The sequence below is a fragment of the Cynocephalus volans genome, chromosome 7 (genome assembly GCF_027409185.1).
Source record: "Cynocephalus volans isolate mCynVol1 chromosome 7, mCynVol1.pri, whole genome shotgun sequence".
In the NCBI taxonomy this organism is placed as follows: domain Eukaryota; kingdom Metazoa; phylum Chordata; class Mammalia; order Dermoptera; family Cynocephalidae; genus Cynocephalus; species Cynocephalus volans.
Genome location: NC_084466.1, coordinates 83,781,919 through 83,839,924, shown reverse-complemented (window position 1 = coordinate 83,839,924; position 58,006 = coordinate 83,781,919). Strand labels below are relative to the sequence as shown.

Here is a 58,006-nt window from a genome sequence, read left to right as displayed (position 1 = left end):
TTATAGGGTAATTTTTAAAAAATAGTGTAAGAATAAACATTAAGCATTAGGGAGAAATAAATGTAGAAGACTGATTCCTCATTATCTAAAACCATAATGATCATTTATTTGATGCTTTTGGTTTATTTGTTACCTTTTGATTCAAAAAAACTCTTCATCTTTAGATGCATGGTCAATTAAGAAAATGATATTTGATGAAAGCCATCAATAACTAGTCACATCACCATTTTGTAGGTACATATAAGGCAAAATCTAGGTGACCCTAGAACTTGTCTGGTAAAGGAAATTATAAATATGCACACAAAAAACAAAATTAACCAAAGTATGTACCCTTGATATGATGTGATAAAAATGGTGCTTTATCTCTATGTTCTTCCTCCCCAAAACCATTAATCCCAGTCTACCATGAGAAAAACATTAGATGAATTTCAATAGATGGGCCTTCTGCCAAATATATGACCAGTATTCTACAAAACTGTCAAGGTCATTAAAAAAAAATCTCAGCAATCGGCACAGCCAAAATAATCTCAAAATTGGCACAGAGACATGAAGACTAAATGTAAGGTGGTATCCTGGATGATATCGTGAAGCAGAAAAAGGACATTAGATAAAACCTAAGGAAATCTGAATAATGTATGAACTTTAGCTCATGACAATGTATTCATATTGGTTAATTAATTGTAATGAATGTATCATACTAAAGTATGATACTATTAGGGTAAACTGGGTATGGATTCTGTCTTATCTTCTCAATTATTCTGTACATCTAAAACTTTATAAACAAGTCTATTTAAAATTTAAAAACTCAGAATTAAAAAATGTAATTATAGCAATTAAAAATATTAGAAAAAATGGAATATAAAGTTGTAGTAATTTCCTAGAAGGTATGTTAGAAGAGCAAATATCTAGAGAACAGGAGTGAAAGAGTAATAAAATTAGGGAATTAGACCAGTTTTCACTGATTAAAAAAAAGGAGAAAAGAAGGGAGGGAAATAGAAAGGAAAAAGCATGAGGAAATGAGAGAGGGAAGGAGGGGGGAAAGGAAAGAAGGAAGGAAGGAAAGAAGGAAGGAAGGAAGGAAGGGTGAAAAAGGAAGAAAGAGGAATTATCACAGAAATAATGCAAGAAAATTTCCCAGAATTGAAGGACATATATTTTCAGGTTGAAGAATGTAAGACACTGGATGAAAAAATAAAGGAGAAAGCTAAGGTTCATTTTGTTGAAATTTCAGAGCACTGGGAATGAAGAGATCCAAAAATCTTCCAGAGAAAGTAGAGGAGACACGTAAAGAGAAATCCGAATGACATTGGATTTCTGAACAGCAGCATTGGAAGTTAGAACATGTCTCTGAGAACATTCAACATCCCAGGAGAAGACTATCCCTAGCCCAAAATTCTAGACATAGCCAGACTGTCCATCAGGGATTTGCATTCCATTAACTCTTTCTCAGGAAATATATAACAGTACAAAATAAGTAAATCAAGAAGGATAAAACATAGGATCTAGAAATTCAACACAAAAGAATAACCAAGGCATTTTCCAGGCCAATGGTGAGGGAAGTCCCAGGATATTATTAATTCAGTAGGCCCAGAGAACAACAGGTGCAAGAGGGGGAAAGGCTCCTAGAAATACCTGGAGACCTCTAAAGAGATATCTCAAGAAAAATCAATGGAACTGAGCAGTTATCTGTCAGATCTAACCATGGCAATTATTAGATCTAGTACGAGAGTATCTAGTTCGAGAATTAAAAAAGACCAAGAAAGTAATTCAGAGGCAACTGATCTGGGAAAAAAACAAAAGCAAAAACCAATAACTGAATGCAAAAAAAAAGAAATTTAAATAGAATACTTTATTTGGATCAACAGTGAATAGTATTTATTTAAGAATATTAATGGAAACATTAAATGTGGATTTAATTTTTAAAATGCATTGAAATTCTGTTAACACGTGTAACCAAGCAAATCAAGAGACCAAATGCTGCAAGCACCTTTGGAGTTCCCTTATACTCCCTACTAATCACAGAATCCTCTTTCCAACCAAAGTAACCATGATACATTCTTTATTTTTCTTTATAATTTTAGCACCTACATTTCCATCCTTAAGTTCTGCCTGTTTTGAGACTATGATGTAAATAGACTCATACTATATGTTTTGTTTTGTATCTGTGTTTTTTGCCCAAAGTTATGTTTATGAGGTTTATCTCTGTTGTTACATGTAACTGAAGATCTTTCATTTTTATTGCTGCATAGTATTTCATTTTATCAATATATGACAATTTATTTATCCATTCTACTATCAGTATTTAGTTGTTTCTAGTTTTTGGCTATGATAAGTAGCCAAAACATTCTTGTGTAAGACATTCTTACACATGTATCCTGTTGCTAATATATACTTAGGATTTCTAGAGTACATGTTTAGGAGTGGGCTGATGATTCATAGGCTATGTGCATGTTCATCTTTATTATATAATGATAAACTGTTTTCCAAAGGCATTGTAACAATTCGCACTCCCACCAGCAATGTCTGAGTCCATGTTGTTACATATTCTTGGCAATACTTGTTACTGTCAGAGTTTTTCATTTTCCTGATTAATAACAAAGTTAAATACTTCTTAATATATTTATTGGACTTTTGGATATCCTCTTTTGTAAAGTCTCTGTTCAAATGTTTTATCTATTTTTTTTTTTACTGAGTCTCTATCTTTTTCTAATTTATTTGTAGGAATTCTTTATATATTCTGAATACTAATACTTTATATGTATTAAAAATGCCTTATACCTTGTGGCTTACCTTTTTATTGCCTTACTGGCTTTTTTGTTTGTTTGCTTGTTTTTTGAGGAATAGAAATTTACAACTTAAATATAATTCAATTTACTATCCCCCAAATTTTTTATGTCCTGTTTTAAATATTCTTCTCTACAATAAAGTCATGAGGATATTCTCACATATTCTCCAAAAGTTTTATTCTGATGCTTTTCACATTTGGGTCTTTAATCAAAATGGAAATGCATAGTGTGGGGTACGAATCAAATTTCATTTTTTTCCGCACATATAGATATGGAATTGCCTCAGCATCTGCAGTGGTTTGAATGTCCCCACAAACTCATGTTGGAACTTAACTCCCAATATGGTAGTGAAAGGCGGGGCCTTTAAGAGATGATTGAATCTTGAGGATCATGACCTTGTGAATAGATTGATTCATTCAAATGGGTGGTGTCATCAGGATTCCAAGCAGGTAAGGCAGCCACTGGCCCCTTGGGAGGGGGAGGAAACGTGGCTACCCTTGAATGTGTGGTATACGGCAGCTGCTTTCCTGTTGGCCGGGGTCTGGCTGTTGCTCACTGTACTATGAGTCAACATGGGCCAGGCACTCCATCAAGTGACATGGCTTCAAAATTTGCAGCAGAAAGCAGACTTGTTGGATGCGCGGATACTTGTTCTGGAGGCTGAAGTACTGCAACAGGTAACTCCTGCTTCCAACACTGGGGACAATGACAAACTCGATGGTGAGTTGGGAGAGACTTTGCGTCCCCTGGCATGACCTGTTGTGCATCAGAAACTGAAACATGAGCAGCCCATAGGACAAGGTGGACAAATGGTAGGCAACCCACAAGTGACCCAATTTACTTCTTATGTCCCCTACACTCAAGCTGAGTTGGTGGACTTGGAGAAACAGTTTCAGCAGAAACGGGGTGAACCCCTAGCTGCTTGGCTTCTGTGGCTGTGGGACTTAGGGGTAGATGGTGTGATGTGCTGTGGTGAGGAGATGGAAAGGCTGGCTTCCATCACCACGCACCCATCCCTGTGGCAGCGGTCACAGAACAGCTGCAGATACGCACCGGGACAGGACAACCACTCCTTGACAGAGTGGGTGAATGCAGCTGTCCTGACTGTGTGGACGAGCACCTGAGACCTGCCCAAAACTGTGAGTGAGTGGCAAACGTATGCTGAGCTGGTCCAAGTGATTTGGGAGCTGGGAATGCGGCAGGCCATGTTTAATGTGAACACCCGAGGCCCAGACAATGAGCACTTCACAGGCAGCATGAGGGACGTAGTGCCACAGAATGTTCCATCGATGTCCTTTGGGTCGCTGGTGGCTGTATTGGCCCCATACTTGGTTGTCCCATACACGCAGTGATGACCATGATGGCCAGTCTGGGTGAGGCAGAGAGGAGGGGACAAACAAAGGGGTTTGAAAGGTGGCAAAGACTAAGCCCCCAAGAAATGCTCGGGACTTTACCCTGAAGGGACTGAGCAAGACCAGCCACATGCAGATGTGGTTGGACTTGCTTACGGCAGGAGCTGATAGGGAGAAAATCGACCGGCAACCAAAGCAGTCCTGTTTGCCTTGTGGCAACAGTCGGGCCCTGGACAGCACCCTGAACACTAAACGTCTGGAAACAGGTGGCAAGGTATGTCCAGTGAATTTAAAAGATTTTTTGGTTACTTCTGCAGAGGCGGATGGACTGTTCTCTTTTGGCTAGGGACCAGGCCGAGGTGCTCGTCTTTGGGAGGCAGATGAGGACCGGAGGCCTCATGTTGAACTGGTAATACATTGGTCAGGGATAAATGTGCAGTGTGTGTTAGCGTTGGTGGACACCGTGCAGAATGTAGCCTGATACATGGCAACCCAGATAAGTTTCCAGGGGCCACAGTGAGTGTTCATGGCTATGGAGGACAGACTATTGCAATCAAAGCTGTGTCTCTGCCACTGAGCACTGGACAGTTGTCCCCTCGTGTATATACTGTGTATGTATCTCCTGTAGCTGAATATATTTTGGGCATAGAGATACTTTATGGGTTACATCTGCAAGTGACAGTTGGAGAATTCTAGCTGCAGATATGGACAGTGAAGCCTGTGTTACGGGGACATGCTAAACATGACCCACAAGTATTATTCAAGCCAAGATGTGTAGTCAATGTGAAACAGTATCGCCTATCTGGAGGACACGCAGAGGTAGGTGCCACTATATTGGAGCTAGAAAAGGTCAGCATCGTTCATCCCACACACAGTCCCTTTAACACCCTGGCATGGCCAGTGAAAAAACCTGATGGCACTTGGAGGGTGACTGTGGACTATCGGGAACTGAACAAAGTAGTGCCTCCTTTGCACGTGGCTGTGCCTTCGGTTCACGACTTGATGGATCAGTTGACGACTCAGCTGGGAACCTATCATTATGTGCTGGACCTTGCTAATGCTTTTTCCTCTATCCCAATCTCAGCTGATAGCCAAGATCAATTTGCCTTCACCTGGGAGGGAAGGCACTGGACTTTTCAGATGTTACTCCAAGGCTACCCTCATAGCCCAACCATCTGTCATGGTTTAGTGGCTGGAGACCTAGCCAAGTGGACTAGGCCCAGCATGGTTACAATGTTTCATTACATAGATGATGTCTTACTAACCTCTGATTCTCTTGCAGATTTAACCAAGGCGGGTCCAATGCTGCTAGGTCGTTTGGAACAATGTGAGTGGGCTGTATATAGGGATCTTACCCTTTGTATATCTATTTGGAAATATGAGCAATCAATTGGTGGATGGTAGGCCACCGACCTCTGTGGGGACAAGCCATGTGGCAAGAGTTATGGGAATTCGGACATGGAAAGGAAGTAAGTTTTTTCCATGTCACAGGACATTCCCCCTTAGCCAGTCCAGGCAATGATGAAGCTGATGCACTGACTAAGGTAAGATGGCTGGACAGAGCCCCAGTGACTGATGTAGCTGGGTGGCTACATTGGAGAATGCAGCATGCTGCCTGCAAGACCGTGTGGTCATTGGCTTGCCAGGTGCTGCATAAACCTGAGAAAGAATGCGCCTGATGGACAGATGTACCCTTGATGGCTCTCTGGGTGCTGCATGCCAATAGGCAGAAAACCTGAGTGGAGAATGTTCCTAACATGGTGGCAGGTGGATCTTGTGGGATCACTGCCAAAGTCAGAGAACTACAGGTATATCTTCACAGCTGTTGATGTGGCTACTGGTCTTCTGTTTGTGTGGTCTAGTAAGGCTCCAGACCAGTATTCTGGCTGCAGGCCCAGAGTTGACTAGACACGTATATACGTTCGTGTGGTCAATGTGTCAGCTTGCTGAATATGCACCAAGTTTCCTACCAGTGTGGCTGCAGGATTCCTGTAGAAAATCCCAATGATGACTACTAACCGGACATGTGTATGGGTGGGTTTTCCTTGGCTAATAGTTGAAAGGACAGAGCTACAGGGACAAGCCTCAAGGTGTATTGGATGTACAATAAGTATGGATGTTATATGGATGCAGGGGTCAGCCGTCCTTGCCAAGGGAACATCGTGGAAGATCACAAGCACATAGATTGTATGGTGAGAGACCCTGAAGGAGTGGAGTGTGAGGAAAGTGGAGTTAGTTTAGTCAGGCCTCTTGCCTTATATCCGGCTGGGTATGATTCAGCACATTCTTTGTAAACAAGTTACGTAAGAGTAGAGTTAGTGTGCATGCATGTCCGTGTACCCCTTGGCTTGTTGCCACTCTTGTGTACTTTTCGGTGTGGAAGGCAGTGTCTCTGAACTGCTGGTCAGTGGAGCTCAAGTCTAAAAATAAAGCATGTCCACTTTGCCAGTGGCTGCTCTGTTTTTCTTTTGCTTACCTGACTCAGGATCTGCACAGGACGGGGCAGAGGGTCTGTGATCCAGCCCGACAGGTGGTCATGGGTGTGGTTCTGATGGCATTATAAGGAGAGTGAGTGAGAAAGTTAGCTCTCTTTCCCAGGCCATTCTTGCCATGTGACACCTTGCATTGCTGTGGTGAGTCACCACCAAGAAGAAGACCTTTACCAGATATGCCACCTGGACCATAGACTTCCCGGCTTCCAAAACCGTAAGAAATAAATTTCATTTCTTTGTAAATTACCCAGTTTTGGGTATACTGTTATAAGCAACAGAAACGGAATAATACAGTGCCGCTTATTAGAAAGAGCATTTCCCCTCAACTGATATGCAATGCCACATTTTTAATAAATCAAATATCCATGTATATGTGATTATATTTCTGCACTCTCAATTCTGTTCCAGTAGCTTATTTGCCTATCCTTGCAACACACCACCTGAATGACTACCATACATATATGATGAGTTTTGATGTCCCTTTAAACAAATCTTGCCTTCTTGTTCTTCCTCAAGACAATTCTTGGCTCTTTACGTTTCTATATATGTTAGAATGTTAAATCAGTAGAATCAGCTTATCCCACATACATAACACACACTCACAACTTCCCTCACCACAGTATTCACATACACCAAGCCTGTTAGAGTATCGATTGGGAATACATTGAATTTATAGATAGAATACATAAATACATATTTTATGTATAAATATGTAGAATTTATAGATCAGATTGGGAAGAATTGAAATATTTTAAAATAGAGTTTTCTAATCCACATTTGTAGCACATGTTTCTTTGTATTTAGGTCTTCTTGTATGTGTGTGTGTGTGTTCTGTTTACCCATCTACTTTAATAACATGCTCTATAAATATTTTGCATATATTTTGTTAAATATATTCATTGACATTTGATATTCTTTTCATGCTGTGGCAAATACATCTTTTAAAAATCCCGTTTCTCCCTTCTACTAACTTGGAAATTATATGCTATTTCTATTATTTTATAAGGTACTCTAGAGATTAAAATACATAAACATAACCTTTTAAAAGATAAAATTAACCAATAGTCCTACTCTCTTGCAGGACAATACCAGGATTCTAGGACACTTTATCTCACTCCTGACTCATATATTTGAATTCTTTTTTTTCCAACCTCACAAAACTTTATTATTGTTTTATGCAATGTTTGTTTACATGTAATCATATCTTTACATTAAAAAAATCCTTATTTCTTTTGTATCTTAGGTCTTTCATCTATGATCACTTTCCTTATCCTGAAGTATACTTTTAGAATTTGTGTTAATATGGGTCATGGCAAATTCTCTCAGTCTTCGTTTTGTTGTTGTTGTTAGTGGCTTGAAAATATTTGCTTCTCCACCTTTATTTCTTGAAAGATATTTTCCCTAGGAAAATAATTTTATTTATTTGTTTTATTTATTTTTTGTGATTGGCCAGTACAGGGGTAGAACCCTGGACCTTGAGGTTATCAGCACCATGCTCTAACCAACTGAAATAACTGACCAGCCACCAAAAGAATTTTATATTGGCAGTTGTTTTCTTTCAGCATGTTGAAGATATCATTCCAATGTTACATGATGTTCACTGTCGCTCAAGAGAAGTCAGCTGTCAGTTTAATTGTTGATCTGCTGGAGATAATTTACTTTTCTTCTACTTTGGATACTTATAAAATCTTCATTTTTGTCTTTAGTGTTGTCATAGTAAATCTGTAGTTAACTATGATGTGTCTCAATATGTTTTCTTTATATTTATCCCTCTTGGAATTTGTTGGTCTTCTTTATTCTGTGGATTGCTTTCTTCTGTACATTCTGAAAAAACTCAGGCATTATCTATTAAAATATTATCTTAGTCCCAGTCTCTCTCTCTCTCTCTCTCCCTGCTCACATTCTTGCAAAACTGTGATTTGATTTGTTAGACTTTTTTACTCTATCCATCATTTCTCTTAATCTCTCTTTTGTATTTACAATCTTTATCTCTCTGTGTTCCTTTCTGGATAATTTTTTTCACAGTAAATTCCAGTTTTCTAATTCTTTCTTCTACTGTATCTATTTTATTAAACCCATCCAATGATTTTTTGCACTTTGATTTTTGTATTTTAATTTATAGAAGTTCTATTCAGCTCTTATATCTGCTAGATCATTAAAAAATCATTTCCCCATACACTGCAAATATTTTCATTGTCTTTTATTTCTTTGAACATAATGAACATAGTTGTTTTACAAACTAAGCCTGGTGATTATAAAACTCTTACTGCCACTATGTTGTTCCTGCCAATTATCTCTTGAGAATTGTTTCATTGTGTGCTAGTTATTTTCATTGTCATTTTAATTTTCCTTGGAAAATTAATTGTAAGAATTATTTGAGGTCTGTTATAGAGGTACATTCCACCAAAAAGAATTTGGGTTTGCTACAAAAAAGTTCCTAGGCACTAACAATTCCAACCACTTTAAACTACATTCACAGCTTGAAGTTTTTTGGATCACATAGGTGATATGAATTTAGGCTGTAAATCTAATGAACTTTTGATGGTTGTAAATATCTCTAAGACAGGCAGTTACACTCCCCTCCCCCACTCTTCTCAATATCAAGGCAAATTTTCCTGCAGTGTTCTGGGGGCTGGATTAGTTGAGTTTCCTTCTGGCTCTGGTTTTATGTAATAAGGGTCTCCCATTGGATTCCTCATCTCAGCTGGGCCCTAGACTTTGACTCCTGAACTTTGTGTCCTGGGAGGGCATCAAAACAGAGACTAAATTCTACTGATTTGGGAATGGCCCTCTTGCAGCCACAACTTTGGTGTCCTGCTTACTTCTCTAGGCACACCCTTTGCTTTATATTTTGTACTTGTAAGTTCTCACTATCTTGTCTGTTACTTGATACATTATTGATGGAGTTTGGATATGTTGTCCCCTCCAAAACTCACGTGGAAATTTGATATCCAATGTGGCAGTGTTGGAAACTGATTGAGTCATGGGGGCGGATCCCTGATAAATGGATTAGTGCTCTCCCTGGGGGATGGGGGATTAATGAGTGAGTTCTCGCTCTATTAGTTCCCGCAAGAGCTCACTGCTTGAAAAGACCCTGGCACCTTCTCTCTCTCTCTCTCTTACTTCCTTTCACCATGTGATCTGCTTGTACCTGCTGGCTGCCTGCCACTTTCTGCCATGAGTAGAAGTAGCCTGAGGCTCGTGCCAGATGCAGCTGTCCCAGAATCGTAAGCCAAATAAACCTCTTTCCTTTATAAATTACCCAGTCTCAGGTATTTCTGTTATAGCAACACAAAACAGACTAAAACAATTATAGAATTTGATTTTATATTTTCTCTGTTATTTTAGTTTTTTTAAAAAGCAGGGTGATTTTCTAGCCTATCGTATTACTGTGAATGGAACTTTAATATGAAGTTTGAAAAGCAAATCAATATAGAATAGTTGTTGGGAATACAGACTCTGGAGTCAGACTGTCTGGCTTTATATCATGGATCTAGGCTTTATCTACCATGCAATATTGGGAATGTTACTTAACCACTGTGTTTCACTTTTTTTGTCTTTAAAATGAGGAAAGTAATAGCGTTTTCCTGTTACACTTCTCACTGTGTAATGGAGATTCAAAAAAGATTCACCAGAGTGACATGAATGCAATGGGAAGCCCGAAGGGACTGTACCTCAGCAACTCTTCTGTTAGGAGGAGAAAACTGGGTACAGCCCTGATTCAAAGTTAGCTTCTGTTTATTATTGTAAAGACAAGGAAGTTTCACAAGAAAAATCAGTTGATTCAATCATTTCAAAAGGACACAAAGACATGGGCAACATGAAAAAAGTCATCTATGACTAAGTATAGTTTAAACAGTGGAACATAGTAACATCATTAAAACTAACAGCTGTGATATTCCAAAGTATAATTAGTGAAATGTTAAGCCAGTTACACTGTGATCATTATCTTTAAGATATAACTATTTTTATAACAGGTAAAACAATCATTACATTCCTATAATTCTACTTGTGATTGTATCTTAAATTTCCATTAATGAAAAGTTTTCCCTTCAGCAAACATTCCTCATATATTTTCCTACAGCAGTTCTTTACAAACTCTTAACAAGATCGGTATGTCTACCACCTGTTAACTCTAAAATTATTAAAGTATACAAGCCCATACCTAAACAGTGATTGGAGCTGATTTGATGGGCCGTTGCCTGCTAGCTGTGGGCTTTTGCCCCCAGCCAAGGATTTTTGTCCCAGAAGTTTTTTAGCGAAAGAGCCCTGTCTAAAAATCAAATGGGAATCAAGATGTTTAACCCTCTACATTTTCCTCATAATAAAGGTAAAGCACTTAATACACTGTTAATCACCTAACATCATTATGATGACCTCCCTGTGAGAACTGGTAAGAGACAAGAAGAGGGAAGATGACCTGTCTGGGAACAGGGAATGGTAGGATAAAAATTTGAGGGAAAATAATACAAAAACAGATTTTATTTGAGTTTTGTTGTATGTTATGCAATATAATTCACCTCTTCCCAGTTTCTCAAAAAATCTTCAGTAAAGACCTACATTATTTTTCAATATTTTTTTTCCTTAGCAGAATTTGTGGGGGGTTTTTTTTGGGGGGTGGAGGTGGGGAGAGGGGTGATGTAATATTGTGCCAAGACTGGTTTCTAGGTGGTTCGATTTTATTTTTATTACAGTAGTCAGCAACTCCACCACAAAGACTGTTATATTTAAAAAGTGTCTCCATTGCTTTGGCAATCTGTCTGAAACATAGTAGGCACTCAAAACAAAACAAAACACCACCAAGATAACTTGAATAAAATGAAACAAATAAAGTGAAAAATTTTATTTTTAGAAAATAAAAATTAGATGTTAGAGAGGCCTTTCTAACACCAACCATAGTAAGAAAGATGATGTAATCATTCCCTTCCTAACCTTTGAAAAATATTTTCTCATTATGAAAGTAAGGCTACTTATACTGTAACACTTAGAAAACATAAAGCAAGGTTTCTCCAACTCTGCACTGTTGACATTTTGGACCAGATAATTCTTTATTGTGGGGGACTGGTCTGGTGCATTGTAGCATGTTCAGCAGCTGACTTGGCCTCCACTCTCTAGATGCCAGTACGCAAACAATGTCAACACTGAATCTCTCCCTGGGGCCCAGCATGAGGGAGGGAAGATGGGTGGGCCCAAGGGAGAGAACACAAGAAGACAATGGTATCACCTGCCTTCTGCTGTTCTGTCCCTGAGGACAATTCTTAAGGGCTCATCCCTGGAAAGAGTTCTCAGTCTCTGTCAGCAGGTTTAGAAAGTTTGCCATGTATGTCATGTGCCAAGACGAGGGACATATACCATGAATGGCACTTGATCTTGAGGAGTCCCTGGGGGAAGGGGAGCTTGGCAGAGAGGGAGTTGAGGCATGGGAGAAAGGTTGGTAGAGGTAGGGTCAGAGTCAGATTTAAGCCTGGACTGGTAAGCAGTGCCACTCCAAGTATGTAGAGGGCTGAGAAGTTCAGTAGAATCAGGAGAGGACGGGTAAGGTGGAGGTGCACTAGGGGAGACAGGAATGTGAGGAGAAAGGTCAATAAGATCCTCTAATGTGTCCTGTAGGATGGGAGGTACTGAGGACCCGACAGTTCCCTGGGATGAACCTGTGAGAGGAATAGGTTTAGTCACAAGAATTTCTGTCTTGTTGGTACCTTGTTTACTTAAGCAAGAGTTTAAACTTTTTTTAGCCAGGATGACTTTTCTGTAACTAGTTTGATCCAAACCTGTATATATGGAATTTGGTCTGGGAGGACTGGTTGGCCAAAACAAACCTCCTATACTCAGTAGGCAGTAGGGAGGTCTGTAGTTCCATATGAGGGCCATCCAACTCACAAAATTTCTTTAGGTCAAATGGGTTGACCGAAGTTCCAAAATCAGCAGCCTTCATTTGGAAGTACTTAAAATTGTTAATCATACACTGTAGGGAGGTTGCCCCACAACCTGTTTGGAGGAATTTTGTCCCATTATGTTATATAGGACCACAGTTAATGACGCACAACAATATACAACTGGAAATACACAAAAGATAGAGACAAGTAGCCACATCCAAAATCCAAACCAAAGGACCCGGCAACATCTTGCAGAAGTCTTAGACTCAGGAAGTAATGCTGCATCCAGCCTTGTGCTTGGGTCTCAAATCAGAGCTCTGATACAAAAATGCAAAACCAAGTTTCTGAGATCTCAAACCAAAGCTTACGTCCCGAGGTCCAAGATGCAGAGTAATAGGACAAATAAAGACTCTGGTGCCAATTGAAGAATTTGGTTGTGCTGGGCTCTCAAGCTGGGGCCAAAGGACCCTGGGGCCAAGGAACATCTTCTCGGTGGCCTCCCCTAGGGCCCACAGTGAGAGCAACCCTGGGCCAATTTCCCTCTCAGTGGCCTCCCCTAGGGAGACTCACCACATTGCCCTGCATCCAAAGCTGTGGTTTTTGGTTCCCCTGAGCAACAAAATCTCACTGGGGCCTCCAAATGTTGTGAGGTTGTCACCCAGGAAAGGAACCAAATATTTAATTGAGAATATTCACAGACTATTAGCTGGCCGGCAACCACCTCCCCTAGGTATTTTGGGAGAGCAGCAGCTAGCCTTGGTCTGGTGGAGTTTATAAAGGCAAAAACCACATCCTGTTGGCACACAGATTTGTCCAGGTGCACAAAGCAAGCTAGGTAGCTAGGTTATAGAAGCTAAAAGTGAGCAATTAAAGCAATCAAGCATTAAAATTTTCATTGTATGGTTCCTGTTCCCATGTAACAGTTCACCGTGTATGGCTCCTGTTTCTATGCAACACTTTTTGTTTCTATGAAAAGGTCAACGGTTTCTCACGCAGAGGGGGGTAGACTGACGATGAGAATGGAGCAGTGCCTTCCCAAGATGGCATTGGTATTGTTAAGAATTCTCTGCTACAGCTTACAGTTTTGGAGGCTGGGAAGTCCATGGTCCAGGGAGCTTACCTGGTGAGGGACTTCTTCTGGGTGGGAATTCTCTACAGGGTCTTGTGGCAACCAGGATGTCACATGGGGAGAATGCCAAGAGGTAGAGAGCTAATGTGCTCACATACTCTTCTTATAAGTCATCAGACCCACTCCTTGATAACCCATTAAACCATTAACCCATTAATGTATCAACCTATTCATGAGGGCACGGCCCTCATGATCACCTACATTTCCCAGCCCAGATGGGACCCAAATACAGATCAAAATAAGGAGGCTCTTGATCAGTATCGCCAGACTCTCCTCAGAGGATTCTGTGCAGCAGCCCGGAGACCCACTAATCTCTCAAAGGTAAGTGAAACCATTCAAGGGCCAAATGAGTCCCCTGCCACTTTTCTGGAACACCTCATGGAGGCTTATATGGTCTACACTCCTGTGGACCCCGAGGCTCCAGAAAATAGGCAGGCGATAATCACTGCCTTTGTTACCCAGTCGGCCTGAGACATTAGAAAAAAGCTTCAAAAGCAGGAAAGATTTGAAGGTAAATTATTGTCCAAGCTGGTTGAAATAGCCCAGAAGGTCTATCATGCCAGAGATAGCCCAGAAGAAAAACAAACAAAGAGAATGGCCAAAATAATGGTAACAGCCTTCACTGAATCTCAAAGAACAACCAAAGGGCATAAAAATATAAAACCCCAATTTGGGAAGAAGGGAAACCCACCTGGGAAGCCAAAGCCCCCCTAATAAAGGACCAATGTGTGTTTTGTAAGGAAAAAGGCCACTGGAAAAATGAATGTCCCCTATTAAAGGAAAGAGACCCCCACGTCCTTCAATTAGATACCTCTGAGGACTGACGGGACCAGGGCTCCATACTTATGAGCCCCCAGTAGCCCAAGGTAACATTACAAATAAGGAGCAAACCAGTAGACTTACTCATGGACACATGGGCTACTTACTCAGTCCTAACTGAAACTGATGGACATCTGTCTGCTAAAAGGACTTTAGTCCAAGGGGCCACAGGAGAGTTCCAATCCTACCCCTGGACAGAAGCTAGAATTACTAATCTAGGGCAGGGTACCATTACCCACTCTTTCCTTGTCATGCTGGATTGCCCATACCCACTGCTGGGAAGAGACTTATTGCACAAGCTGCAGGCTACCATATCATTCCAGGGGGAAACAGTAAAACTGACTCTTAATCCTGCACCCCCTATATGGATAATGATAACTTGCCCAATTAGTGAAGAATATGTGGTGGCTACAGAGGCCCCCTCCACTGACTTTAGTTCCACCTTAATGGAACTACAATGAAAGATCCCAGGAGTGTGGGCAGAAACAAACCCCCCAGGCTTGGCCACTCACCAGCCCCCCATCGTGGTTCACCTTACAAGCCAGGCTACACCTGTTCGAGTGAAAGAGTATCTCATCCCCTTGGAAGCCAAACGAGGGATAGCTGTCCACATCCAGAGACTAAAAGAGGCTAACATTTTAGTTCCATGCAAATTGGCCTGGAATACTTCCCTCCTTCTAGCACAGAAGCCAGGCATGTCAGATTTCCAGCCTGTCCAAGATCTACAGAGGTGAACAGGCACATGGAGACCCTCCATCCGACCGTCCCAAAGCCCTACACCCTCCTCAGCTTGCTGCCACCATTTCACCAGACCTACACCATGTTAGACCTTAAGGATGCCTTCTTCAGCCTCCTGCTGGCCGAGGTAAGCCAACCTCTATTTACCTTTGAATGGGCTGATCCTGAGGGGGGATATTCGGGACAGCTGACATGGATGTGTCTACCTCAAGGGTTTAAAAATTCCCCAACCTTGTTTGACAAGGCATTGAGCCAAGATCTCATGCCATATCAGAAACAACATCCTGAGGTCACCCTATTACAGTATGTAGGTGATCTCCTGTTGGCCATTAAAGACTATAAGACTTGCAAGGAGGCCACAAGAGACCTATTATGGAAATTACTAGCCCTGGGATACCAAGTCTCAGCCAAAAAGGCCCAACTATGTACCCCAAAAGCCACCTACCTGGGGTATGAACTACAGGAGGGAAAGAGAACCTTATCCTCAAGAAGAACAGAGACAGTCCTAAAGATTCCAACCCCAAAGACTAAAAAAGAGGTCTGTGAATTTTGGGGTGCCATGGGTTACTGCCCCCTCTGGATACCCAGATTTGCTGAATAGCCAAGCTCCTATATTCTAGTACCAGGGGAAAACATAACTGCTTGCTATGGGCTGAGGTTGAACAAAAGGGCTTTAGAGACTTAAAACAGGTGCTTACCACAGCACCTGTCCTAGTTTTGCCAGATATAAACAAGCCCTTCACCCTGTTTGTTGCTGAAAGAAAAGGCATTGCCAAGGGAGTACTCATCCAGGCCCTGGGGCCATGGAAGAGGCCTGTGGCCTATCTCTCCAAGAGGCTAGACAGTGTAGCTGCCAGACGGCCAGCCTGGCCCGGCCATAGCAGTAACCGACTTACTGGTGAAGGAAGCCGACAAGCTAAGCCTAGGGCAGGGTATAAGCCTAGTAGCACCCCATTCTGTGCAAACTCTCTTGAAAAGTTCACCCGAGGGCTGGCCCTGTGGCTCACTTGGGAGAGTGTGGCGCTGGGAGTGCCGAGGCCACGGGTTCGGATTCTATATAGGGATGGCCGAGGGTTGCGATCCCCTTACTGGTCAAAAAAAAAAAAAGTGCACCTGAGCATTGGCTCACCAACACCTGCATCACTCAATATCAGGTCTTGCTCTTAGATCAGCCTCGAATAAAGTTCCTTAAAACAACAGCTTTGAACCCAGCAACACTCCTTCTGGACGATGACCCAAAGGAATCCATCCATGACTGCCTCAAAACTATAGAGGCTCTCCAAGGACTCTGACCTGACCTGACTGACATGCCCTGGATGGAACCTGATGAGATGGTGTTCACTGACAGAAGCAGCTTCATGTCCAATGGAATCAGGTATGCTGGGGCAGCTGTAGTAACCCTGGAATGAGTCATTTGTGCTCAAGCTTTAAACCAAGGGACCTCTGCTCAAAAGGTTGAACTTATAGCCTTAACACAAGCTCTGATACATGGAAAAGACAAAACTGTCAACATATACACTGACGGTAGATATGCTTTTGCTACAGCCCACATACATGGGGCCCTTTATAAACAAAGAGGACTAATAACATCAGGAGGAAAAGACATAAAAAACAAAGAAGAAATTCTAGCTCTTCTTGAGGCCATATGGTATCCTAAAAAAGTGGCGATTATACATTGCTGAGGACACCAAAAATGTGACTCATTTGAGGCCCAAGGAAAAGCTACAGCTGACCAAGCAGCACAAGAGGCTGCACTAAAACCAGTGGGGCCATCAAATTCTTTAGTAATCATACCGGCACCCCAATCAGACCATCACCACCGGTCCCACACTACACTAAGGTAAAGTCATACATGCAAAAGCATTACAAGCCTCAGATAATAATGCGGGTTGGAAAGTTTTACCAGATCATAGGATTTATCTATCCTATGAATTTACCTATAGGTAAATATGAAATTCTATAGTATTTACCTACCTAGAAAGACTGTTAATACAACAGCTTCACTAAGGGACACACCTCAGAGCTAGTAAATTGACTGAATTGTTGCAAAAAAAATTATTATATTCATAATTTAGACAAATTAACAAAGGACTTTGTGCAGCACTGTGAGGTTTGTTCACAAGTAAATCCAGGACAAAAGTCTGAAGTACCTGCAGGAACCAGAACACGAGGATCCAGCCCTGGGGAACATTGGGGAATTGACTTTACTGAGGTAAAATCTGGACAATATGGGTACCACTATCTCTTGGTATTTATATACATCTTTTCTGGGTGGGTGGAAGCTTTTCCTACAAAAACTGAAACCACTCAAATAACACTTAAAAACTTATTGCAAGAAATTGTCCCTAGATTCAGTCTGCCTATGACTTTGGGGTCTGACAATGGTCTGGCTTTCACAGCTCAAATTTCCCAATTATTAGCAAAAGCCTTACAAATAAAATGGAATCTACATTGTGTCCATAGGCCACAGAGTTCAGGACAGGTAGAATGAATGAATTGAACTTTAAAGGAAACACTAAGTCAAAATTAGAGACTGGCAAAAACTGGGTAAGCCTCCCCTTTGCCCTTTTAAGGATTAGGTGCACTCCCTATGTCAAGGAAATCACTGCTTATGAAATTATGTTTGGAAGACCACCCCCCTTGTTACCCCGTCTCAGGGATGACAAACTTGTTGGACTCACTAACCATAACCTTCTTCAGTCTCTCCAAGCCCTCCAGCAGGTACTGCACCAAATACACCCCTTGATTAAGGAGGCCTTCTCACCACCTAAGAACCTCACTCCACACCCATACCAGCCGGGAGACCTCGTATGGGTGAAACACCACAACTCTGCTACTCTTGAGCCCAGTTGGCAAGGGCTTTTCCATATAGTCCTAACCACCCCAACAGCCATTAAAGTGGCAGGAAAACGTCAGTGGATACACCACACTCAGCTCAAGTGAACGCCTGAGTCATCAGAACCAAGTCAATACCAAAAACATGGATTGTTCAATGCTCCCAGAAGGACCCCTTAATGATAAGCCTCACCCGCTCACCCCCTTAATTGTCCAATGTTTAGCTGTGCTTGTAACAGGAAGCCCTCATCAACCCAAAAATTACACCTGGGAATTGAGGGATACTGTCACTGGGGAGGTCGTTTGGTCTATCCACACCCCTGGTGCCCCCATCTTTTTAGTAGACCTCTGTGAACTTAAGACGGGGGGTTCTAAGCCCCACACTTATACTCCAGGAGGCTATTTTGGAGGAGGATCCATGTTATTCTCCCAACACTCATGCGGCCAGCTCAATTATGAACTAAGTCTCCAACAGACCCAATTTTATGCCTGCCCACAACAGGCAGCCCTTCCTGTTAGGGGCAAGGAAATTATCACTGTGCCACTTGGGGTTGTGAAATCAAGGCTTCCTGAATTCATACAGACTCCTTACATATGCCTTAACAGAAAACCCCACCTCCAGGTTGTAGTCAGCCAGGGACATGCAATCCTATGAGCCTCACCATCAGGTTTTGGAATCCATTCATGACCACCAAGTGGGAGACAGGCAGAACATGGGGTCTAAGATTGTATGTTAACAGATGAGACCCTGGTGGGAAATTCACTATTCAGTTAAAAGGAGAAGTTCACCCCAACATCCCAATAGGCCCTAACCAGGATCTCCTACCCCTTCCTCCATGTTCCCTGAACCCTAACCCATCCCCACAAGCTCCAACACCCAGGTCCCTCAACTGAACCTCCAATTATGCTTTCACAAATCCCTTCTTAAAAATTTTAGATTCAGTTTTCAAGTTTACCAACCAGTCAAACCCTAATATAACCACAGATTGTTGGTTATGCTTAAACCCAGAACCACCATATTATGTTGGCCTAGGAATAAACAGCTCTCTGGGTGTTAATAACAAAACTGTTAGGTCTCTAAATCTAACTACAATCGCCAAAGACAAACTTTGTCCATGGGAAGGAAACCCAAACTCACGCTTGGTGGCATACAAAACCAAGGGCTTTGTATAAAAACTAACAACTATTATCTCCAGAGTTCCCCGTATAGAATAGTGTGCACATATGCAATAACCATCAGTAGTGCAAACCACAGTTCCCAAGCTTCCAGCTACCTTATTGCCCCCTCTAACACTTGGTTTGCTTCCTTAACAGGACTAACCCTATGTATAGCCAGCCAATTCTTCCTCACACCCAACAAGACTGAATTCTATGTTCTTGTCCACATCATTCCCCAAATCTATTTTTATGAAGGAGAGGCAGGAAGACAACCTAATAACAAAAAGAGCTGCCCCAGTCCTCATCCCCTTACTCATAGGTTTAGGCATAGCTGAGTCCACGGCTATGGGAACCACAGCTCTAATAACAAGCAATCAAAACTTTAAGGATCTGGGCCGAGCCCGTGGCGCACTTGGTAGAGTGCTGCGCTGGCAGCGCGGCGACGCTCCTGCCGTGGGTTCGGATCCTATATAGGACTGACCGGTGCACTCACTGGCTGAGTGCCGGTCACGAAAAAACGACAAAAAAAATAAAATAAAATAAATATAAAAAAACTTTAAGGATCTAAGTCAACAAATTGATCCAGACCTAGGCAAACTGGAAAAATCTGTTAGCAGACTGGAAACCTCTTTAGATTCCCTCGCTGAAGTGGTACTGCAAAACAGATAGGGCCTAGATCTCTTATTCCTAAAACAAGGTGGATAATGTGTAGCTTTAGGAGAAACTTGTTGTTTCTATACTAATCACTCAGGAGTAATAAGAGACAGCCTCTCCCTAATCAGAAAAAGGTTAAAAGAAAGAGAAAAACAAACAAACAAACAAACAAACAAAAAAAACCCTAAGGCACAACTGGTATGAAACTTTATTCTCCTGGTCTCCTTGGTTAACAACTCTCCTCACTGCCCTAGCCAGTCCCTTGCTTTTAATTCTACTGTTCTTCACAATAGGCCCCTGTGCCCTCACCTGTCTCACTAAATATATCAAACAAAGAGTTCAATCAGCAAACTTAATGGTTTTAAGAACCCACTATAACAGATTAAACACAAATGAGTCTAGGATTTGACTCATATACATAAAACCAGTGGGGAATGTAGCAGAGAATCCAGAGCAATACCAATGCCATCTTGGGAAGGCATTTCTCCATTCTCATTGTCAGACTACCCCCGTCTGTGTGAGAAACCGTTGACCATTTCATGGAAACAAAAGGCGTTGCATAGAAACAGGAGCCATACACGGTGAACTGTTACATGGGAACAGGAACTATACACAATGAAAATTTTTATGCTTGATTGCTTTAATTGCTCGCTTTTAGCTTCTGTAACCTAGCTTGCTTTGTGTACCTAGACAAACCCATGTATCAATGGGATGTGGTTTTTGCCTTTATAAACTCCACCAGACCAAGGCTAGCTGCCGCTCTCCCAAAATACCTAAGGGAGGCAGTTGCTGGCTGGCTAATAAAGATTCTGTTAAAATTCTTAATTAAATATTTGGTTCTTTTCCTGGGCAACAACCTCACAACAAATGAATAAATTTCATTTTCTTATAAATTACCCAGTTTCAGATATTCTATTATAAGCAAAAGAAAACGGACTAATACACCTACCATCTAAATATGTAAACTTTTTGTTTACATAAATACAAATTTTAAAACATGGTCACATCGAACTTACCGTTTTACAGTCAGTTTTCATTTTATTTTTTAAACAGTTAATACAGACTCAACATGTTTGTTATGTAATATCACTTACAGGATAATTTTTAATGGATGCTGGTACTAACATTGTATGAAAGCAATGTTACTTTACATAACTAATCCCTTAGTATTGGAGAATTTGATTGTTTCAAGTAAGGCTATAGTAAATGTATCTGATTATTTCTTTAGAATAAATTCTTATGAATAGAATTGTAGCTCAAACTAAATTTGGTGCTGTCCACTGGTACGCTGATGCACCTCAGCGACATGCAATCGCTCCCTTACCCACCAAAAGTGCTCTTGACCCAGGATCTATTCTCATCCAGAGAAAAGACTTCTCCCCCGCCCCGCGCCCCTGCTCTGCTGGTCCTGGCCCAGCCGGACCGCCTTGGGACGGGTAGATGAGCCGTAGCAGCCCTCCACCAGCAGAGGGCGCTGTGGTATCCGCGGCGACCCCTGATGAGCCAGGACGCCGCTCTCTATTGGTGGACCCTCTGCCTACCCGCCCAGCACCACTCTAAGGCCGCCGGGTTTGGGAAAGTGTTTCTAGGAGACGGTGCTTGCCGATTGCGTTTGCGCGGTTGACGCGGACGGGGGCGGGGTGACGCACCGAGGTACTGGCCGGCTGAGGGAGTTTCCGCTGGTTCCAGATGCTGTCGCCGCCCCGCTTCTGTCACTCCATGGTACACCTGTGAGGCCGGCAGACGTCTTCTCGGGATGGAGCATATCCGGACGACCAAGGTAGCCCGACGCGGGAGAGCCATGAGCCGCTCGCCCTGGTCTGACCTGGTAGAGACGGGAGGTGACGAGGGTCGGCCGGCCCGACCAGAACTGGGGACTGGCCGGGCGGGGGCCTGGCCGGGCCTAATCTGGGAGGGCAGCGTCAGCTAGGGCCACGGGGGGTGCGGAGGCTTCCTGTACCTATGGGAGCAGGGGTCTCTCAGCGCCTCAGGGTGCGCGGGGATAAGTTCGGGAGTATTGGTCGCTGCCTTCTTAGCTCTACCCGTTCTTGGGCAGAATTGGGGCTGCTTTAACTTTGGGATGTTTCGGCTATTTGTCGACTCATATATGGAAAACCGGTGGGTCCCCAAATTAACATTACGGTGCTGCGCAAGCTTGTCCTTGCTCACGTTTCATTGTCCCGTGTCATCGATTCATGATGCAGGTTTTGGAGGAGCCGAGATCAGCACTCCGCTCCACCTCGCTTTCTCCTCCTCATCTCCAGCCGCTCAGATTTTGGTATTTCCGTGTCTGTGCTTTAAACTTTGGCCATTGTCTTAAGAGTCAGTAGTTAGCTTAACAGAGAGTTGGGGAAAAAGAAAAATTTTTATCCCCTATTTTAAAAGGTCGTATGGAACTTACTTCAATTGAGCTTATTAAACCCCATGTTTAATTTGTGTGTGTGTGTAAGATTTAAGATTTATTTGATTCCATTACAAATTTAAAAACTGAAGGAAATGACATCAAAATATTACCAAATTAATTTTCCAACAAAATTTAAGCTAAACTTCAACTTTGGGAGGGAGAAAAACATAAATCCAGACCAGAAGAATTGGATGAGATCGCTCGGAGCCTGTCAGAAGGAGGCTCTACCGTGACGGCTAACTCTCCGTGTTTTGCTAAAACCGAAACCGTCGGTCAGTGCTTCTCATCGTAAAGCTAAGGTTCACTTGGGGAAGGAACTAGCAGACGTACATTATCTTCATCGTTCCAAGGAGAATTTGAGATGTACGTCTTTAAAATGTATCACAAGCCTTTTAAAGGTGCACATAGATTTTTATTAGAGCTTGTTTTTAATATTGCACATACTGGGGGCCGGCCCGTGGCTCACTCGGGAGAGCGTGGTGCTGACAACACCAAGTCAAGGGTTAAGATCCCCTTACCGGTCATCTTTTAAAACAAAAACAAACAAACAAACAAACAAAAACATTGCACATACTGTACCTAATAAAATTGAAGTTGCTAAAAACTTTTTTTTAAGAGAAAAAAAGTAAAGTAACTCAAAAATTCAAGTTTCTGGCACTTCAAGTTTAAAAATAGATGGGTGATTAACCAAACTAGTAGAAGGTGGAAAAGACTAGAGTGGGTATGGGATCAGATTCTTGTCTTGGTTCCAGGCTTCCACGTGTGTATTATATAGCAGCTTTGTGCATGTGACTTCCTTCTGTACCAGTTTGAACCTCATCTTCAGTATGCTTGCTACACTGCATAGCACACAACGGAAAACCAGTAAAAGTGAACTGAATCTAATGAACTAGAACAAATCCTATTCCTAGGTGTATAAGGGTGAACAGACTGTTGGAAAATCTTTATGTCCCTTGCTTATTTTATGTCTTTCCTTTCAACTTATGATGAATATATTTGTATTTTTATTTGTATAGTTGTGGCCCCCCTATCTCCTTGAAGATTTGGCTCTTTCACTACCAGTCGATGGACTTTTCTTCAATTAATTTTCTGATTTAGTCTTACCTTTTCACAGTGGGTCTATGCTGGTGGTTTAGTAAGGCCCTTTTATGCCTTTTAAAGACTAAGAGATTTCTGACTAATTTTCTATTAAAATTACTTCTCAAGCATGCTTCTTTATTACTTTGGGTTGTTTGTCTAGCATTGGACCACTTCTCTGGAATAATCTTAAGTGGGTAAATGTAGACTGCAATGAAACAAATGTTTAGTGGGTACCTTATATGCTAGGCACTGTACAAATACTGGTTTTAAAACAGCAAGATAGATGTGGATCTCTAAATTATAATGCATTCTGATAATTGTATGGACAGTAACATTTTCTTAAATTATTAATCTGTTGGGAAAAGAACTTATTCTTAAAAGATTGATTTGAACATAGCCAACTTTTTGTTTCCATTATGCATAGCCTTCACCTGGATATAGTTAATTTGCTGCAAAAATAATTGTAAGTATTTCATAACCAAAAATGGATTGCTTTAGATTATTAGCTTTTTTGAACTCTGTGTAGTTTAGTCAGAATGATCACCAATTGACTATAGAGTAGTACTATATGACTATTTAGTGATATTGTTCAGACAGCTGTATTTGAAAAGTAGTAATTGCCATTTATTGAGCAGCTAGCTATATGTCAATATAGCAAATTATACAATATTATCATAATTTCACAATATTTATAATTTCACAGATATGTTAATTTATACAATATTAGCACTAATCTCTTAATCCTGTCAGTTGGGTATTTTTATCTCCATTTATAGATGAGGAGGAAATAGACTTAGAGAGTTTAAGTAACCTACCCAATTAGCTCATGAAGGGTAGTCAGAATTTAAGCTAAGTTTTGCCTAGCTCCAAAAACTATGTATGCTTTTTCTAATGCCTCTCTAGTTTTAATATAATTGTTAAATTTGTATTAATGTTAATTCAGAAGTAAATCCTAATAATAATTCTAAGAGCTTTGTCTTCTCCAAACCTCTTCTTGTCATAAGTAAATAATATTTGTGTAGTATTAATTTTTTTTTGTTTGTTTAGGGTCATTATTTTATTGCTTGCTAACTACAAATTTATTAGATTAAGTGTTTTAGCTCAGTAATAATTAAATGGCTTTCTAGTTCTAAAATTCAGGAACAGATGTATCATCCTGTTTTGGTCACAATTGGCTTACTAACTGTATGGTATCAATAAATGTGTCAAGTCCCTGAATTTGAATTTCTGAGAGCATTTCCAAGCTATACCTATGAACTATGTAGCTACTGACTATCACTTTGAGCACTAATTTTTCCATAATAAGATATCTCTGTCAAGAAACAATAAGAAATATGCAGAGAGCTCTTCTTTATGCAGTCTTTCTCCTTTTTCTGCCAGGCTCCAGTACTTTGGCTGACATCATATATTGATGTTGAATGATATTGTGCCATCTGAATGGAACTTGACAGACTAGAATAGAAGAATGTTTTTCTAAGCTATAAATGGAAGACTGCTTTCTACAGTTTGCATGGAATGGAATGTCCCATAAAAATCTGATCCTACTAGGGCTCAAATTGAGTTATTCCAAAAGTAATGCCCAACTTCTTCTTTAGCTTGCTATTCTTTCTGTCACTAGAATGTGAGATCATACATGTATTATACAAATATATATTATCTATTACAAAGAAAGAAGGAGATATAAAACTAAGAATGGGTCAGGAATAAGGAGAAACCAATACTATTTAAATTGTCTTTGAAATAAGAGCCAGTAGGTTTTGAGGAGCACCCGAACAATTTTCCCTAAGTAAAGTGCTATTTTGACTGTTATAATATTATCCTATTTTGCAGGTGGGAAAACTGAAGCTTGCAGAATAATTTGTCCTGGCACAGAAAGCTAGCTCTACTAAGAAAGAGGTGGAGCTGGGAACTTGAATACAGGTCTTTCTGATAGCAGACCTTAACCACTGTACTCTCCTGTCTCACAGAATAATTAATCAAGTGATTTGAGTAGTGAGATGGGATAGTGTGAGTAGGAATAGAGAGGAAGGGATGGATGAGAGAAACTTAGGTGGTAGATTTTTGTCTGGTAGTTGACTATGAGGGTCTAGAGCTAGAGAAAGGGTTTGACCCAGAGAAGTAGATTTGGTAGTTGTCTGTGTTTAGGTAATCATTGAAAGTTTCTGTTGTGGATGAGTTTATATAAAGAGAATAAATTGAGACTGTAGAGAAGAATGTGAAGCTTAGAGCCCTGGAAATGTTTTAAAAGGAGCAAGCAGAGGAGGAGGAGCCTGAGAAAGAGTAGTACAGGTAAAACTGGAAGAGGTGAATCACAGATGGGAAGGGAAAAGTCTTCCCTGTTCTAATTTCCTCTTCTGCTTCCCCCTTCTCCTTGGGTCAGGCACTGTTCTAGGTACTAGGAAAATGGCAGTGAAGAAATCAGACAAAAACTCTTGCCCTCATAAAACTTATTTTCTAGCTGGAGAAGACATAGCAATAAACAAAATTAGTAAGTCTAATATATCGTATGATAGATAGTGGTAAATACTATGGATTAAAATCAAGCAAGGCTCTGGAGAGTGCCAGATTGGGGTTGGGGGAGGACAATTGTAAATTAGGTAGTTAGGGATATAACTGGGGATATATGGAAAAAAAACAAGATGATCTCTGTCCTCCTCTTGCTTTCCACTTCATGAACGGCAACTTGTTGTGCTCTTTTTTTTTTGATAGCTAATCAGGATGTCAGTGTGGAATAATGATTCTGAATCCCAAATGGGTGCCTGGTTATAGGGAGAGAGCACAACAAGCCAGAGAAACTGTGACAGTGCATTTTCTGCTTCAGTAGCCAGTGCATGCATTGTCATGTTGTTGTTGAGTAAGTACAACTGGTCACAGAAATTGGAGTAAAGAAGGCCATTAGTCCCTTTCTGTCACAGAGGCTTCTTTTCCCTTGTGGGGATAAATAGTGTCTGAACTTTTTTTTTTTTTTTTTCCTATGTCTGAACTTTCTGAATGTGATTCTGTGTATGTGTGATTCCCTGTGTTTTCCAGTTTCAACTTTGTACACAGCTGCAATTTGAACTTCCTGTATAGACCATTAGGCTTGCTTTTAGTGTAGGCCTATATTGGCAATGATTCAGCTGAATAGTCTTTAAAGTACTGTGTGCTGACATTTACCATCCCCACCAAAGTGACTACACTCTCTCAATTCCTTTCTCTTGCCCCATTTATTTGTTCTTTGGTTTATCTTTCTTTTCCCAAAGCCTTTTCCCTACTTTCTTGTTTACTTTTTGCCTGTGGTGATACCTGTGACTTAAGGATCCTAACACTGTTTCTATAGTGCCTCAGTGATAGTGACTTGAAAGAGTTGTAGTTGCTTCCTAAACATCTGACTTAAAGCATTCCAAGAAAAGACTGGGGGATATCCGTAGCAATGTCTGTAAAGTACTTTTGGTTCCTTGGTGACAAGGGGAAGTATAAAGAAGCAGTTGGTTTTTAGAAACTGACAATTCTGTGATTTGAAATTTGTATGATGATTTTAAGCAAGGAAAAAGATCTAATTTTCCTCTTTTGGGGTTGGGGGAGTTTGCAGCAAAGAGCAGAATAATCAGTGTATTTTCTCAGAAATTTTCTTATTTTCTTCAGTACTTTAAGTACTACATAAATGGTTTGGAATAATATCAGCTTAATTTTATTATGTCACAACCATATAGAGATTGCCCTATTTAGACAGTTATATGTAATGATTTTCTACTATTAAATTTCTTGATTTGAATATAATTTTGCAATTACTAAGGTAATGATTAATTCTCTATTATATTCAAGACGTTCTTTTCTCTCAGACTTACTTTTCCTTCTCTAAATCTTATCTTAGTGAATGTCAACTGGTCTGAAAAACTTAATATTTTTTTAAAATCTCTATTTCTCCTTTCTGCCCTCTCACATCAGTTTTGTTATTATCCCAAGAGGAGCTTCCTCTCTGTCACAGCTTACTCCAGGCCCTGATATCTCTCCCAGTCACGCCTAGATTGCTTCATTAGCTTCTTAACTTGTTATCCTTACTCAACCCAGCATTTTCTTCACGTTGACACTGGAATGATCTTAAAAACCATATCTGGTTGTGGACTACTGTACTTAAAAACCTCTATTTGTATCCTTTTATCCACAATACAGATTCTCTACCTTAACACATGTTCCTTTTCCAGCAGATAAAATGTTATGCATCCTCTATTGAGAATTCTGTATTTTTTCTGTATTCTCATTAGTGAAGAAAATGTTATTGATCCTTGCTTTCAACATTCATATTAGACAAACAGTTTTTTTTTCAACTGTAGAGCACATTAGAATATTGAATTTTCTTTTTAAACTCCATGCACATCTTTCCTTTCTCCATTTGGACTTAACTGGGCAGTAGCTTAGAACAGAGGACTGTCAGGGCTCAACTTACCTCACTAGATTACTAACAATAGTAATTTTTTGCAAACATTTATTTGAGCACTTTATTGCTTATATATATATATCAGACAAAGGGGGTAAAGTATCTGACATTTATTATCCAACCTTACTACAGACCTCTGAGGGAAAAATTACTGACCTTATTTTACAGATGAGGATATGAGACCCAGGCAGGATGGCCTTCGGTTGACAGCCAGTAAATTTTTGTTGAATGAATTAGTAAACTCTCTCTCCTGATATTGTATATTTATGTGCATGTTCTTCAGAGTTGGGTGTGTGTTTGGGTGTGTATGTACATGTAATGCAGTTGTTTTTTAAAAGGGCAAAGTTGTAATAAGCTCCTTTAAAAAGTGGGAGAACTAGATACACTGAAGCCTTAAATGTCTGGGAAAAGAGACTAAAGGTAGAGAAAGAAGCTAGCCTTATGTGAGTTAAGAGTGAGAGGGATTAATTTAGAATTAAAGTTAAAGGGAACATCAGTTGCATAAGAATGAGTAGGTGAGCTTTTTAAATATACAGATTCTTGGTCTTTATCTCCTCAGATGATTGGGTGGAGTTGAGGTAGGGCTTGGGATTTGTACTTTTGCAAAATTTTGGAGATGACGCAGATGAACAACTAGGCTTTGAATCTTGTATATAGCTGATCAAAATTAAATATCTGACAGGAGGAATTTCAGATAATTTTGGGTGTAAAACTAGGGGTAATCAGGAAATAGGCTTAGAGTATTAGAAGGAGTATTTTCAACTTGAATTTCCCATCTTGATAGAAACCCAGTCAGAAAGAACTATGTAGTACTATACAGTACTAGAGGAAGAATGATTTAGCCCAAATTGGGTGATGGGGTGGGGATAGAGGACTAAAAGTCCAGAAATGTGCTACAAAAAAAAAAAATATATATATATATATATATATATATATATATATATATATATATATGAACTATAACCATGTTCTACTAGTAGTTTGTCCACTTGTTTTTACTTTGTTGATCATTTATTCATGAATTACTGAATAAATATCCACTGTTCACCCATTATGTAGGGGAAAAGTAGCAGAGAGAAATGAGGAACAGTATAATGGGATAAAGAATTCTATTTAATAAATCCTTTGAATAATTTCAACAAAAGGAACCACTGGTAAATTGTAGGCAATTTTTGTTTTTCCCCTACGGGAAATAATTTCTCTGTGGCAGTTCATCTTAATTCAACAAACCTTTATCTTGTCAGACACTATACTCAGACATAAATGAGAGACAGTCCTTGCCCTGGAATATGTTACAGCCTTTGTGGGACAGATAGACACATGAACAGATGCTTTCATTATAATTTAGGAATTTAATAGTGGCAGAAGTGGAAGATTTAAAAATATTTAGGTTATGAAATTGGTAGGAATTGGTGATTGAATGTTGGGGTTCAAGAAGAAATCATAGGATGATTTGCAGATTTCCAGTGTGGGTAATTGATGAGGGTGAAGTAACATTTACTCACATCTGAAATACAGAATTAGGAATGTATTTGTAAGGAGTATGAGGGGAAATCAGTTTTGTTATGACTCAAAGACATTCAAGTGGAGACAGTATAGTATGATAGGAAGGTGTTCTGGCTCAGGAATCAAACCACTTAGGGTTATAACTATTCTATGTGCCACTTACTAGCTGCTACTAGCTGTATGACTTTGTGACGATTACCTAACCTCTCTAAATCTCAGTTTCTGTGGGGATAGTAATAGTACCTACCACACAGGAGTTGTGAATATTAAAAGAAATATTGTACATTAAGCACTTATCATGGTACTGAGCACATAAGACCTCAGTACTCAATAGTGTGTCAGAAATTATTGTTACATGAGTAGCAGACAGTGTGAACTCAGGAGAGATCAGAGCTGGACCTATAGTTTTGGGAGTAATTAACATATAAGTTAAAATAATGACAGTGGATAAAATTCCTATAGCAAATGTACCGCTGAGGAAGAATAGTAGTGAATAGGGGATGGACAGAAGAGGGTTAAAATCTAAATGAAGAGTGGTATGATTGTTTTACATGTATACAAGCTTTGTAGATAACTGTGACTTGTAGAGAAATTACAATTTAAGGCTTATGATTGAAACACATCTAGAAATATTTATGATCTTTCAAAAATCCACAAATTAAAAAACTTCACATGGATTTTTTTTTAAAACAAACTTCCTATTTAATTAAATAAATAGTGATAAAGTCAGTCCCCTCTCCCCCATATAAACTACTTGCCAATATACTTTTTTATTTTCTCTGTGTAGCTATTTGAAGTACTACAAAATGGTGTTGGTACAAATTGTTAGCTTGAGTAATGGCGATACTTTATGATAACTTTAATTTTCATATGTGTTCATTAATTCTCTTTTCATTAGAACCCTTAAAACGTGAATTGCTTAAGGAAATAAAGTATGTGAGGTCTATATTGTGGTTATTACTGTTGGTTGGCTATAGTGCTATTTCCAGCCAAGTAAACAGTAGTTGATCCCATTTGTCTTAAGAGTTGTTTAAATTTAAGTTTTGATTTGCATTGTGTGTACAATGAAGTTAGATTATTATTTAAGGAAGAAATTGTCCTAAACAATGAAATAAATATTGGCCTCCAAGAGAAATCTTCATATTTATGAGTAGCAAGTCTTCCTGTTTTCCTAAAGGACAATGTGAAATGATCACACAGGTTTTGTATGGCAAATTAAATGTTATACCTGAGCTGTATAAATTAGATCATATCTCTAAGTCTCCAGAGGAAATTGTTAAAACTAAGTTTATTGTTACTGTGCAAATAAAGTTTTGTATCAAATAAAATTTTTTAATTTTACATTTAAATTTTAACTTATTTGAACAAGTGCTGTTATAAGCAAAAGCCCTCCATGAAAGTAAATTTCTGGGGGTGGGGAAGGGAAGAAGCTAATCAGCCTTTTAAATGGTGGATATTGATAACTTTGAAAATCATAATCTCATAACAGTGGCATTTTATTCTTTAATTAGTAAGGGAAAAGATAATATATGTGGGAGGAAAGTATAGAATTAATGAGATGATGGTTAGCTACTGGATTTTAAAGATCTACACAATTTAAAGAGCTATCTACAATCTGCTGTAAATTACATTTTTTAAGTTGGTAGTGGTTATTTTACTTTTTTCCCCCATAAGTGTGGATAACACTAAATTTCAAGACAGTAGTCTCCTGCGTATTCCTGGCCAACCCTAACCCCACTTTCCACCTTAGCAGCAACCACGTGTACATGTGTGTGTGTATGTAGGTGTCAGCTAGTATTAATAAAGAAGTCTTACTACATATCTCAACTGCCTCCTGCACTAGAGGAGGCTGAAGCAGTATATGATATGCTTTGTGCCAGGGAATTCAAAAAGGAATACAAATATACAAAGCTAAGATGTAAGTAATTGATTTTCTAAGAAGTAAGGAATTGATTTTGTGAGAAGGATTCGTGTTAGGAGGCACAGGGTTTGAGTGAGCCTTGAAGAATGCTTAGCACATAGCTAACAGAATAGTTCCTTTTAGTGAAGGGAGAACAGCGTGAGTAAAAGCCCAGAGCTGGATACAAAATAGTCATTGTCCTGGCGTGGGGTTTGTGAGGAGAATATAGAGACTGAGTTGAAGTTTGCAACCATTTAACTGTTTCCTGATTTAATTTTTCTGATAGTTTATGTCTAGAATAAATTTATATATTTATTACTTGATTTTCCAACTTTAGATAAAAATATTCACTCTTCAGTATGAAAAATGTTTTTGCTTATTCATACTGCACCCCTCTTTCTTGCTTCCCTTAATATATATACATATATTAAGGGTTACATTTGTAACTGTAAATAGTACCTATGTTGTTTGTGGCTTATATGTTCCCCCAAAAGACACGTGAACTTAACATTGAATATTAAATAAGCTCTTATGTTTTTGGACAAAAGGAAGAAAAAATGAAAATGGTGCACGTAAGTCCTGGGATAATAGAAAAAGAATTTATACTATTTCTGAAATGAGAAATAACGTATTTTTCTTTTTTAGGTTGAACAAGTAAAATTACTTGACCGATTCAGTACTAGCAACAAGTCAGTAACAGGAACACTGTATCTTACGGCCACACATCTATTATTTATAGACTCTCACCAAAAAGAAACCTGGGTAAGGAGGACTGCAGCTGTACTGTTTACCATAATGATACTAAAGGAACGTGGTCTATCGCTGTGTTTTATTTTGAACATGAATAGCAAAATTTTTAATCATTGGTTACCTATTTCAACCAAAAATTCCAGTCACCAGATTACTCCTGCCTTCCCTTCTAATAAATCAGTGATATCATGTGTAATGTAGAATTCTTCTGTATATATACCAGACTCTTTTTATTCCTGTAAATAATTATAAAATACCTATTTGTTCCTTTTAATTTTTAAAAATCTAAATAATATATGTACATGTTAACAGATCGAGTGGATTGTTTGGTATATTCTACAGTATTTTTATACCAAATTGTAATTAGGGTATTTAATTATTTTTTTCTAGAATAAACATTGCAGTATACATATATGTATAAAAACATCTCTTGTATATGTATACAAGATATATGTATACGTTTTCGAATATTCTTTTACATATACTCAAATATACCTTGAAGTATACTTGAAAATGTACATATACATATCTTGTATGTGTTTCTTCCTGCGTATGTGCCAAAGATTCTCTGGGATATTTGCCCAGGAGTAAAATTACTGGGTCTTGGATAAGCACATATTTAACCTCACTAAGTATGTCACCTCTCCAAAATGGTTGCTTTGCATCCTTAGCAACATTGGTATTGTCAACTTAAACATTTTTGCCTATCTGGTGGATGTTCAATTGTGATGTTAATATACTAATTACAAAGAAGTTATTCTTTCAGGTATTTTAGCCATTGGGTGGTTCCCTTTTCTTTCTCTGTTGGATTGTTTGTCATTTATCGATTTTGTAAGAGTTCTGGGTTTTAATGCTTTGTCAGATATGTGTGTCATAGATAGCTTCTTCCAGTGTGTAGCTTGTCTTTTGTGTGTTTTTGTGTATATGTCTTTTAATTAAAGTTTAAATTCTTAATGTTACACATTTTTCCTTTTTTCTTTAATGGTTTGTGCTCTTTGGTGACTTGCTTGAGAAATCCTTCCCTTTGTCAAGGTCATGGAGATTCTCCTACATTTTCTTGTACATGCTTAGGTTTTGTCCTCCATGTATAGTTGTTGATCCATCTGTGAAATATTTTGGTATATGGTGTGACATAAGGATTCAGTTTTATTTTTTTTATATGGACAACCAGCACTATTTGTTGACTGTTTCCTTCCATTGATCTTTAGTACCAGGTCTGTCAAAAATAAAGCTTCCATGTATGTAAGAGTCTGCTTTTGAGTTCTCTGTTCTATTCTTTCTGTATATTGACTACACTGTACCAGTACCACACTGCTTTATTGTCGATAGCTTTTTAATAAGATTTGATATCTAGTAGAGCAAATCCTCTCAATTTGTTCTCTAAAATTGTCAAGGCTGTTTTGGGCTCTTTGTTCTTCCCCTCTTGTTTTGTAATTAATTCACTTATTTATTCATTCATTCATTTAGCACAGATTTATTAAGCACTTACTATGTGTTTCATCTCACTATTCTAGTTATTTTGGAAACAATAGCTGATAATAAGAGATAAAAATTCTGTCCTCATGGAGCCCATGTACTAGTGGGGAGAGACAGACCATAAATAGGATAAATAAGTAAAATATATAGTGGTCAATGCTAAGCAGAAAATTAAAGGAGGATAGAATGTAGTTTATGTCTACATACTTGAGTGCGAAAGACGTGGCATATTTCTGTGCTACTGGCTATGCCAGGTTTTATAACCTTCATTTTACTGTTGAAGCAGTTGAAGCTCAGGGAAGTGGTGTTATGCTAAGTGTCACACAGGCAGCAAAGAGTAGTAAAGGGAGCTTAGGCTGTGCTGTCAGGTAGCTTTGGGTTCAGATGTCCGCTCTGCTATGTCCTGGTTAGGTGACTGCATCAGGGTGTTTTTGGCTGTAAGTAAATGAATACGTGACTGAAAATGACACCAAACCTCCCAAAGCAGGAGTGGTGGGTGGACTTTTCTCAGTAGCCCTTCTATTATCAAGGAGAAGCTTTCTCACATAACTCCCTGCTGACTTAACATCTGATTGTTTGGAAATTGGGACACTTGGCTACTTCTGCCTGCATAGGAAGTATAGAATGTAGATTCTGGCATTTTTGATCTCTTGAGGGAGATGGATGTCGCAAGTAAGGAAGATGGAGATGAATGGTAGACCAAAAGTGTCTGCCAAGAAGTTTGTAACTTTCAAGCTTAGCACCTACATAAAATGGGTATAGCATTAGTCATCATGTAACGCTTTTGTGAATCTTAAAGGAGAGAAAATAGGAAAAGCATCTGTGCCTAAAGCATAATACTGATTCAGTAAATTGTAACTGCTCTTACTGTTTTTCTAGAGTAGAATCAAGATTAGAGGTCAGTTCTGCCTCCTAGTCTAGAAAGTCATATTGCTCAGGGGTACACCCCTTACAGTGCACCTGCATTCTTCTCTTTCTCACTTTGATTTACTCTGATTATATTTTGATTGTTTTTCTCCGGGAAGGCCATCCAGTTGATAAGTGATTGCAGCAAGTAAGTTAAGGTACTACCTAAGATGTTGATCTTGAATAAGTTGTATTCCCTGGAGGCACTGAACCCCTTCCCCACCCACTGCTTGCCCAAGAACTGCCAGGAGTTTCACCTAGCAGTACCTTGTAAAATCATTAGCCATATTATCATCTGCTTCCTCTACCCTGCCTTTGTCCAACTGCCTCAATATCTTCTCTGTATGTTATCCATCTCCTAGAGGTACAAATGAAGGTTTCCCATATAGCTATTCCTTCAGATGTTGAGAATGTAATTAAGCGGGGGTGGGGTGGGGGGTGGGGAGTAGCAAAAAGATATCTATGTTGTTCTTTTCTCTCCTCTTGTCTTTACAATACTTTCTTACTAGTATATTCCCATATGTCTCTTATGAATGAAGTCTGTTTAGTATACTATGTCCATAGAAATGAACATTTTAGATCTAGAAAGTCCTTACTGATGTTTTATTCTTCTCATCTTACAGATGATTTTTTTTTTTCAGAATATAATATTAGTTAGTGGTCGAGCCAGGTCCCTTCATCATTCTCTTTCTGCAAATAATTTTGGTTCCTAATTGGAATTATAATAGTGATATAATATTATAGTTAGCTTATTGTCCCTTATTCTGTATTTAGAAGTTACTATTAGATTATTTTGAGTAACTTAGCACAGACCCACTAATGTAAATGTTAATGGTGCTAAATCTTAGCTATAAGTATGAGATACATATGTGTGTGTGTTACTTATCTGTGTTATATATTATTTTCCATAGGACAAGTAGTTCTCTATTACTCTCTTTTCAAGTTTTTCTTATTTACATGCATTTAATCTTGCATATGAGTATTTGAGACTTTATTTGAGGAGGGCATTCCTAATATTTATGTACTCTGGAAGAGAATAATATTTAGTGCTTTCCGTATTGATTACTTTAATGTGTTTTCATGCTGTAGATATTGCACCACCATATTGCCTCAGTAGAAAAACTTGCTTTGACTACTTCTGGATGCCCGCTTGTAATTCAGTGCAAGAATTTCAGGACTGTGCATTTCATCATTCCCAGAGAAAGAGATTGCCATGATATTTACAACTCTTTGCTACAACTGTCAAAACAAGGTATTGTTCTTAGAGACCAAAGCTTACCTGCTCCATGAGATGGGTTATCCAGAATACATTATTTAATGTCTCATTATTGTTATTTTATATTTTAAGTTACTCTTACATTCAGGTTCTTGTGCACCCTATCCCCACAGAATTGCCTACAAATAATTTTAAACTATTGATCTGAATTTTAAGAATGGTTTCCAAAGAGGGGGTAATAGTAAGGAAAAAGCATTTATAGTACAGACTTAAGAAAACATAGATTTATATTAATGTTTTTAAACTCTATTGATAGCAAGTAGCACAACATTCCACACTTTTCAAGGAGAATGACTTGGAAATTTATATTACTAAATGAAAAGTTAAGGAAGGTCAAGGTCTGCATGTTTCTTTTGGTCCTGGGGGTCTCAGGAGGCAGGACTACACGTAGCCTCTGCCAGGAGTCCCCCAGGGAGCAGGGCCACACATAGCCTTGCCAAGAGATTGCAGCGAGGTGAGTTGCTCAGGGCATGCCTTGAGCGAGGGGCTGCTGCCTAGGGAGATGGGCAACAAGATACCAGACATAAAGTTCTGGGACTTAGCGCACTCACTAAGCAACTTTATGGTCTACAGACATGTATTATATATGTTTCAGCCAGCTGTGAGCTGCTCCCATACCTCCCCATCTCCTAGGCAACTCAATAGGAAGTCTGTGGTTTGCGGTTAAGCCTTGCGAATTCTTGCTGACTCAGTCTATTTGCATTTCTGCTGATACAGTCTAAATCCTGGAGAGCAAGAGGGCCTCCGTCTTTAATATGTGTCCTCCTTCATTTTCCTCCAGTGGTCCTCTGGTAGCAGTTGACTAAAATATTTAATAGATTATGGTGGAACATATGGAAGATGAGCACAGGGGCAAGAGAGGGTGAATCGTGTTCCAGTAGAGGTAGGGTTGAGAGGGATATAGGTCCTAAAAAGAAATCTTATCACTACGTACACACTGGGGATCTGGAGGCTTCCTTCCTCAAAGACTTGAATTACTGTTGAACTAGATTTCAGTTGAGCCACCTGGATTGCAGCCTGCATGAGTGGTCTAGGAGAAGGTCTGTGTTTACTCTTCTCTCTCGACATGTAAAGCCTCTAGCATCCCATTGTTGCACATTAAGCCAGAGCTTATAGTAAAGATGGTTCTGTGACTCCAGGGCTTATCATTGTGCAAAAGTAAGTGCTCTCCTGAGCTGTGTGCAACCACTGCCATTTTTGGTCAACACTATTCTACAGGAATGTATGATGCAATTTCATGTTCTATATATGCTGTCTCTGGTTCTTCATTGCAGCCTTAGTCTTTCTATTTTACATCTCATTTGAGAAAAGTAGTTAGTAGAAAGTGTCTATTTGTGTTTTTAAAATTCTTCTTTTAAGAAAAAGAAATATTGCAGTAGAGGATTTAACATATAAATCTAACTATTTCTTATTATTTTAACTTTTGTTGATGACATAAATCGAATCTAAGATCCATTTGTGCCTTTAGTTCTAATTGTTTGCATCAAAGAACTTAGAAAATATTAAGTTCAAGTATGTGCAGGTGTTAGTCATCTCTGAAGATTTTAAAGAAAAAAATTGAGGAAAAAACTGAGAAATTACTTTTATTTGTAGTGCATTGTGTTATAAATTGCATTTTAACAAATATGTATTTTGTATCCTATAGCAAAGTATGCAGATCTCTACGCATTCTCTTATAATCCCAAACAAAATGATTCAGAACGAATACAAGGTTGGGAGCTCATTGACCTTGCTGAGGAATATAAGAGGATGGGAATGCCAAATTTACACTGGCAGTTGTCTGATGCCAACCGAGAGTACAAGGTAACTTAGCAACCTTTTGGAGAAATTCAGAAAATGTTAGTGTTAGAGGGTCAGAGAGTGTTGTAAAGCTAGGGCTAGGGCTAGACCCCTTGAGTCTGTTGTACAGACTGGATCACAAACTCTCCACACGCAGGTCTATGAGCTACATAATAGGAAAAAAGTCCTGGGAGCCATGGATAAAAAATTAATAGGCTTTATTCAGAGCTAGGAGCAGCTGTTCTAGTGGCTTCTCTGAAAGTTCTGAGAAGCACCATGGATCAGAGCTGTTAATCCTTTATACTCAAGTCCATAATGCAGGACACCGGGGTGCCAATAGCAATTACATTAAGTAGTAACAAGGAACACCTGAGGATATTTACAGGAAATGCTCGGCAAGATTCTGAACATCTGAGGGGCCCTGACCATTTTCCTATATTTTCCCAAGTGTCATAGTAGCAAGTTGTCTGTGTATTGCAATGTGCTGTTCTTGCATTTAATAAGTTTTAAATGTTTTTAAAGGTGGTTTTTAACCTCATAGTTTTTGAACTATGAGTAGAATGGTTGTGTTTTGTTTGGTATTTACAGATTTGTGAAACTTATCCCAGAGAACTCTATGTTCCCTGTATAGCAAGCAAACCAATAATTGTCGGCAGTTCCAAGTTCCGGAGCAAGGGCAGATTCCCAGTTCTTTCTTACTATCATCAGGATAAGGAGGTAGGAAGCTTTTCTTTTGATTTTAAATTGAATATAGTATAAATCCTCTTCAGGTTTAAATAACCAAAACACTTTGTTTTTTTAATTTTTTTTTTTTTTTTGCAGCTGGCCTATATGGGGATCAAAACCCTTGACCTTGTTGTTATAACACCACCCTCTAACTAACTGAGCTAACCAGCCAGCCCCCAAAGAACACTATTTTTTATGTGAAAAGATTGCTAAAAAGTGCTAGCTTTACATTTAATTACATTTTTGAAATTTTAAAACAAAACTACCCTGAAGTATAGAAACTTTCGTACTTCTTGTCATCTTCCTCTTCTGTCCCTCCCTTCCTTCCAGTAGTGACTTGAAAATAATGGTATTCATGAACAAATAGGTTCTTTTTTTTCCTGTGGTTCTCTTTTGATCCTGTTAGTGTTTGGAGAAAGCAGATAGCTTTTACAAGCCAACCACTGAGTGAAAGGAGAGAACCAAGGGCATTTCAGGCTTCCATTTTAATAGTAAGCTCAAATGAAAAGGATTTTGCAACATGAAGAGGTGGAGAAGGCATCATTATGCTGCAATGCTGTAATAGGGATTGCTTATTACAATAAAACTTACCTTTGTAGCTACTAAAAGAAGGCCAAGAGGTACTGTATGTTAAATGCTTTATATGCATGTCTTCATAACTTTGTAAAGTAGGCTTTGCTAATATTTACCTATAACTTTCAAATGGCTAAACTGAAATTTGGAGATGATAAATCACTTTCCCTATATCTCACAGCAAATAAGTTTAGGCGTTTGGTGCCATTTCTGACTCCCAAACCTTTGTTACCTGATATTTTTCCTTGGAAGCTTTTAGAATCTTCTTTCTCCCGAGTGTTCTGAAATTTTGCAGTGACATGCATTATTGGCATGTCTTTTTAAATTCCACCTGGAAGGAAGCTCAGGTCTCAGTTTTGAGAAGTTGCTTCTCTATTTCTTTGGTAACTTCCTCTCTTTTGTTAGTTTTCTTTGTACTTTTTTTATATTTTTGAAACTCGTGTTAGTTTATAGTGGGGCATTCTAGTGTAAACCTCTATTTTTTAAAAACTTAAAAAAAATTTTCAACTTAATATTGTAATTGTATATACTTATGGGGTACAGTCTGATATTTTGATACATATTTATGTTGTCTTTTCCAAGATTTTGCTGCTCAAAATACCTTGCTTCTATTGATTTAAGGGAGTTGGCAGCATTCTTTACCCTGCTAAATTGGTTATCACTTGCCAATCTGCTATCATCTCCCCACATTTTATTGACATCTCTATTGTTATTTCCTTGTCCTTGTGGTTTTATGCATTTTAAATTTCTTTATTAGTACTTTAGGTGGGGTTTAGAAGGGAACAAAAGTAAAAAGTAAAAGTTTAAATAGAAGTTACTAATCTGCTTTTTGTAACTAAGTCATAGGGAAGGAAGTTACCTGGTAATAACCTTTATTGACACACCCATGTTTTGATACATTGTTTATTAGAAAGCTGGTCTGAAAATAGATACTGAATCCCAATTTAACAGAAATCAGAAGTAGGTCTGAAAAGAATTTACTAAGTCAATCTTCATTTTCTTCTATTATTTTATTAAATTTTCATGGTTTCATTTTGTGTGTGAATTTAAAAGGTGCAAATGTATGAATTTATATATACTTTTTTCCCCCTTAATTATATTGTAGTTGGAATGTTTGGTTAGAATTAAGTTGGAGTTGGCATGGATGAAATTGGAGAAAAATTATATGAGTTAAATTTTTTAAACCTTTTTTCAGACTTTAAACAACAGTAAATAACTAATCCAACCATTCACTGCTTCTTATATTGTTGCCCTTTTAGAGTGACTATATTTTAACCCAAATTTAAATTGAAGCTCATTTTTCTCATTTTATGTCTCATGTAAAGTTTGCTGATTTCTAATTAGAGATCTGAAAGTCTTTGGAAAGTAAAAGTTCAAATGTTGCTACTTTAAAAATTCCTGTTCTACTTGTATTGACTAATCTCTTACTTGAACTTGAGTCGAAAGTATTCTGTAATCTAGAGCACAGACTGCAGTTATCTTAATAGGTTACTTGATAGAGAATTGCCCGTGTGTTGCTTCTTAGGACCTAAGTTGTTTTTCATCAAATTAGGTAAGGAGGTATTGAGTTTTCTTAGGAAAAGAGAATATTGGGAAAACTTAGGGAACATCAAGATATTGAAATAGTATATAACTCAAATAGGATTTCAAAATTAATGCCTCCCAATTGTTTGGCCAACTTTTAAACAGATTGAATATTTGGTTTTAATATATATATTATTTTCTTTTAAGCATTTTTAAAACATGTTTTAGGGATCTTTGCATAATCAGTTTTCTGTCTTTTTAAAATTAGGCTGCCATTTGTCGATGTAGTCAACCACTATCAGGATTCAGTGCTAGATGCCTGGAGGATGAACATTTACTTCAAGCCATTAGTAAAGCCAATCCAGTCAATCGCTATATGTATGTCGTGGATACCAGGCCCAAAGTATGTATTTTAAATACAGTATAGTCTGTTGGTTTAGTTATCTTTATTACTTTAATTAATGGGACTTAATAAATTTGCCAATATTTAAATAAATTTGCCAGTATTTAAAACATCTGAATCCCAGTTTTAAATTAATTAACTGAAGCTTATTATAGTAAGGAAATGAATCCTTTAGAGGATACCAACTTAGAAGACCAATTTCCCAGTAACTCAGTGGTGATTTCTTATGTCTTCTGACATATATATACAAAGTTAGGAAAGCTGAATTTTATATTGGGAACTCTTGGTAGTGTATAAGTCTTATGTTATTGTGAAGAAATACTAAATAGAATATGTGTTGTGAAAAATTAGAATTTCTTACTACTCTTTTTTGTATAAATTTTTATTGGCCAAGGACTTTATGTTAAAATAATGGACCTTAATTTGAAGTATTCAGGAAAATAAGGAAAACAGTGAGTTAACTTAGGAAACATCGAACTAGAGAATTATAGTGAACAGGAAATCGTTGTTAGGCATCTATGATATAAGGCTAAATTTTTATCAGTAGGCCAAATGTCAGAATTCCTTTTTCTGTTTATAAGCACACTTAGACAACCAATTCATGTAGGATCCTTAAACTAAAGTAATTTAAATCCTCAATGGTAATAGCTAACACTGCTTTTAATTTTCATTATAGCATCGCATGCAGAGCTGGTGGGCTACACAAAAGGATATTGGCAGAATTATAGTGAGGATTTCTTCAAAAATCTGGAATGATGAGAAAATAAGAGAAAGCGATGAGAAAAAGCGAGTGAGCGATATAGAACACAAGCAATTTTAGGCAGCTTTGTGAAAGGAATCGTAGCTGTTTTAGATGTAATTCTCATCATTATGCAATCTTACAAAAGATAAAGGAGAAAACAAGATGAGAGAAATCTGAGTAAACTAAGAAGTATTAAAAATTAGAAATTGATAATTTAATAAACCTTTATTTCGCTAAAAATAAGACATTCTTAGGAGTCAAGAGTGTTGGTGATATCTCGTATAAGAAAAGTTTTGTTCCACTTCCTTGTATAACCTGGGTAGATTAATTGATTAGTACTCTTCTTAGGTAATATTAGATACATAAGGTGATTATAATGTGAAACTTTTTGAAGATGAGGTCTGAGGGTGATTGTTTTTTTCAGAACTTAATAGCTTTTATTTGTATAATTATCTTCTACATCAAAAATATGTCTTTTTTGATTGCTTTATCAGTTAAACTTAAAGTCAAGTAGTAATAACGTGGGAGCATTTTTAATATCTGGCTCTTAATTTTACTTTCGTCATCATAGGTGCTGAGTAACCAGTGAATCTGTAGATACAATTTAACTGTACTTGTTACCAACCTGGGGCCCTAATCCACTGAAGAAGTTACTTTTTCTTCCAGTTTAGGTTCTGTTTCATCTAAGTTTATAAAAATATTTAGTAAATTGTGGTAAAATGTTGTATGACATCCTACTCTAAAAGAATGAAGCATGCCAATTCCAAGTGAACCTTTGATAACATTTGATCCAAGAACTAAAGACCATGGGCCTACAGGCAGTTTGTTTTCTCCCTAGAGACCAGTTTATTTTTGACCCAATTCTTGGAGATGTGTCAGAGGATTATATGTCATATTATAAGGTGTATGAGCCTCCAGTAATCTCCAATATGGAGGACCTCAAGTAATCTGAAGCATATTTCAGGTTGGATTTTCAGTGTCCCTCCAATGGCCAAATGGTCCAGGCTTGTTCTGAAGTGAATCTCATAAATTCATTCTGTAAAAGAAAAGCTCCCCAGCTTGCCCACCCCTGAATCATTTAGGGTTTATATAGGAGACATTTGCTTTTAATTTTGAAATATTACAAACGTGGAAAACTGATTAAAAACATAAATGAATTAGCTTTGTGAACTTGTGGGAATTTCTTGTCTGGACCTTTCCGTTATATAGCAATCATATTGTTTATAATATCCTTTCTTTACTATTAATAACATGTAACATTTTTACTTATTAAAAAATGGTAGCTTATTCAGTTTTGATTAATTCCTTTAGGCTCTCTTATAGCTGAAATATGGCTTGTTTAGTGTTTTCATGATGTTTTGGTAAATTAAAAGAGAAAAGTAATTTGTCTTTAAATTTCTAAAATTTTTAATTTCAGCTGAATGCAATGGCCAACAGAGCAGCTGGAAAAGGTTATGAAAATGAAGACAACTATTCTAATATTAGATTTCAATTTGTTGGAATTGAAAATATTCACGTCATGAGGTCCAGCCTCCAGAAATTATTGGAAGGTATGATTATTGCTTACCTTTCAGGCAACTTTGACCAAAAGAAAATATAACGTTAATCACATATAACTTAGAATTTTCTAGTAGTCATATTTACAAACGTAAAAAGAAACAGGTGAAATTAATTTTAACAATATACTAAAAATATTATTTTAACATGTAATCAATATAAAAAATTGGTAATGAGATATTTTTTATTTTTCATCAAGCATTAGAAATTAGTGTGTATTTTACACTTATAATATCTCAGTTTCAATGTATTCAGTAGCCACATTTGGGTAGTGGATTACTGTATTGGACAGTACAGTTCTAATGACTGCAAAAAACTGGTATTGTTAATAGATATTTTTGAGTATTCAGTACAATGTAGATCAATTTATGACAGTCTTTTATTTAAAAATTAAGATATCTTTCTAGTCATGGAATCAAAAATTAAAATATAAGACTATTTTTAGTTAAACACTTGTGCTAAAATTTTTTTTAAAGATTGGAGCATATTTTTAAACACAAGTAGTGATGGAAATATGTACCCAAAAATCCATTATTGAGCTTCTAATATCATCTTTTCATTTATAAAGAGTCTCATCTATTTGTTTCACCCTCTTCTTTTTCAATTCACTCACATAAAGAGATCTTGAAAAGGACAAGTGGAGATGCTAGCCCTTTTCTAATTGAAATGTTTTCCTCCCCTTTTTAGTCAGTGGTACCAAAGGGCTTTCTGTCAATGATTTCTACTCTGGCTTGGAGAGCTCAGGATGGCTTCGCCATATCAAAGCTGTTATGGACGCTGCAATCTTCTTAGCCAAAGTAACTATTTCTCATCTTTGGTTTTGGGGCTTATAATGGTGGGCAAGGAGTGGGTTTATTCTGTTGGGTGCTGGTATTTATTCTATTCAGTAATTTTTATTATTCTTTCCCTCTTTAATGAGGTTTACTCTAAAAATATTATATAGCACTTAATTTAGAGACTTTAAAAGAAATTCCCAAATACTTTGAAACAGCATTTTTGCCTTTGGATTTTGTGTTGTGTTTTTGTTGTGTTTTGTTTTGTCTTGTGGAAATTACACTGTGACAACATTATCATTGTGGGCATAGTCCTTTTAATGCAATACCTGCTAGTATGGTTTTCAAGTAAGGAGATGTGTTGATTTACCTATAAAGTATTCTGCCAGAATCTAAGTATGTTATCTTTCTTTTCAGGCAATAATGGTTGAAAATGCAAGTGTGTTGGTACATTGTTCAGATGGTTGGGATAGGACTTCCCAGGTTTGTTCCCTTGGTTCTCTTTTATTGGATTCCTACTACAGGACAATCAAAGGATTCATGGTAAGGGTTTATTCGGTTAGACTAGTTGTTCTCAAATAGGAGTAATTTTGTCCCCTCAGAGGACATTTGGCAATCTTAGGAGACAGTTTTGCACTAAGGGAAATGGTGAGACTGGGTTTTAGCTGGTAGAGGTCAGGGATATTGCTAAACATCCAATAAAGCACAGAATGACCTCCATAGTAAAGAATTATCTGCCCCAAAATGTCAGTACTGCCGAGGTTGAGAAACTTTGAGTTAGATTGATTTCCATTTGTGCCATCTCTGACAGAAAGCTTTAGATTTAAAGATTGTTTTTTTTCCTAAAATGTTACAATAGAAATATTCAGTATTTTCTCTCTCATTTTTATTTAACAAATATAAGTAATGCAATTTAAAAAAGGCCCAAATAAGAGTACTTTAAAATTATATTCTGGAGGAAACTTTCTGTTAATACATCTTCATTTGTTAGATGTAATAACTTTGTTAGGCATGCTTTATATCTGAAGATTAAATTTCTAGTTGAGCAGATTTTTTGCTTTGTGAAGATGAAGCCCTAGCTCCTGTTCTTTATTTGTTTGCTTTTTAAAATATGGTTAGAATAACTTATGTTTTCAAAATTTACATCTTAACTTATGTTGAATAAAGTAAATGAAGAGATGTTAGAAAGTTTTTATTAAAGTTATTCAATACACTGCCGTCTTAAAGCAATGGAAGATTTAAAATCACCAGTCCCCTTGCAGCACCATTATTTTCTGCTGCTACCATACTGAATCTGGGACAGGCCAAATGGGAGTCCTGCTAATAAGAAAATAATGTTCAGCTTACCTTGAGAGTATAAGATAAGGAATGTTTCCTTTGTGATGTTTAGCTTTAATTATTTGTTGCACATCCCAATGAAATCATGTGATAAATGACCAGGGACAATGTGAGTTTCCCAGGCAAGAGGAACAATGTGAACTAAAGCATAGCCTTAGGTGACTGCAGGTAATGTGTGGTGGATGGAATTCAGGGCGAGTGTTAGAGTAGGGGCTTGGTGGCAGAGGAATATACTGGAGTGAGGGTCTGAGGAAGAGAGGTTGGAATTGGACTTTCCTCCTTCTGGTAGTGAGAACCGTTAAAGAGTTTTAAACAGAGGAAACAATAACTTGACTAGATCTGCATTTTAAAAAGATGGTTTTGTGTCTTGAAGACAGAGAGGAGTGGGAATGGAGGCTAGGAGGCCAATGTGGAAACTTATGATAAATCAAGAGAAAAAAGAGGGCCAGAACTAAGGCAGTAACATACAAGTGGAGGGGGAGGTGATGGGTTCCAGGGATGTTAAGAAAGCAGAGTCAGTAAAAAGAATTGGTCATGAAGTGGATATGGGGTAGAAGAGAGAGTCCTCCTTTAGGATGGTTTCCAGATCCCTGAATCAGTTGCCAGGGTAGGTGCTGCTGCTCTCCTGCTCTTCACTGAGACAGGCAGAGGAATAAGACCAGTGAGAAAGACATTGAGTTGAATTTTAGACACGGTTGTGTAGAAGAATGATGAAGATCGCAGAATAAAATCTGTGGCTCCAGCCCGAAGGTCACACAGGTGTAGAAGTGGCAAAACCAGGATTTGAACCTGTGCATGCACTCCAGAAACTGTATCCATAATTCAGAGTTAACCATTGTTACCATTTTGGTTTATATTTCCTGGCTTTATTCCTATGATATGTCATCTTTATATGTATAAAATTTAAATGTAATACTGCATTATAACATGCACATTTCAATAAATACAACTGAAATATTTTTAAGTCACAAGATCACTCTTTTCATGTATTTTTGATCTTTAACCCTACCTCTAATCCAGGTTCTGGCTATCTTTTACTTGTAGTTTTTTGGGCTTTTTGGTTTGTTTTGCTTGCAACCATAAATTTAAAGTGTAAATGCTGTTTTTAAGCTAATAGGATTTAATCCATTCTGCAAAAATTGAAAATATTTATGAAGTGGATTTTACTTTTTCTGATTAAGGTTTTAATAGAGAAAGATTGGATCTCTTTTGGACATAAATTTTCAGAGAGGTGAGTCACAGTTATACATTTATATATTTTGCAAAATTAGCAAACTAATTTAGAGTGCCAAAATGTTTCTGTTAAGAATTCATATGTCTGATTGGAGGTGAGAGTGCTATTTGCTTTTGTGCTGTATTTTATATGAACACTGATTTAATTTTTTTTGGTAATTTCTTTCAATTTTAATACCTTTGTTAATTTTCATGGCTATTACCTTTCTTTTCGGCTGGAATATAGTAGAAAGTTTTTCATTAACAAGAAAGGCAACAAATTCTTTAAAATTATAGTTAAAAAAAACTCAGGTATAAGTTATTTTAATTAGAAAATTATAGTTTTTATGTGCTCATGTAACAGAACTTTAGAATTTTTTTTATGTACGTATGCTTAAGTTTAACAATACCTGAACAAGTAGACTTCTTTCAGTGACATTTTTAAAAGCTTCTACTTTTTTTTTTTTTCTGGGGGGCTTAGGTGTGGCCATTTGGATGGTGACCCAAAGGAAGTCTCACCCGTGTTTACTCAGTTTTTGGAGTGTGTGTGGCATTTGACTGAACAGTTTCCACAAGGCTTTGAATTCAATGAAGCATTTCTTCTTCAGATCCATGAACATATTCATTCATGCCAATTTGGAAACTTCCTTGGAAATTGTCAGAAGGAAAGAGAAGAACTCAAGTAAGATGATTTGATTAAAATGGACTTTTTTTCCTACTTAGCTGAGTTCTAACATAAATCATGGTTGAACTTAGTAAAATATCTTGACAATAGTAAATAGAACTGAATTTTATTGTGAAGATTTTATTGTCTGTGTCTGAAGCTAAGTATCCTCATAATATCCCCCACCCCCTCAGGGTTACAGTAAAAATACATTTTAAATGTGTTTTGAAGTATAGCATACATACAGAAAAGTATATATAACGTAAGGGTAAAGCTCAGTAAATCTTACCAAACTCATGCACTTATGTAACCAGAACGCCAAACAAGAAATGTTGCCAATACCCTGGAAACTCCCCTCATGCTCTTTTTCACTGAATATAAATTTTAGAACAAGAAATCTTTACATTATTTTATTTCCCAGAAAGTATTGATCACTAGTTTTAAATGTTTTACCACCCTTTTAAAGTGTTTTAAGGTAAGATGGAACCTTATAGCTCTTCTCACATTTCTCTTTTTTTTTTTTTTTTTTTTCCCTTGACTGGGGCTCAGCCAGGGAGTGCACCGGTCATTCTTATATAGGATCCGAACCCGCGGCGGGAGCGTTGCCGCGCTGCTAGCACAGCACGCTACCGAGTGCGCCACCGGCTCAGCCCTCTCACATTTCTAAATAGACAGTTCTTTGGGGAAAATAAACTACCTGTGTTGGCTGCAGTGTGTCTGTCCTTGAGTAAGGTCTCAGATAAGCTCTGAAACACTGTCCTTGACCCTAGTTCATCTGTCCTTTCCTAGTCAGTCTTTGGGGGTAGGGATTTTTTTTTTTTTTTTTTTGGCTAAATTTCAGTGCAGAAGAGATCTGGGATAAGGCTGAGGTCCTTTGTATATTTTTAGGTTGGGATTCTGAGTTTAGATTTCTTACAGTAGTCAATAAAGAGCAATTAAAGATTCCTGAACATCAAATGACATATTAGAAAAGCTGAATCTGGTAGTAGTTTGAAGAGAGCCACATGCTCACACTCCCAACAGAGTTTACGGCAGAACTGAGAGCATGTGGAGAATTCTAAAGATGTGTAAAGGGAATAACAAGTGAATGAACAGAGTATGGCAGAGATAAACAAATCAAAGAACATTAAGGCATAACCTCTGTGCTACAGTAACTTGCAATAGTGTGTCATGATTTGGAGCAGGTGACTCTTGGAGTACAAAGCTATTTTAGGAAAAACTGTTCTTCTCAATTAGTGCCAAACATGCTCAAAAATGAGACGATGAAAATAAAAGTGGATATTTCCTAGTAGTTTTTCACTAGAATACATCTGTGGGTCATCTTAGGGGCCACAGAAAAATGAGAAGATTCTTCACTTTTCGCCCCTTCATCCTTCTCTGTGTTAATGTTTACTTGGAGAGTGTACTACCTAAAACTGTTCTACCCTTTACCCACCTACTTTTAGATTTGCAGTATAACTGGCATTTAAAACTTTTGCATAACATCCTGATTTTGCCTATTTCCTTTTTTGTAACCATTCACACTTAATTATTGTGTTCCTGCCCTGTAATACTTGCCACTACAGCCCAGATTGATACATTCATGTCTTGTTCTGTGTGTTTGTGCATGGTGATTTGAAATGGGTGGAACAGAGACCAAGTTCTTGAAAATTCTGTTAGTTGAGAGGAATCCCTTGAAGTGTATGTTATGAGAGAAAATGATATTACCTATGTGTTCAAGAGATATGACTTTATTACGTGATTATGAATGAAAAAGGAGAAAAGAATACAAAATTCAGAGACAAGAGGTTAGACTGTGAATAGAAGAAAAAACTAAAACTTAAATCTGCTTTGGAAGCAATTGCCTGATTTATAAAAATGAGTATTAGCAGTAATACTTTGCATCTTAGGAAAGATCTTTATGTTTTTCTCATTACATTAAGGTTGAAGGAGAAGACTTACTCCCTGTGGCCATTTCTTTTGGATGACCAAAAGAAGTACTTAAATCCACTCTACAGTTCCGAATCTCAGAAATTTATAGTTTTGGAGCCAAATACAGCATCTTTCAACTTTAAGTAAGTTGGCATCATTGAAATATTTATATTTGCTTTTTCTCAAACACAATTTATTGAAACTTTTTTTTTTTGTCACAAAGGTTTTGGAGAAACATGTACCACCAATTTGATCGAACATTGCATCCTAGGCAGTCTGTATTTAATATAGTTATGAATATGAATGAACAAAATAAACAGTTAGAGAAAGATGTTGAAGACCTAGAATCTGTAAGTATTCTGAAGTATCTAATGTAATATAGTTGGAATATTAAATTAGTTTAATTTACTATTAAACTAATACTTGTGTTGTCAGTGTGAATCTATATACATATAAAAACTTCTGAGTACAGGTGGTTGCTTCAAAATCAGTTCTCGACTTTGAATAGGTTAGTTTGAATCGTTTTCTCTGTATTTTAAAATATATTAAAATACTATAGCAAAGTGTAGAAATAAACATAATAAATATCTGGGTACTCAACACCTAGCTTTGTGAGATTTTAACATTTACTATATGTGCTTCAGTCCTTGTTTATGTTTTAAGAAAGAAAACATTATCAGTATAGTTGAAGACGCTATATATACTTGTCCCATCTTCCCCCATGTATTTTGAGGTAGGCAGATTCACCATGCTGAATTTGGTGTTAATTATTCTTGTACATTTTATGCTTTCACTACGTATATTTGTATTCACAAACAACTTATAATATTGTTTTTTATGATTTAAAGTATTATTTTTATTATATATTGAATACCGAAGAATATCTGTAGTATCTGTAAGAGGACAAAAAACAATTTATATGCCCATATACCCTTCATTCAGCTTAAGAAACTGCATATTTTAAAATTATATAAAGGTTGTCATACTGTTTGTATGCTTCATTTTGCTTTACATAGTGTTGAAATTTATCCTTGCTGATAAATGTAGCTTTATCAGTAAATACTGTATAACTTTCTGTTATGTGAATACATCACAGCATATCTATTCAGCTGCTGATAAATATTTAAATTGTTTTCAGTTTTGGTTTTCCATAATTATAAATGAAGTTGAATGACTTTTCATGTTTGTTAGCCATTTGGTTTTTCTTTTCTGTGAATGGACTATTCAAACCTCTGCTTGTTTTTCTGTTGGTACATTTGCCTTTTTCTTATTGGTTTGTTTGAGTTTTTATATACAAGACACTAATTCTTTGTTATATATATTGCAAATGGTCAAACCTATTCTTGTCTTTTCCACTTTATTTATGGTATGTTTTGTATAGGTGTTTTGAAGTTTCATGTAGTCATATTGATCAATCATTATGTTTTATGCTTTTTGTGTATGTTTGTTTAAGTAATTCCTTTTACTCTAAGACTTTTCTATCATCTTTTTTGGCCATCATATATAACAAAAAGGATCAGTTAGTATGTATATATTTTTAAATTCCTAGACAGTTGTTATAAGTCAGTGAGACTGTCTTGTTTGCCCCTCAGGCAGAAGTGTTTTTTAGTCATCTCTTAGATAAGGAAGCAATGGCTGCTTGAGCAAATTGTAGGAGGGTATGTTAAAGAGAGGCAAGCCCAAAATATAGGTAGTACAAGAAGTTATCTGGAAATCAGTCCAAGGATTTGGAGAACATGATACTCTGCCAAAGAACAATTTAAAATCTTCTGTTCTGTTAAAAAGAAAAAAAAAGTTCTGTTATGTTCTAAAGCCTGTTATGTTTACCTAACAAATCATTGTAGGAAAACCATGTAAGAAAGCTCTTTATAGTCAAAAAGACTTTTAGCTAAAAACAAGTTTGCGATTGTTATATTATATAGTCACGATTTCAGGGTGAATGTCTCATGTCCATTTCTTTTATTATAAAATGCTTACTTGTTATGCCTCCTAGGTAATGTATTCCCTTTTCAAATGTGAAGGCCAAGTGATCATCTGCAGTCAAGTCTGGCTGAATTGTTTGTTTAATAAACATAAAAACTTAACTAATCATTTTCTACTGCAAAAATTGTAAACAATTAGGATTTTCAGCCTGTCATGTACACAAGATTTTTACTTTTTAAGATTTAATTTTGCATTATACATAAAGAACATTTGGAAAAACATGTTGTTTTTTTCATTTAACGTATAATGACCATGTGGTATGTGCAGTTGGTAATTTTTTTTCAAATTTGTATTTGTTCTAGAAAATTAAGCAACGTAAAAATAAGCAAACAGATGGTGTCTTCACCAAGGAATTGTTACATTCAGTTCATCCCGAATCACCTACCCTCAAAACTTCTCTGTGTTTTAAAGAACAGACTTTGCTACCTGTGAATGATGCTCTTCGAACTATAGAGGGCAGCAACCCCGCAGATAATCGTTACAGTGAATATGCAGAAGAGTTTTCCAAATCAGAACCTGCTGTGGTCAGCTTAGAGTATGGTGTGGCAAGAATGACTTGTTAGACTCATTGAGTATTTTTCAGACTGACTATAGTGCAAGAAATGGATTGTTGTGAGGATGGTCTGTGTGCTTGACCAAAAGGAATTTGTCTAATAATGATCTTAGGGCTTAACAGTAGATTAATAGTTGAAGAAAGGATAACTACTCTTGAGAGAGATAAATCAGCTTAATTGCATTTTCAGCAGGGAATGACATTCAATTCTGTAAAAAATGAGTGGTATTGGAGGATTTACTCAAAATGCAATTTGCACTGTACGCTAGTGAATTAACGTTTCTTTATGATTTATATGTTAATTACAGCCAAACGTGAATAACCTTCCTTAAGTATAGTTTAATTGCAAGAAAACAAGACTTGACAAAATGGTCCCTTAATTGACATGGCATGTGCGTTCAATTATGTAACTGTGTAACTATGAATATTTACATATTTTGCTTTTTGGTGATGTTTAATGTTGAAGAGCCATGAAAAATATTTCTAAGAAAGCCTTAATTCTCAGTTTATTCTTTACCCTTAAGTTTTATAGCCTAGAACAAGCTTTTTTGTTTGTAGAGGTTGCATGCTCCAATACTCCTATATAAACAGTTGCAGAAGTACACTGTTTAGTTTAGTTTATGTTTAGCTGGCCCCACTTCCATATTCAAAATTAATGAAACTTAAGGTTTTATTCTGATTATAATTTGTTTAGTGCTACATTTGACGATTTATTATTTACAGCTTAGACAGATTATTGACTTCCTAAATATGTATAAGCACATTTGACTGTCTTTTGTATATGGATCGTAGCATTCCATTGATTCTTATTTTGTGGTTGGCTCTATTCCTTTGATAACTATGTAAGTTTAAAGAGCCAAAGCTCTAAAACTGTTCTCAGAAACATGAATAGTGCATATGTATATATATATTTTAAACTGCCTTATCTCAAAATGAATTGCTATTCGTAGAACTTTCAGTTTACCCAAAAACTTTCGGGTTAAATAAAAAGGGAAGTACAGATAGTTTAGATTTTGTTTGGTTGCATGAGTTTTAAAGCAGTCATTTCTGTGTGTAATATTTTTTTCTTCTCTGTTAAATATGGAAGAAAAAAAGGAAAATTAAGGAGAGCCTAGTATGAATTTAACGTTTAACAAAGCAACTTAAACTCTGGGAAGGGTTTTATTTTGCTATGTTATGTTAACTGTTTATGTACTAGTAACATTTAAATGATCAACAACAAAAATACTTGCAATTGGCAGTATCACCTAGCTGGCTTTAAAATTGAAAATTTAAGTAACATGGCTGACATCAGGTACAATTCAAGGGTACTAGTAATTTGCATAGGATCCCTCATGCTTCTCTTTATTACACCTATATCTGTTATATTAGTTTTGAATGTAAATATCTTTTTCAAATGAAAAAAAGCTTTATTGTATAAGAGCGTATCTAATCCTGTTTATTTTTCCAGTGCTTTTCTGTAATACATTATGTAATAAGAAAAATACTTCTTTTTAAACAGTAACAGAAATGTACCATAAGATATAGTATGTGATTAACCAATCCTATTTTCATATTTAAGGACTGGGAAAGAAAACTTAATTCCTGTGACCACAAAGGGAAGCTTTTGTGCCTTGGTTTCAGTCACTAATGCAATTTCCATGGCAGACTTCTTGTATTCAGCTCTTTAGTTTATTGTTGTAATCTTCAACTTTAGGCACATATATGTGTGTTTATATACTCACACGTGGACTAAGAAATCAGTTAACATCCTAAGTGACCTACAGGGTATATGTTGGCAAAGAGAAGATTATGTATATGTCTTATAAAATTGGATTTATGTTCATTGTGTTTGGGAATGTCTAGCATGTAAATTATTTCATATACTATTTAAAGGTAATTAAATGTTCATGTTTTACTTTGTTTTTCTTTGGAAAAAACAAATGGGATCAGGTTATGGATTTTTTTTTCTTACCTAAGCAAATGGACCTGCACATTACATTAACATAACAGTATAAGTTTTGAGCAACACACTTTTCAAAAGATTGTTGGTAAATAATACTTGTTATATACAAAAATAACTTCCAAAATATTTAAAATAGACATAGTGGGCTAAAAGTCTCAGCAGATACAGTTAACAATGTCATTAAATGTTTCTTTTGCTCCTGTCACTTGTTGATGTTATAATCAGTATTTTATTGTGCCCTTCCCAACTTGTTGATGGAACGTAGGGTCCAATGAGTATGTACATTCCAGGTGAAATGTCTCTGCAAGGGCAGATCTGGATGTAAATGCAAGGGAGAAAATGACTGATTGAGAAAAGGATAATTGTATTGGGGATATTTTGAAGAGGTGACCTGAGTTAGAAGTAGCTCAGGGAATCTTAGTAAACAAAAGTGAAAGGAACTTTTTTTTTTTATTATTCTATTTATTTGATGGGTTAGCAGAGCAGGGGGGTTGTGTCAGCCTAGCCTTTGAAAGAAAGTGAGCTGAGCCTCCAGGTACCGATCAAGCTTTATTAAAGGAAAAGAATCTGCTGGGCTGTGCTCAAAGCAGCAGACAGCCTGGGGCTGCCCTCAAAATGAAGGACAGCACCAGATGTGGGGGTGGGAGAGCTTATATGGACTGATACAGTCAAGGAGGGGCATTATGCTAATGCGGAAGCTATGCGACTAGGGTGGAGAACTGTGCGCTTGCGGAAGCAAAAGGGTTTCTGTTTTGCAGAAGTCACGAGGCTTCTCACGGGAAGGAGTTTGGTGGTGGAGTGGGAGACAAGGCCAGCAGCTATTTTGTGCTTATTGTGTGCACAATGGCGCTGGTCATGTCCAAGATCCATTAGCCTTATTTGAAAATTTTTTTGCAAAAGGCCAGTTTTGGAATACTGAAAAATTTACAGGGAGCATTCTAAGTTGGATTAAAAGCTGATCATCCACAAAACTGTATATAACGTTGCAGACTTTTATTAGTGACATTGATCCATTTTCACTAAGCAAGTTTTATTTTGTTGGTTTTTCCATGTAGAAGTCTAAGGGACATTAGCATACCTTGATTGATTAAGTAAAATGTGGAGCTTATTTTTTTTAAAAAGTGTGTGTGTGTGTGTAATTGTAGGCTTTAGGAACTTACATCTATAAGAAAGACAGCCTAGAATGTAGAATAATTATTTCAAAGGAGAGTATGTGTATCATTATACTTGATATAAGAAAATATAAAAAATCCATTTTAATAGGATTAGTGCTACTCTTTCTAGCAAAGTAAAATCTCGTAGACTCCAAAGCCCTAGTCCTGAGTTTCTGATTCAGTAGGTATGGGCTGGGACTCTGGAGTTAAAATCATTTGCATAGCAACAAAGAGTTTGCATTTAGTAATAGTCTGGAGATTGTGATGCAAATGGTCAGGGAATCACACTTTGATAAACAGTGCCCTAAACCACTCACCATGATCAGTAAACATCTCTTGTTCTCCAAGGGATGAAGGATTACTCTTACATAAACGGCAACAGATTGGGGAGCATCACGCTTCTGAAACATTGCTATACATGTGGGAGTGAGAAATAAACCTTTGTTCTAAGCCACTGAGATTTAGGGCTCTTTGTTACTGTAGTATCACCTAGTCTGTCCTGAGTGATGAGACCATTAGTACAAAGTCCAGTCCTTCTATTGCTCCCAGGGCCATTGTCTTGCTATTTTGCGCTAGCATCCAGCTGAGGTTCATGCATTGCATTCAGTTATCACTCTTCAGCTTCCATATTGAACAGTCCTCTCACCTTTTCCCATCTGCACTGACTTTTTGAACTAGACCAGTTGTAGAGTTACCCCACTTGCTGCATTTGTTTGTTTCTTTTGTGGTATAGTTTAACTTGTTCTTCTGTCTGCTATACCTGCTGTCAAGTAGGCACTAGAGGAGTTCAGATTAAGGATCTGAATTACTTCAAGAGAGTATAATGTCAGGTTGTTCCACTGTTAGTGATGCTAAAGATACAGTTTTTCCCATTTGCACTTGGCCATTTGGCATCAGATTGAATATCCCATTCCCTAACAACCTAGCCATTAATGATACTTGCCTGAATCAATTATTTCATTGGGTATTGCAAAATGGTGATTTTCTAATTTTGTCTTCCTTTTTACATTTATTTGCTTGGCATTTTTTAGAGAAGTGATTTCACTCATTAATTGGGAAAATTCCTCTGAGGAAAGGCATAGTCAATGCTTTTTTTCTTCTTTTTCTTTTTTGCAGCTGGCCTATATGGGGATCTGAACCACGGTAAATATTTAATTCTTCCCCTTTAATCACTAATTATCAGAGTAAGAAATTCTTTTTTTTTCAATTTAATTTTATGTTGTCCATATACAATGTGGTTGATATTGTGGCCCATTACCAAAACCTCTCTCCCTCCTCCCTCTCCCCCTCCCTCCCAACAATGTCCTTTCTGTTTGCTTGTTGTATCAACTTCAAGAAATTGTAATTGTTGTGTCTTCTTCCCTCCCCCCCCCCCCAGTATATTTGTGTACTTATTTATTTTTAGCTCCCACAAATAAGTGAGAACAAGTGATATTTCTCTTTCTGTGCCTGGCTTGTTTCACTTAACATAATTCTCTCTAGGTCCATCCATGTTATTGCAAATGGCAGTATTTCATTCTTTTTTATAGCTGAGTAGTCCATCGTGTAGATATACCACATTTTCCGTATCCACTCATCTGATGATGGACATTTGGGCTGGTTCCAATGCTTAGCTATTGTAAAGAGTGCTGCAGTGAACATTGGAGAACAGGTATACCTTCGACTTGATGATTTCCATTCCTCTGGGTATATTCCCAGCAGTAGGATGGCTGGGTCATATGGTAGATATATCTGCAATTCTTTGAGGAACCTCCATGCCATTATCCATAGAGGCTGCACCATTTACACCACCAACAATGTATGAGAGTTCCTTTTTCTCTGCAACGTTGCCAGCATTTATCATTTACAGTCTTTTGGATATTAGCCATCCTAACAGGGGTGAGGTGGTATCTCAGTGTGGTTGTGATTTGCATTTCCCAAATGCTGAGTGATGTTCAGCATTTTTTCATGTGTCTGTTGGCCATTTGTATATCTTCCTTTGAGAAATGCCTGTTTAGCTCCTTTGCTCATTTTTTAATTGGGTTACTTGTTTTTTTGCTGTTAAGTTGTTTGAGTTCCTTGTATATTCTGGATATTAATCCTTTGTCAGATGAATATTTTGCAAATATTTTCTCCCACTCTGTTGGTTGTCTCTTAACTCTGTTAATTGTTTCTTTTGCTGTGCAGAAGCTTTTTAGTTTGATATAATCCCATTTCTTTATTTTGCCTTTGGTTGCCCGTGCTTTTGGAGTTGTATTCATGAAGTCTGTGCCCAGTCCTACATCCTGAAGTATTTCCCCTATGTTTTCTTTAAGAAGTTTTATTGTTTCAGGGTGTATATTTAATTCTTTAACCCATTTTGAGTTGATTTTGATATATGGGGAAAGGTATGGGTCTAGTTTCATTCTCTTGCATATGGATATCCAGTTATCCCAGCACCATTGGCTGAAGAGGCAGTCTCTTCCCCAGTGTATAGGCTTGGTGCCTGTGTCAAATATCAGATGGCTGTAGGTGTGTGGGTTGATTTCTGGATTCTCTATTCCATTGATCAGTGTGTGTTTTTATGCCAGTACCATGCTGTTTTGGTTATTATGGCTTTATAGTATAGTTTAAATTCAGGTAGCATTATGCCCCCAGCTTTATTTTTTTTTGCTCAGACTTGTTTTGGCTATGTGTGGTCTTTTGTTATTCCATATAAATATCTGGAAAGTTTTTTCCATTTCTGAGAAAAATGTCTTTGGAATTATGATGGGAATTGCATTGAATTTGTATATCACTTTGGGTAGTATGGACATTTTCACTATGTTGATTCTTTCAATCCAAGAGCATGGGATATCTTTCCATCTTCTTGTGTCCTCTTTAATTTCTCTCAGCAGTGGTTTGTAGTTCTCTCTATAGGGATTTTTCATATCCTTGGTTAACTCTATTCCTAAGTATTTTATTTTTTTTGGTGGCTAATGTAAATGGGCAAGCTTTCTTGTTTTCTCTTTCTACATGTTCACTATTGGAGAATAGAAATGCTACTGATTTTTGTTTGTTGATTTTGTATCCTGCAACTTTGCTGAAATCATTTATCAAATCCAAGAGTATTTTTGTAGAGGCTTTAGGCTGTTCGGTATATAGGATCATGTCATCTGCAAACAGGGACAGTTTGACTTCATCTTTTCCAATCTGGATGCCCTTTATTTCCTTCTCTTCTCTGATTGCTCTGGCTAGTACTTCCAACACTATGTTGAATAGAAGTGGTGAGAGTGGGCATCCTTGTCTAGTTCCTGTTCTTAAAGGAAAAGCTTTCAGCTTTTCCCCATTCAGGATGATATTGGCAGTGGGTTTGTCATATATGGCTTTAATTATGTTGAGATACTTTCCATCTATACCTAACTTGTAGAGAGTCTTTATCATGAACAAGTGTTGAATTTTATCAAATGCTTTTTCAGCATTTACAGAGATGATCATATGGTCCTTGTGTTTGATTTTATTGATATGGTGTATCACATTTATTGATTTCGTATGTTGAACCAACCTCGCATCCCTGGGATGAATCCCACTTGATCATGGTGTATAATTTTGCATATGTGTTGCTGTATTCTGTTAGCTAGTATTTTATTGAGAATTTTGAGTCTATATTCTTCAAGG

The 58,006-nt window shown here is 37.4% G+C and overlaps 1 protein-coding gene across 2 annotated transcripts; it reads left to right on the top strand.

Moving 5' to 3' along the window:
* Nucleotides 1–21,477: 21,477 nt before the first annotated feature.
* MTMR6 (myotubularin related protein 6) lies at nt 21,478–53,163 on the top strand. 2 transcript variants are annotated; one of them, XM_063102871.1, is made up of 14 exons: nt 21,478–21,619; nt 31,792–31,908; nt 35,368–35,530; nt 37,200–37,357; nt 37,922–38,050; nt 40,425–40,559; nt 42,719–42,851; nt 43,546–43,655; nt 44,049–44,174; nt 46,151–46,200; nt 46,663–46,863; nt 48,768–48,899; nt 48,980–49,106; nt 51,042–53,163. In XM_063102871.1, the coding sequence occupies exons 1-14, from the start codon at nt 21,596–21,598 to the stop codon at nt 51,300–51,302; spliced, it is 1,866 nt and encodes a 621-aa protein (XP_062958941.1). In that variant the 5' UTR covers nt 21,478–21,595; the 3' UTR covers nt 51,303–53,163. The 2 variants fall into 2 exon arrangements, with proteins under 2 accessions (XP_062958941.1, XP_062958942.1); XM_063102872.1 differs by lacking the exon at nt 31,792–31,908.
* The last annotated feature ends 4,843 nt before the right edge of the window (nt 53,164–58,006 follow it).

Coding starts and splice junctions, on each gene's coding strand:
- MTMR6 (XM_063102871.1), top strand. CDS start 21,596: ATGGAGCATATCCGGACGACCAAG. Junction 44,175..46,150: donor GGACAATCAAAGGATTCATG/GTAAGGGTTTAT, acceptor TTTCTGATTAAG/GTTTTAATAGAGAAAGATTG. Junction 46,864..48,767: donor AAGGAAAGAGAAGAACTCAA/GTAAGATGATTT, acceptor CATTACATTAAG/GTTGAAGGAGAAGACTTACT.